This window comes from Megalobrama amblycephala, linkage group LG16 (assembly GCF_018812025.1).
Source record: "Megalobrama amblycephala isolate DHTTF-2021 linkage group LG16, ASM1881202v1, whole genome shotgun sequence".
In the NCBI taxonomy this organism is placed as follows: Eukaryota; Metazoa; Chordata; class Actinopteri; order Cypriniformes; family Xenocyprididae; genus Megalobrama; species Megalobrama amblycephala.
In genome coordinates, this window is record NC_063059.1 from 14,721,185 (window position 1) to 14,793,273 (window position 72,089).

General features: G+C 37.6%; 4 protein-coding genes and 2 pseudogenes across 6 annotated transcripts; 2 read left to right on the top strand and 4 right to left on the bottom strand.

Moving 5' to 3' along the window:
- Positions 1–10,700: 10,700 nt before the first annotated feature.
- LOC125248904 lies at positions 10,701–12,413 on the top strand (annotated as a pseudogene).
- Positions 12,414–17,725: 5,312 nt separating this feature from the next.
- On the bottom strand, positions 17,726–19,174 carry LOC125249605 (olfactory receptor-like protein OLF3). Its single transcript, XM_048161924.1, has one exon. It carries the CDS (start codon positions 18,863–18,865, stop codon positions 17,924–17,926), a length of 942 nt encoding a protein of 313 aa, XP_048017881.1. The 5' UTR covers positions 18,866–19,174; the 3' UTR covers positions 17,726–17,923.
- A 1,301-nt stretch (positions 19,175–20,475) lies between these two features.
- LOC125248897 (olfactory receptor 52E8-like) lies at positions 20,476–22,991 on the bottom strand. The gene has a single exon (XM_048161060.1). The coding sequence runs from the start codon at positions 22,061–22,063 to the stop codon at positions 21,086–21,088; it is 978 nt and encodes a 325-aa protein (XP_048017017.1). The 5' UTR covers positions 22,064–22,991; the 3' UTR covers positions 20,476–21,085.
- Positions 22,992–30,798: 7,807 nt separating this feature from the next.
- LOC125249096 (olfactory receptor 2L5-like) lies at positions 30,799–34,451 on the top strand. 2 transcript variants are annotated; one of them, XM_048161295.1, is made up of 2 exons: positions 30,799–31,918; positions 34,016–34,451. In XM_048161295.1, exons 1-2 carry the CDS (start codon positions 31,013–31,015, stop codon positions 34,187–34,189), a joined length of 1,080 nt encoding a protein of 359 aa, XP_048017252.1. In that variant the 5' UTR covers positions 30,799–31,012; the 3' UTR covers positions 34,190–34,451. The 2 variants fall into 2 exon arrangements, with proteins under 2 accessions (XP_048017252.1, XP_048017251.1); XM_048161294.1 differs by lacking the exon at positions 34,016–34,451 and having other exon boundaries at positions 30,799–32,351.
- A 191-nt stretch (positions 34,452–34,642) lies between these two features.
- LOC125248979 (olfactory receptor 1M1-like) lies at positions 34,643–35,995 on the bottom strand. Of its 2 annotated transcripts, XM_048161150.1 has the most exons (3): positions 35,843–35,995; positions 35,615–35,723; positions 34,643–35,524 (listed from the first exon to the last, which is right to left on the bottom strand). In XM_048161150.1, the coding sequence occupies exons 1-3, from the start codon at positions 35,981–35,983 to the stop codon at positions 34,719–34,721; spliced, it is 1,056 nt and encodes a 351-aa protein (XP_048017107.1). In that variant the 5' UTR covers positions 35,984–35,995; the 3' UTR covers positions 34,643–34,718. The 2 variants fall into 2 exon arrangements, with proteins under 2 accessions (XP_048017107.1, XP_048017106.1); XM_048161149.1 differs by having other exon boundaries at positions 34,643–35,723.
- Positions 35,996–40,610: 4,615 nt separating this feature from the next.
- On the bottom strand, positions 40,611–41,619 carry LOC125249189 (annotated as a pseudogene).
- Positions 41,620–72,089: the final 30,470 nt, after the last annotated feature.

Here is a 72,089-nt window from a genome sequence, read left to right on the forward strand (position 1 = left end):
CGGGGACAAAGGCAACTTGGGGCTGGGGGAACCAGCTGCGACGAAAGAGACTTGGGTCTTGACAGGACCAGTGGCGAAAAAGCAGACTTGGGGTTGGAGAAGACCAGCAGAGACTGAAAGCACAAGGAAGAGTTATAATCCAGATTGCCAAACAATTCCTTAGGGACCAAGCTCAAACACAACTCAGCTGTGGAAGTATGGTCGGGGCTCCGTTTCATGCTCTCAAACTCCACAAACATGCCCTAAGGGACAGACGTTGGTGCCGGCTCTCGCACACAGACTCTGCGATGGGCTCGGACTCCCAGTGGTGCGTGTGGTTGAAGGCTAGCTGGGCTTTGGGTCCAATGTAGGGCTGGTGTTGTCCTCCTTTGCTGTGCAAACAGTGAATGGGGATCCACATTATGCCAGCACCCACTCCATGTACTCTGCAAAGCTCCTTCAGGGACCTTCCATGGGCAGGTGTTCCTTAAAGGTCCCGTTTTTCGTGTTTTTTTTGAAGCTTTGATTGTGTTTATAGTGTGCAATATAACATGTGCTCATGTTTCGCGTGTAAAAAAACACAGTATTTTTCACATAATTTACTTATCTGTATACCGCTGTTTCCACTGTCATAAAAACGGGCTGATGACTTCCTTGTTCTATGAAGTCCCTCCTTCAGAAATACGTAACGAGTTCTGATTGTGCCAGCGGTTCCTGTGTTGTGATTCGACAGAAGCTTAGCGAACCTTGCCCGGAAAGGTCACGCCTCTTACCATAACGTGGAGATGCATGCGCTCAGTGTTATTGTAAACATGTCTTTAATTTTACCCTATCAATTTGAGCCGGAATCAGACCCAGTGATTGGACTGCGGGATGAAAATAACAGCGTTTCGACGACATGGCGACAAACACACTCTACAAACGCAACTCTTGTGTATTCCTGTGGGCGGAGGTTAGTCAAAAAACTGTTTTAGTGACGTCATTAAAGAAGGAAGTAGAGGGATGTAGTCCAAACTGGCCGTTCGATGTAGGCGACTTCTGTTAAATAAAATATCTCGCTTGGCATTTAACTTTAAGCTTTAAAATTTTACAGATTTTATTTATACTGTAACAACAACATTACACACTAACTAAAGTTTGAAACATGGGATCACGAAGAACGGGACCTTTAAAGGGTCAGTTCAAAATTAAAATTCTGTCATTAATTACACACCCTCATGTTGTTCCAAACCCGTAAGACCTTTGTGCATCTTAAGAACACAATTTAAGATATTTTTGATGAAATCCGAGAGATCTCTGACTCCTCAATAGACAACAATTTAATTACTGTCATTAATTAATTAAATTAATTGTCAAGGCCCAGAAAGACATCGTTAAAACAGTCCACATCACTACAGTGGTTCAACCTTAATTTTATGAAGCGACGAGAATACTTTTTGTGCACAAAAACAAAACAAAAATAACAACTTTATTCAAAAATCTCTTCTCTTCCATGTGCCTACTACGTAAACTGTGTAGGAGACTGACATGGAATTTGTGTTCCAAAGATGAACGAAAGTCTTACAAACAATGGAACAATATGAGGGTGAGTAATTAATGACAGAATTTTCATTTTTGGGTGAATTAACTCTTTAAGGCTGGTGTGGTAAATGATGCAGAGCTAGCGGTCCAGGTACTGAGTGAGGCACACCAGATAATCCTTTCTTTGGTTTTGGTGTTCTGTTATGGAACGCTGTGTAGTATAATCCAAGATTTAAAGATGATGACACAGAATGAATGATACAAGGAGACTTTAATAAACACAAGGAAATACACAACACACTAGACATTCAACACTGACATTGATGACACCGAACCATGAATAGAAAGAACAGAGGGCTTACAGGAATGATAATCATCAGAACATGAAACAGGTATTTAATTTAGGCAACAGTGACAGGGAACACAGGAAAACAAAACAGAAAAGAACATGACCGTTACATATGTGTTTCTTTTATGTCATATGGTTGATTAAAACTTGCATATTTCAACAAATTTCAAAAAATTCATGTTACACTTTTCATGCATAACTTTATCATTTAGTTTGACTTGTGTACATCATGCTCTGCTCATTCATGATTCCCTCAATGAACTGTAGCTCCCCAGTGCTGGCAGCACTCATGCAGCCCCAGACCATGACACTCCCTTTTTTTCAGATCCTCAGAGAGTTCTTTGCCATGAGGTGCCATGTTGAACTTCCAGTGACCAGTGTGAGAAAGTGGGAGAGTAAATTTAACACACCTGCTCCCCATTCACACCTGAGACCATGTAAGACTAACAGGTCACATGACACCGGGGAGAGAAAATGGCTAATTGGGCCCAATTTGGGCATTTTCACTTTTTGTGGCCAGCGGTTTGGACATTAATGGCTGTGTGTTGAGTTATTTTGAGGGGACAGCAAATTTACACTGTTAAACAAGCTGTACACTCACTACTTTACATTGAAGCAAAGTGTCATTTCTTCAGTGCTGTCACATGAAAAGATATAATAAAATATTTACAAAAAAGTGAGGTGTGTACTCACTTCTGTGAGATACTGTATATAGATTTTATTGTTTTACATTTTTCCTAAACCAGACCCAATTTTTAAATCTTAAAAATGTAAATCCATCATAAAATATGAATTATTATTTAACTATGATAATCTGTATATAAATGCTGGATTTCAGATAAATGAGACTTTCATTTTCATTGGACATTATTTAATTATTTAATTGGAAAATATTTGTTTTAACCTGTGGCAGTACAGATATTTTCTGCCTCCGTTTATGTTCTTTGTCAATGCCTCCTAAACTACGAGCTCTAGGATTGGAGGAAAGGATTAATTAAGGGGGAAGGGTGAAAGTATATATGGGCGAGGTTTAGAGACTGATGTCACGTTCAACTGACCAGAGACGTTGCGTTTTCCTTTGGAGGCAGTCCTTGCGGGTGGATCTTACGTTACCGTTTCCGGGAATCATGGCGAGGAGGTGGGGCGCAGCTACCTGTTAAGCCTGTCGCTAGCGGGCGTTGTCATCGGCCGGTGAATGCTCTTACTCAAGTTTGGGGACTGGATTGGAGTTTGTACTATATTCCAAAAACGTCTGCTTGGTGGTGTATAAAAAGAAAAAAAGACAGGCTGACAACGTCGATGAACCCGAGTCACTCTTAGATACCACCCATGCTGCTGACTTGGTCAGTGTTGCTTTAATCACAGATATACATCGAGTCACTCTTAGATACCACCCATGCTGCTGACTTGGTCAGTGTTGCTTTAATCACAGATATACATTTTTTCTTTCATCTCTCTCCCTCTGTCACTCTCACACACGTATACACAGCATTATTTTTTTTTTGATTTTTTTTTTTTGATGTTTGTATATTTTTTGTTTTGCTGTTTGTTTTCAAAGTTGATTTATATTGAGTAGTAATTCAACGTTTTTTTTTTTTCTTTTTCTTTTTCTTATTTACAATTCCCCTATACTTTTGAAGTTGAGTTGTTTTGTTCGTAAAATTTACACATCTGATAATACTTCATTAAAAGACAAAGAAAGTTGCATTCAATTAATTGTTTTTCTTTATTATATACATTTATGTAACGATGGTTTTTTATTTCATCTATCCGGGGTGATTATCTTATTATTATATGTGGCAAGTGCATACTTGTCTGGCGCCCGAACTAAAATTATTTTTGTTTTTTCCTCGAGGTTTTGGGAATTGAGTCAACTTAAGTCTGCGATCAAATATCTTTAGTGCTAATGTGGCCTCGTGGTTAGCGTTTAGCGCCACTACGCTGAGGACCCGGGTTTGATTCCCTCGATGGACATTTTTCTTTTGTTGTTGGGCACCACCGTTACAGAAGTGGCGCCCGAACAGGGACATGAACTAAATACAAACTGGATATTAACACTTGATGTTTTGTGATTGCAAATTCGGGAAAATGTGTGGAATGTGAATATTTGAATTTATGAACATTTTTTGTCTTTGGTTCTTGATGAAATTTATGACTAAACTTTGAGAAAAGAAAATCCATGTGGTTGTTATCTGTGACTTTTGGAGTGAAAATTTACATACTGTGGTTTTGGAAAGTGTGAAATGTTTTACAGTGCCCTTTTGTCAACAAACTTTCATACACCGAAAGAACTCTAAAATTGCTTGTGTGATCTGTGTGGGAGGCTTAATAGAAAAAAGAAAATGAAATAATTGGTGTTGTGCCATGCTTTGAATGTGTATATGTTGGGGTTTGTTCTTTTTTGATGTTGGTTGAGAAAATGTTCTAATTGACTGAGAAATTGTTTTTTGTTTTTGTTTTTTTTGCTAAGCCCCTGTGCCCCAAAACACACACACATACACACACATTGACTTTTATTTTTTATTCTTTTTCCCTCAACATATCATATACACACCAGCATTTCAAGACATGGCCACTACTCCTCCCCCATCTTCCACCTATGTGGATATTGATGCACCAGATGCCCCTAATATTTCCACTCCAAACTGGCCACCTCCTGCACAACCTCAAAGCCTTTCAGGACTTCCTTTACGTGGTCCAACCATGTATAACATTTCCACCCCCTACAGTTTCACCTATCCTGGAACCCAGGTGCAAATGCTCTCCCCTGCTTTAGGAGGCAACACTCCAGTGAAAACTCTTACTCGGGCCCCAGAATTAGATAACATGCAACTTTGTACGTCTACTGATGTTTCATCTCCTTCTTCAATGGCTCAGCGTGATCTGCCCGGCATCCTTCCAACACCTGGAAGGGAAATTCAACATTTCAGTGCTCAGGTGCAAGGTAACTGGGACAATCTAATGGAATCAATGAAAAGACAGGAGAAAACTGTACATGAGCTTACCAAGGTACTGAAAGCCTCCTCTTCCCATCATGAGAGCCAGATCAATGATCTTGCAGGCAAGGTGGAGGCCAACAAGCAACAGGTTGTCACTCTACTGACAGCAGCTAAACAACAAGAGGCAGCAGAGTCTGACCAATTGATAAAGGCTGTGAAATTGATTCTCTCAAAGGAAATCCAGAAACTGGAATCAAGCCTCACTTTTGTGGTCCGGGATAAGATGGAACAGCTACGGGTGGAGGTTCAACAGGATATCAAAGCTATCCAACACACACTGCAGGGTAACCTTGATCATGTGACCACAAACCTTCAACAATGTGAAACACAAATTGACAAATGTCATACTTGTGTAATTGAGCTACGAAATGATTTTCAAGTGTACAATAAGAAAAATGTTGACCCACAAATGAAAACAACAACAGTTGAAGTTCCCAGTACGACACTTCCTATATCCCAGGCACCAGAGACTGTTTCAACCTTTCTACCGACCCCTATGGTCAAAAGTGACCATATTAAATTAACTTTTCCCACTTTTGGACGGCCTACAGATGATACTGACCCTCTGTTGTACTTAACCAAGTGTCAAGATTTTCTGGCTTTGCATCCTTTGACAGATGCAGACATCTTGGCTACCTTCCGCACAGTACTGCATGGCACCGCACGTGACTGGTGGGAAGTAAGTCGCTCTAATATAACTACTTGGAAGGAATTTGAGACTGCAATCCTCTCTGCTTTCCTGTCTGAGGATTATGAGGATGAGCTCGCTGAACGTGTCCGCACAAGAGTTCAAGGGGAGAAAGAATCAGTTAGAGACTTTGCATTTACTTATCGAGCACTGTGTAAAAGATGGAAAGCTACTCTAACTGAAAACGAGATTGTCAAAATGATCTTAAAAAATATCAAGCCTTACCTTGCAAGCCAGTTGCGTAGTCGTGTGTACACTGTTGAAGACTTGGTTAAACTTGGCCACCAACTGGAAAAGGATTATGAAGAACAGCTTCGGTACGAAGGACGTGTGGGCTTTAAACAACAAGCTAATTCACAAAAACCCTTATCCAACCGAGCTACTGAGAAATCTCAAGTTCAGTGTTAATGATGTAATGGACCACATCCTCCAGGCAATTGCTCAGGGTATGTACAGCCATCTTCGCAGCAGTCTTCTGGTCAACAACATTTCACTCATGGAAAGTATTCTCACCACTCTGCAAAGTCTGGGGGACGACCTTCCAATAACACAGTAACAGCCTCTGACACCACTGAAACACCCCAATCACAAGCAGAAACTCAGAGGATCTCAATCCCTTCAAGACCAAATGCATTGATGACCATACCACAACAATTAGTTGTCCCAATCAGCATTGGATCCTGGTTGGGGAAAGCCATCGTGGATACCGGAGCAAGCTACACGTTAATCCACGAGAGTCTCATGAAGCAACTTGCCCCTTCTGTCCAGCTCCAGCCATGGTCCTGTGGACCTCTATATCTGGCTAATGGAAAAGCTGAGAGTCCTTTAGGGTGGATAAACATTACTATTAATCTACATGGTAAATCCATTATAATACCTGCTGTTGTCCTTCCTTCTCAAGCTCTTGCCTATGCCATCATTCTGGGTTTGGACTTTATCTTTTTCAGTGGCTTGCAAATTAATGTCAGTGAACAAAAATATTCTTTTAAATCTGACCCTGCTTAAGAACATCCCTTTCAACCTGGAAATGCCACTGAACCATTAGTTAACTCGCCATCCCTGAAGGGATGCAACAGAACCAGCAAACTAAACTTGACTTTGTTAAGTGCTGTTCCTCCTCCTCAACCCTCCTTGACTGTGTTGCAAACTAACAGTGTGGATGATGCAACACTCATTAGGGATGCTGTAAGTAAGGCACATCTACCTATGGAAGGAAAGCAGCAATTACTTCAGATCCTAGAAAGAAATTCACGAGTATGTACTCACCGAACTGGGCGAACGGATGTCCTTCAACATCGCATCTACACCACCTGTCAGGTACCTATCAAACAAAGGCCATATCGGATGTCTCCTGTAAAACAACAGGCAATGGAGGAACAATTGGAGGTGATGTTAAGAGAAGGAATTGTGGAGCCATCACATTCTGGTTGGGCCTCACCGGTAGTCCTAGTTCCAAAGAAAAATGGAAAGTTACGGTTCTGTGTAGACTATTGTAAAGTCAACGCAACTACAGAAAATGATGCTTACCCTCTCCCAAATATCACAGAGATCCTAGAATCACTCTCCGGGGCTTCTATTTTCTCTACTATAGACCTCAACAGCGGGTATTGGCAAGTGATAATGGACCCTGATAGTAAAGCCAAGACTGCTTTTATCATTCCTGCAGGTCTATATCACTTCAATGTTATGCCTTTTGGTTTAAAAAATGCACCTGCTACTTTCCAGAGGCTGATGGAGACAGTCCTGGGGGAGCTGAGAAGGAAGATCTGCTTTGTCTACATCGACGATATCATTGTTTATTCTCCCTCAGTGGCCCAGCATTTCTGTGATCTTCAAACTGTCCTCCACAGACTGGAAAATGCTGGCTTGACTGTCAATGTGGAAAAGTGCAAGTTTTGTCTTTCAGAAATCACTTTTCTGGGTCATGTGGTGAGCACTAAAGGCATCACGGCCGATCCAAGCAAAGTTGAGGCCATTCGTGCTTTTCCTGTTCCCAGCAATTTGAAGGAAGTTCAGCGGTTCCTGGGATTAGCCGGCTGGTACCACCGGTTTGTGGAAAACTTTTCTAGGATTGCTGAGCCCCTCAATTCACTGAAGAAAAAGGGACAGGTGTTCAAATGGACGACACAGTGTCAACAAGCGTTTGACCAGTTAAAAGCATGTCTTACCTCCCCACCGATTCTCGGCCACCCTGACCTTCAAGTTCCTTTCATTGTGTATACAGATGCCAGCGACACTGGGCTGGGTGCTATTCTCACGCAGCGGAAAGATCCAGGCACAGAGGAGGTGATTGCTTATGCCAGCAGAACTCTAACTGGAGCAGAAATTAACTACACAGCAACAGAGAAAGAGTGTCTGGCAGTTGTATGGGCCTTGGAAAGGTGGCAACATTACCTTGAGCACAAACTTTTCACGGTTGTCACAGACCATTCTGCTCTGCAATGGGTCATGGGATCCACTAAAACTAACAGTCGCCTCATCCGATGGGTCCTGAGATTGCAAAACTTCAACTTCGTCATTGAGTACCGAAAAGGGAAATTGAACGTGGCTCCTGATGCTTTGTCTAGGTCACCCATCACAGCAAATTCTCCCATCACAGCAATTTACACCAAGCAACACACGGACCAACACCAAGAGCTTCCAGTGTCTGATGTTGTCCTGTGGGAGGAACAGCATAAAGACTGTGAAACAACAAAGCTATTACAGGCAGTAGCAGACAAACAAAGCCCTCAAATGGACCAATATGAAGTAGTAGAGGAAAGTTGTATCACAAAACTCACCTGAAGAATGATCAGATACACTACAGAGTGTACGTTCCCAGCAGTCTCAGGCCAACTCTCCTTCTACATTATCAGTCTCACCCCTTAAGTGGACATAGAGGAATCTATAAAACCTATAAACGGCTCCAGGAAGTAGCATTTTGGCCAGGGATGTGGTCTGATGTAAAATATCATGTCAGGAGTTGTGTGAAATGCCAAACCCTTAGACATGATAACCAGAAACCTGCAGGGAAACTCCAACAAATTACCACCACCCGTCCAAATGAAATGCTAGGAGTTGACATTATGGGTCCACTACCACGTAGTACACAGCAAAATGAGTATTTGCTGGTTTTCGTTGACTATTACTCCCGATGGGTTGAGTTTTTCCTCATGCGTCATGCCACAGCTCAAAGTGTTGCAACAATCCTCAGAAAAGAAATCTTAACTCGTTGGGGGGTTCCAGACTTCATTCTTTCTGACAGAGGCACTCAGTTTGTCTCATCTGTGTTCAGAGAAGTATGTGAAAAATGGAGTGTAGCCCAGAAGTTAACAACAGCATATCACCCTCAGACAAATATGACGGAACGTGTGAACAGATCTCTAAAAAACATGATTGCGTCATATGTGGATGACAACCACAAAAAATGGGACCAGTTCTTACCAGAATTGCGATTTGCCATGAACTCTGCCATCCAGGAAACCATTGGAGTAACTCCTGCAGAAATGCAGCTCGGAAGGAAACTGCAAGGGCCAATGGATAAAATACTTCACGGCCGAAATCTCACTCCTGATGCCACTTCCTATGATGTGGTTTGTCACATAGAACAACTGCAATCTCAAGCCAGAGAGAGCAGCAGGAAAACCCAACACCGACAACTCCGGAACTATAACAAAAAAAGACAAGACATTACTTTCAAGATCAAAGACAGGGTATGGTTACGAAACTTTCCTCAATCCAGTGCAAAGCACAATTTTAGTGCAAAATTAGCACCGAAATGGAAAGGACCTTACCGGATTTTGAAGCAGCTGGGACCTTTGAATTACCGCATAGCATTGGAGGCCACTGGCGAAGATGTGCGCACTGCACATGTGTGCAATCTTAAAATGTGTTTTCCAACAGCTGAGGAGTTGGAGGACCAAGCGAAGAGAAGACTTCAGAACTTATTTCAAGAAACCTCAGATGAGGAGGAGTTCTTGGGGTTTTGATCCTTTTTCTCCTAACAACCATGGGTTGTTTCAGCCAGGGGGGGAGAGTGTGGCAGTACAGATATTTTCTGCCTCCGTTTATGTTCTTTGTCAACGCCTCCTAAACTACGAGCTCTAGGATTGGAGGAAAGGATTAATTAAGGGGGAAGGGTGAAAGTACATATGGGTGAGGTTTAGAGACTGATGTCAAGTTCAACTGACCAGAGACGTTGCGTTTTCCTTTGGAGGCAGTCCTTGCGGGTGGATCTTACGTTACCGTTTCCGGGAATCATGGCGAGGAGGTGGGGCGCAGCTACCTGTTAAGCCTGTCGTTAGCGGGCGTTGTCGTCGGCCGGTGAATGCTCTTACTCAAGTTTGGGGACTGGATTGGAGTTTGTACTATATTCCAAAAACGTCTGCTTGGTGGTGTATAAAAAGAAAAAAAGACAGGCTGACAACGTCGATGAACCCGAGTCACTCTTAGATACCACCCGTGCTGCCGACTTGGTCAGTGTTGCTTTAATCACAGATATACATTTTTTCTTTCATCTCTCTCCCTCTGTCACTCTCACACATGTATACACAGCATTATTTTAATTTTTTTTAATTTTTTGATGTTTGTATATTTTTTGTTTTGCTATTTGTTTTCAAAGTTGATTGACGGAATTGAGTAGTAATTCAACGTTTTTTTTTTCTTTTTCTTTTTCTTATTTACAATTCCCCTATACTTTTGAAGTTGAGTTGTTTTGTTCGTAAAATTTACACATCTGATAATACTTCATTAAAAGACAAAGAAAGTTGCATTCAATTAATTGTTTTTCTTTATTATATACATTTATGTAACGATAGTTTTTTATTTCATCTATCCGGGGTGATTATTTTATTATTATATGTGGCAAGTGCATACTTGTCTGGCGCCCGAACTAAAATTATTATTTTTTTTGTGGCCTCGTGGTTAGCGTTTAGCGCTATTACGCTGAGGACCAGGGTTCGATTCCCTCGATGGACATTTTTCTTTCGTTGTTGGGCACCACCGTTACAAACCTTGTTTGCCTCTGTGGGCCAAAAGAGTAAAAACTCTTTCATAACACACCAACAGCTTTATGGACATAATTACAACAGTAATTAAATACTCATGAGAAAGTTTTTTTTTTTTTTTTTTTTTGCTAAATAACAAGACCTCAGTCAAGGTAATTATTTCTTTGTTTGTACACAGTGGATAATTATACCCATTAGACCATGTCCATTAGTTCAACAACCCTTTATAAATCCCTTTTCCTGTAACACTACAGAATTTCAAATCAAAGCAAGATTTACACAGCAGTTGGTGGGTATTGTTTGTTTAATTTCCAGTTGTAAATGAACACTTTTTGTCACTGTTTTTCTGTTAAGTGCTTCTATTTGGTTTTTATAAAATATATGATGTCAATATGAGATTGATTTTATAAAACTGAAAGGGATAGTTCATTTACTCACCCTCAAGTTGTTCCAAACCTGTAAGTTGTTACACCCTCTAGTTGTTCCATAGAGTAAGTAAATAGTAATAAGGCCCATCAACTGTTTTGTGACCAACATTATTCAAAATATTGTCTTATGTGTTCAGCAGAAGAAAGACATTCATATAGGTTTGGAAAAACTTGAGGGTGAGTAAATGTCAATTTTTATGAAAAAGAATTTTCATTTTTGGATGAACTATCCCTTGAATGAAAAAATATAATTTGCTGCTATAAGTTCCTCTCCTCACCTCTCCTCTCCTTTTTTAAAAACCTTAATAATAATAATAAAAAAAGCCTTTATTGCTTTTTCTATCATTTCCTTTCTTAAACTCAATCTTTTAAAGCTGAAAGTTTGTATTGTGTATTTCTTTCAGATTTGCCAGAGTTCAGATGAATTTTTCAGTTGCTTTCAGCAATGGAACTAATTCTTTCAATGAGGGATTTTATCTAACTGCCTTTCGCACTTTGGCAAACAAAAACTATCTCGTTTTGGCCTTGACGATTATCTACATCATCACCCTGCTGGGTAATCTTGTTCTACTGATTGTTGTCCTAATGAACTCCAGCTTACAGAATCCCAAGTATCTTGCTGTGTGTAATCTAGCTATTGTTGACATTTCAATGAATAGTGTTATAATTCCTCAAATGGTGCCTGTTTTTGTGTTCAATCAGAATCATGTTTCATTTGGAGCATGTTTTTCCCAAATGTTCTTCATGCATTTTTTTGGTGACATGGAATCTTTCTCTCTTGCTCTTTTGGCGTATGACCGGCTGATTGCGAATCTGCTGGCCCCTGCGTTACTCTACCATAAACACCAACCTGAGGATGCTGCTTATTATAGCAGGGATTTGGTGTCTAGTTATTCTGCTGGAGATTTTCCCAGTCAGCTTCGCTGCCAGGCTCCCTTACTGTGCCTCCAGAGAGGTAAAGAGCTGCTGTTGTGAACACGGTCCAGTCTACAATTTGGCTTGTGCAGACATCTCTTACAACCGACAACTGAGTACAGCTAAGACATTGACCGTTTTGCTAGGCCCCTTGACTTTTATTATTTTCACCTATGTGATTGTAGTGGTTGCTGTGATGCGGATTGCATCTACAACACAGCGCTGGAAGGCCTTCCACACCTGTTTCACTCACCTGCTGCTGGTCCTGCTCTATTACATGCCAGTCATAATGGCATACGTACTAGGGAACCTGCGTTTAATTCAGAATGTGGATCTTTTCACAGCAGTTCTGACTGTTTCTGTTACCCTCCCCCCAATGCTGAACCCAATCATCTACAGTTTAAAGACGGATGAAATACGAAACAAGATAGTCAAGTTTCTGGGAAAGTCAAAAGTCGCACAGCAGATCATTAAAAATGAGGCCATTATACAACAATAACAATTTTATTCCTTCCAGAGAAGAATGTGCTTAACCTGTAAATTATGTTTGAAATATTCTGAATTTGTTTAAAAAAACAATGTTTTCACCCAGTGAATTATGTATTATTATTGCATTGTATTCAGGGTGAGTTACTCATCTCTCAGTGCAAAAAGAAAATAAATGATTGAACCACTATTTGGTTGATTCAGTTTTATTTACCACTATGTATAACACAGAATAAACATGCTGCCTTTTCTATCTATTTTTTTGTTCTAGTCATTCAGAAACAATTAAATGGATTCAAAATAATTAGTGTTTTATTATATACCACTATAAAATTCATTAGTGAGCCTGAATGACTTAAATTCATAAAACATAGTCTTATTGGAACAATGAATGCATTAAAATGACTTCTCATGCAATAATAAAATATTCTATATATAAATGGTGCTTCTTTGCCAGTTGCTAATGCAGAGGAATCAAGAGTATCTTTGGAGTGGCTCTACTCTAGTGGTCAAATTAATTAATGTGAACATAAGTGAATGTAAAACACAGACAAATAAAATACAAGTTATTGTATATTTCAGTGTGAAATTATGAAGACACATTCTCTCGTTTTCCCACAAGATGGCAGAAAAACACAAGAAACACTACACTGTATGGTAGTTGAATATTAGCAGATTAGGAATATATGCACTTTGAATAAAACATTTCTCTGAGTTAAATAATCATACTCCTTAGTAATCATCTGATGAGAAAATGTTTTCTAATTCCAGCAAATATTTAAATTAAAATGCTATATTATTTGTTTAGTTACAAAAGAAGCTCCTGGAATTTTGAGGTGGTTCCTCCAATCAACAGACATACCACTTACAAAATATATGCACTACATAATAATAAAACATATAAAAAGCCATTTGGGGCTGTATTAGAGAAACATTCTTACTCATAGTCATATTCTATTTGTTTAGTCAAGTCAAGTCAGGTCACCTTTATTTATATAGCGCATTTTACAATGCAGATTGTGTCAAAGCAGCTTTACAGTGATAACTAATTTTTGTTGGCAAGCAGGTGTTAAAATGGAGAAAAAATCCTTGGGAGAAACCAGGCTCAGTTAGGGGGGCCAGTTCTCCTCTGGCCAACAGCGAACAATGCTTGATTGTGATTCAGATATTCATAAGTCCAATTGGGATCACAACAGTCAAAGTATTTATTCCAGTTCCATAGTGGAGGATCGTATTCATCACACCGGTATGGGACGGTTTGTTTAGAATCTGTGCCACTGGTTGTCGTGTTGATGAGGCCCTCACAGTGGATCTAGTTGACACAATCTCTGCTGACACTTCAGAGCTGCGTTGTCATCATGTCTAGGCACACGTCCTCGATCTCACCTGGATACGGCCTGGATCCGGCTGACTACGGTCAGTGTTGGGTGTAACGCGTTACTGTAATTAAATTACTTATCCACTGAAAAAGTAAAGTAAGGGATTACTGTTCATTTTTAGGTTATTTAATTACAGTTACGTATAATGTACTTGCGTTGCATACTGTAAATTAGTTAAACAGCTAAACAGCCAGTGGCTGTTTTGCAGAATGGAAATATTCCAGTTACTTCACTTTTTTGACAAAGGTAGGCAAGAACATTACGGTAAAATGTAAGCTATGTCCTAGGGAGAAAAAACTGTGCGCGCTGTCTGAGAGACGGTCTACAGTCAGTGCGCTCTCAACCAAAGCAAGCACACATAGCCACCTCTCGCGAATGTAAGATTTTCGTGGTTTATTACACGTTAAACGTAACGTTTATTACGTTCAAAAATGCATTGATTTTCGCATTGATTATGTGAACGTGAACAGCTTGTGTAACAGTATATTGTCTTAGTGACAGCAGCCTTTAAAACATGCTTCGGTCTACTACTGGCTGTATTATAAATGATAATCAAACAACAAAAGAAAAGCTTTAATAAGGATTTATCTTTATTTATTTTATACAGTTATGACTATGCAGAGTTATTTTATTTGATTATTCAATTTCTCTGGTATTTTTACTTACTACTATTAGACCTACCTGGGAAAAAATATATAGCATTATTTTATTTGCATTTTTATTTATTTTTACCGTGGTATTGAGTATTGTGCACTTTTGGTGGCATTGGTACCGACTACTAGATTTTTGGTAGCCTGACTTCGTCATACTCATATTCTAGGCAGAATGTGAGTCTGATACTGCTCCATTGCACTTGAATTATGGGGCGTGTCTTAAAAGAACCAGTAAAAAAAAAAAAAACTCTGCACTCAATTGGATAGACCTACAACCAATCAGAGCAACGCAGTAAGTGACGTATGTTGAACTTGTACTTAAACTTTTGCCGAATTCCGTTGGAAGGACGGCAAACACATCTTTCCCATCGACAAATGTCTTGATTGCGGTTCTTTGTTCGTCTTTTAAAATTAATGCGCTGTCGATTTCTTTTATTACAGACGTGATAGCGGAATCTAAACATCTTACTTCTCCAGCTGCAGTCATCGTTGGTGAAAACCAATTCAACCCAAGCGCTCTTTGATGACGTGGGTGGTTACGTAACCGCAGATAGCCTGTCCATCATCGATTAAAGCCCGCCCTGGCAATTTGATTGGCTCGGCCTTCTGGGAGCCGAGCATAATTACTCCACAAATTACTTGTGGGCGGGGTTCGGGCTGGCACCCAGGCTAGATTTTTGGTATAGTGACATCCCTATTTGTTACTAAATATATATATATATATATATATATATATATATATATATATAAAGTATTATAAAATAAATAAAAATATTATAGTATATGTTTTAATAAAGTTCAAATGTTTTAAAAAGCTATAAAAGGCTAAACTATTCCATGTTTGACTAAATTATTAAAAGAGTTTCCTCTCTATTGTCTATCCGGTCAAGGTTTATAAGGATTTTAAGAAGTAATTAGTAAGTTACTTATTGAGCAGTAATTAAAGTAATTAAAAGTAATTGAGTAATTAAATTACTTTTCAGACAGAGTACATTGATCATGTAATTAGTAAGTAATTACTTTTTTGAAGTAACTTACCCAACACTGACTACGGTAAACCTCAGGAAAGACTAATATTAGCGTAGATGCCATCCTTCTTCTGATGTAACGAGTACATCTGGTGTAATAAGAAGTGTTCCCGGTTCCGGCTGACCTAATTTATGCAGCCTAACAATCCTATAAGGGATTTGAAAACATCAATTGATAATGTGTTATGTGTATGCCAGGTTAAAGAGATGCGTTTTAGTCTAGATTTAAACTGACAGTGTGTCTGCTTCCCGAACAATGCTAGGAAGTTTGTTCCAGAGTTTAGGTGCCAAAAAGGAGAAGGATCTACCGCCTGCGGTTGATTTTGATATTCTAGGTATTATCAACTGGCCTGAAATCTGAGATCGCAATAGACGTGAATGACTATAATGCTAACGCTCAGGTACTGGGGAGCTAAACCTTTTAGTTCTTTGTAAGTAATTAGCAAGATTTTAAAATCTATATGATGTTTAACAGGAAGCCACTGCAGTGTTGACAGAACCAGGCTAATTTGGTCATACTTCCTAGTTCTAGTAAGAACTCTAGCTGCTGCATTTTGTACAAGCTGTAGTTTATTTATCAAGCGAGCGGAACAACCACCCAGTAGAGCATTACAGTAATCTAGCCTTGAGGTCATGAACGCATGAACTAACTGTTCCACATTTATCATTGAGAGCATATGTCGTAATTTAGATATACTGTATTTTTAAGATGGAAGAATGTGGTTTTACAGATGCTATAAACATGGCCTTCAAATGAAAGATTGGTATCAAAGAGCACACCCAGGTTCCTAGCTGACGACGAAGACTTAACAGAGCAGCCATCAAGTGTTAGACAGTATTCTAGGTTATTACCTAAGGAAGTTTTTGATCCAAAAATTAGAATCTCTTTTTTTTTCTGAATTTAGTAGGAAATTACTGGTCATCTAATTTATTTATATCAGCTATGGTTTAGTAACCATGGTTCCACACAGAATGTTTACAAATCTTAAATTAAGAATTAAGATAGGATGTTTCTTATAAAAACTAACTAGTTGAATTACTTTTAATGAGAGTTTACTGCCACTTATTTTGTGTTGTGAAAAGGATACTTTGTGATTTTGTGTGTTGTAATTGAAAACATGCTGAAATGTTTAAAAAAGTGCACTTTTGGTGATATTAGTACTAAGAGTTTTGAAATTTACGAATTGCTTGTGAAAATTGCACAAAAGCAATTAAAAAAATTGTAATACCAGTAAATTCTGATCTTGTGACATTTATTTATTTATTTTTTTGTCCCCATGAGGAAACAAGCTTATAAATCATACAGAATGATCTTTTTTGAAAATCTAAAATATCAGAAAGTTTTCTTTGATAGGTGATAGATTTGGTAGGTGTGGTAGGTTTAGGGTTAGGGGAGAGAATATACAGTTTGTACAGTATTAAAACCATTACATATACGGAATGTCACCATAAAACAAAGAAACCTAACGTGTGTGTGTGTGTGTGACAGAGATTTGTAATTTGTCAACTTAGAGCAGGACAGAGTACAAGGGAAAACGGGTGTACAGGTGACTGTATAACATCAGATTGATCAGAGATACATCAGAAGAAGAGAGAAAGATAGCATCAAATAACATTAGTAAAATGCTGTATTTATGCATGTTTGCCATGGTAGAGACTGCCACATTCCTGTAAGTCCCCCTTATAAAGGTCAACTACAGTATAGATTCAGTCACATGGCAGTAAGAACATTTACTGTATTGCCAGCAAACTCTGTTCTAGCACAGAACATCATGGCTTTGTCATACTTCATCACACCTTTTGATTGTGATTTGAAACATGTATCATGCATTGTTTGCTGTTGAATGAAGTGATTGCTAAAAGTACTAAATTTAATTAAATGAAAGCACGAGCTCAGGTTTTGAAAGAATGACTAGCTGTGTTACAAGTGTGCTCCGTTTGGATTTTTGTACTAAGAGTTTTTAAAATGTACACCTTACTTGTGAAAATAGTACCAAAGCAAATAAAAAAACAGTAACTTGATCAATAACATTACAAAAGATTTTTATTTAAAATAAATGCTAATCTTCTGCACTATCCATTCATCAAAGAATCCTGAAAAAAAGTATAATGGTTTCCACAAAAATATTAAACAGCACTCTTTTCAACATTGATAATAATAAGAAACATTTCTTGAGTGGCAAATCAGCATATTAGAATGAATATAGAATATTAGAATTTCTGAAGGATCATGTGATACTGAAGACTGGAGTAATGATGCTAAAAATTCAGCTTTACCATCAAAGTAATGAATTGCATTTTAATTTAAAAATATATTTTAAATTGTAACATTTCAAAATATTTCTGTTTTTACTGTATTTGTTTATCAAATAGCTTTCTTTTAAAAACATTAAAAGTTCTTACTGACCCCAACATTTTAAATGGCACAATAAACTGCTTACATATCAAATCACAGTAAGAAACATCTAGGAACAAATCATCCACTGATCACAAACTGTCTGTGCTTCATCAAGTTATTCAGGTGCAACTTTTGACACAATTCTAAAAATTTTGTTTCTGATTTCTTTGGTTCTGAAACAGTATATGAAAGGATTTACTAGAGAAGGGCAGATGATGGACATTAGCAGTAGTCCATTACGTTCCCCTAATGTTAAAACCACACCAATCCGGGTCAAGACTATTCGTACGAACATCGGAGCATAAAAACAAACTATCACTATCAAGTGAGTAAAGCACGTATGAAACATTTTCTTCTTGTCGGCCTTTGAAGTCATTCTCATAACAGTGATCACTATCCTTAAATAGGACAGGCAGATGAAGGCGAATGTCCCAAACAACAGTACAAAAGTCACAGTGGATATCATATTAAAATAAGGATTTGGATTCACACAGGTGGCCCTCACAAGAGAAGCATACTCACAAAAAATATACTGGATAGTGGAAGAGCAGAAGGGCAGAGGAAGAACAGTAGCTGGGATGACGGTCAAAATAGCACTAGCCACCATCCACAGCAAAACAGAAATTACAACAGTACGGGTGGTGTTTAAAATGGAGTGGTAACGTAAAGGATTGCTTATGGCAATCAAACGATCCAGTGCCATTACAGCGATAGCAAACATCTCCATTACTACACCTAAATGAAAACCACACATCTGAAGAACACAAGGGATATAAGATATGGTTTTATAACCAACAATAAGGTTGCTGATCATACTTGGATAGGTACTGCTGCTATACAACATGTCCACTAAAGACAAATTGCATAGGAAAATGTACATGGGCTGGTGCAAACGCTTGTCTATGGCAACAAAACATATGTTTGCAGTGTTAGCAAGCATTGCAAGTACATAGACCACCAGTAAAACAACTCCAGTTGGCAGTTTGTGCTCTACAGTGTCAAATCCTGAAATTACAAACTCAGAAATGTTTTTTATTGAAAGATTTTGAGAGGACATGGTCCTTTGCAAATCTTTACAATAATAATGATTATAATAATAATAATAATAATAATAATAATAATAATAATAATAATAATAAAACAATGTTAGTAGTCAACCAAATCTTCAAATAAATAAATAAATAAATAAATAAATCATAAGTCATTCATTTTCTGACATATTCTCTTGAACTAATTACTTGGCATCTAATAAATAGGCTAATGTTCACCATCATTTCTTTTCTTTACTTTCAACCACACAAAGGAGTATAGCTTCTCTTCAGATTTGCTTTTCTTGTCGGTCTGTCACTTGCTTAAAAACACACATTCTGTCATTCTTTCAGCATGCAAATGTCAGATCTGGGTGGCATAAATGCCTCTCTTATACTGTATATGTGCATATAGTTTGAGGTGGTCCCATAGCAACATGGATTCATGTTTGTTTGGCAATTTTACCTCAAATAGAAACTCAATTGATTGAATTGTGTGTGTGTTTGTGGGAGAACACTTCCAAAAAGTTCAAAGTTCAATGCTGTAATGATTTGCCCTAAGCTTAGAGAATACTGAAGGGTTGTGTTTCTTTATGCCTTCAACCACAAAAAGGTTTCAGCTCATAAGATAAGAAACAATACTCATCTGTGTGTTATTGTGACACAGTACCTTCTTTATTGGCAGCTTATGCCATTCACTCATTCCCCTGCTTTTTACAGCAAAAACATTCAGTCATGTTCACAATAAATAATAAACAAAGAGGAAGCAAGAAAAGTATTTTTTTATATATATTCAAGACTTTTTTTTAATGTTTACATTATTAAACCACCATAAAAACACATTCCAATTTCAGCAAATGACCCTCTAAAGTATTTTTATAGTTAATATTTTCATTAATATTGTTAAAAATGCACTATAAAAAACAAACATGGGGAATGTGCATATTGTATTAAATCTTTAGCTGAATGATGCTTAGGGATTTGATCTGGAGAACTCTAAATAATCTCTATGGAGAATTTATTAGGAGAGTCTCCAGACCTCAGGTCCACTTTCATTTTACTTTTGTTCCAATGGGAGTTTTTCCATCATGGAATAGATACACACCTTTGTGTGATTTATTTTTCAAGAAAAAAGTGAGACATGGCTTTTACACTACATTATCAGGTAAAATTTTGGACACACTTTTCTGTTTATTATTTACTTGTTATCTTAAAACCTTTTAAATCAAAAACTTTATGCTTAAATTCTGGAAATTATTTTTGCATAATATATTTTGCCTATGTACTTTTTTTTATTTTAAATTACATTTTTTTTTAAACTTTAACTGTATTCATGTTTATTCATTACATTTTATCAAAAGCTATTTATAAATTGGAAGCAGGCGTGTTTAATCTTAGGGAGAAAACAAAAAGTAGTGATCAAATCAGCATATTAGAATGATTTCTGAAGGATCATGTGACACTGAAAACTGGAGTAATGATGCTGAAAATTCAACTTTACCATCAAAGGAATGGATTACATTTTAAAATATATTAAAATTGAAAACACTTATTTTAAATTGCCTATGTACTTTTTTTTTTTATTATTATTATTACTTTGACTGCAATCATATTCATTCATTACATTTTATCAAAAGCTATTTAGGCTATTTATAATTTAGAAGCAGGCGTGTTTAATCCAAGGGAGAAAACAAAAAGTAGTGATCTACTGAAATAAAGATCTGAAAACACTTCATAGATAGCTTAATGATGCCAGGTTTAGGCTATAATTTATGACAAAAATAATAGACATTTAAAACTAAAATGGTGTTATATTTAATGTTGAACTGCAAAAAAGTCAAAAGATGCTATAAGAGATGCTTATTAGTACAACAAAAACATATTTAAAAAGATAATAAATTTCCAGTACTTATCAATTTTGAAGAAAAATGGATGATTGACAATAACTTTTAAAACAAGAAACTTGATTATTCCATATGAAAAACTAAGTGTAGAAGCTTTATGCAGTAGTAGGTTATTCATTTGTTTTAGTGTGACAGAGCACACATACATGTGAAAGCAAAAAATGATAATCATACTTGGCAAATCAGCATGATAAAAACAAGACATGGCCTACTTGCAGATATCATTTTTTCTCTTTAATTTAATCAAGTTTTGCTGTATCTAGCTTCAAGATGAATACATATGAATACATGAAATAAACAACACAATGAAAAACTTCTTTGAGAAGATGCACAAACATTTTGCAATCAATCTGAAACGCTGTGGGCAATAGATGCCGACTTCTTTTTAATTACTGTCTGGATAAAGTTCTTAACTTCAGCTGTGTTTAAAACATAAATGATGGGATTTAGCATTGGTGGAACAGCATATGCCAGAGACGTGCTGATGATTCTCACATTGGGAGTCAAAGAAAGCATGACTGCAGCAATGTATGTGCAGATTATGGGAATGAAACACACTCCAACTAACAACAGGTGAGAAACACATGTCTTCAGGGCCTTAATACGCCCCTCCCATGTTGTAATTTTACTTAAGGCAAAACAAATGCAAAGGTAAGACAGGAATATTGTCAGTGGAGCAGCAAAGTAGACAGCTGTGTTGAGTTTTGCCATAAATGAACTTATGCTATTGTCATTACATGCCATCCTATACAAGGGACCATGGTCACAAAAATAACTCTGTATCTCATTGGACTTGCAGAATGAAAGTCGGGTGATCAAAGACACCGTGAAGGCCACCAGAAAAGCACTAATCATCCAGAATACTGAGAAAACTGAACACATGACAGCATTATTTACAATGGCGTGATATCTTAGTGGCAAGCAAATAGCAATAAAGCGATCAAATGCCAAGACAACAAGGCTGACACACTGTATTGTATTAAAGAAGTAAACAAAAAACATGTTGGCCAAACAAGCATTGTAAGAGATGTACTGAGAGTCAAACAGAAAAGTCTTCATCATGTTAGGAATCAGTGCATTAGTTTCACCAATATCAGCCAAGGCCAAATTAAAAACGCCAATGTACTTTGGACTGTGCAGGCTCCGGTCAAGAGCTATAATGAGAAGAACTAAAGAGTTCCCAATTACAGCATTAATATAAATGAAAAACAGGAATATATAGTAATAGTTGCTGAATGGTATACCTGATAGTCCACTGATTAAGAAGTATTCAGGATGCACAACAGAGATATTTTGGGAAAAACTGGCATTTAAGATACCCATGGCAGCTTTTTCTTTGATATTTTGTCCTGCTGAAATAATATAAATATATACATTTATAAAAACTGAAATAATTAGAGTGTGAAATACATTTAATTTCTCACAGTATTTTAAATACCTAATTATCCAAACTATTTCAGTCTTATATAGCGTTCACAATTCAAAGGACATAATGAAAGGTTCCTATACAAATTCTGCCATTTTTGCACTTAAACCACTTTACATTAAGTTAAATATGTAGGCTAGATTTGCAAATTAATGTAGTATAGACCTATTTTAAAATAGTAGACTTTACGTGACGGCATTAGCAGCCCGGTGCACTTTTCACTTTCTACACATAAAAATATAAATTAAAATAAATAAATGACGAAATGAACCTTATTAACAATGTGTTAAATTACTATTTATTCGTTGTTCCTAATTATTTTAAGATAGATAGGTCTTCCTGAATGTTTAGTGTTTATTGTAGGCTAGGCTACAATTTGTTAGGCCTGTTGTTCGTGATCATTTAAGTCTACCTATCATATCTGAATGGAAATCAAATCAGTTACGGTTGCAATAAGTTTCGTGAAAAGAAAATGTAAGTTAAAACTAAAATGCGTACCTTTAAAATGCGAATCTATATTCGATTTACAGGTTAAGGCTTGTTCGACCCTGTCCTTTATACTAAGCTTTAAATATAGGACTTCCATGCAAACAAAGTCAGCACGTAAAGTTAATGTCCTCAATCAATGAAAATAAATCGGAAGATCCTGTTCATTACCCGTACGCACGAAACCTATCTGCTCCAGCTATGTTTGGTTGTAGAGCCCGCATCGCCGTACAGAAGTATGTTTTTTTTCGTTTTTACTCGCAAATACATGTGCGCAAATTAGGCCTACAAGTGCGCAGCCACTAAAATAAGATCTGCGGTTATTAGATGCATCTGGCGCATTTCCTCCGTACTCTCGGACTTATTGAATGAACAGTGTGGGGCGTGATTGGCACATTGGGCGTGATTTCTGATTGTGACGCAGATAAAAGGGCGTGGCTTTTACTATGCGCATCACAACGGGGTCAGTGTGGGGAAAATAAAAATAAATAAAAATCAAAATTATATGAAAATGAGGTGACCTTTCTGTTGCTAACTTAATGAAGGGAATTTAATTTAAATTATACCATGTCTCTTTCCTTTTTGCAATATTCTTTATTTTTTCATTCTTTTTATTATGTATTAGTCAATTTTTTTTTTTTTTTTTTTTTTTTTGTGAAATCATAAAAATGAAAAAAAAAAAAAAAAAAAAAAAAAGTTATGTGAGACAATCTTGCTTGTCCTTACTGAACTTTTCTGTTCGATTGCTAAGCCACTGACTCAGTATGATACTGTATTCCAATTTATATCTGCTGACACATCTCAGGAGAGCATTTAAACTATAAAGTGGTGCAATTTAGTTTAGTCCTCCTTTATGGTACAATAAGACAAAAAGATGATGAAAAAATCATGAAAATCTCTTTGAAAAAAACAAACAAACAAGCAAATTCATTATTAATTTAAGCTATTTTTGCTTCTTCATAAGTATTAATATTTGTTTCTGAAAATTATGTTTAAAAAAGCTTGTTTTATTCTAACATGTAAAAATAAAAACCTCAAAATGGAGTGTGTCATGTTAATGCTATTATCACTATTGGTCCCAGATGCACATTATAATAATCTCTCTGGAGTGCAAAATATCCTGAGATATTATATGAGATATTGAAATATTAATTTCACACTGACCATTCTCAGCTGAGACGTCTATATTGATATAGATATATTCTTTATATTATACTGATTTATTTACTTTTTAATGATTATTTTTTAATTTAAATAATAACACATTACACTTTACTACACATAGGTTTTCATTTTGTATTTTTTTTAGCTTTTACAAAGGTTTACTATATTTTGTTTATTAGACTGTTGCATCAAAAAGATAAATTATCATGATAATTCACAATAAACATTCTTAAATTGCCTTTTTTGTATTACAAAATTAAAGTCACATTTCACAAGACTTTTTAATTCTAAAATTCATTATTTTAATTCTAAAATGCAAAGAAAATGGTTTTGCAGTTTGTATGTAAGTGTAGGATAACAATTTTTAGTAAGAACAGAAGTTCTTGCTGTTTTGTGTAAAATCATTTCTGTATATTGACATTGTCACATAGTATACTTGACTGTCACCAGAGGCTTTGTTAATGATGACCTATGACACCTTAGAGACTTTTGAAGCTGTATGTTTGCTAACGATGCATTCTCAAAGCTCGTTGGGAATTGAGAAAAACAAGTCACAAATGAAGACTATGGGGAAATGGCACACATCAGCAAGTTTATGATACAGTGCCTGTTTGTATTTCTTAAGATAAACAGCTTATTATATAAAAGAGAGAGGATGATAGAGGAAGAAATATGGACAAAGCAACAAAGAGTGAGCTATGTCAAAAGTTAAAAGCATAACTTATTCAAATATTTTAACAGTACATGTATATTCATATACCAATTTATATATTTTTCCAAATAATCCCACTACACTTTGCTGTGAGGCAGAAATGTTGTCAATTATTGGTAGAACCTTTTTGAATCTGTGGCAGTATAATCTGATGGCATTCTCATGCTCTCATATCATGTGGAAGACGCACATGCCGAGAGGTCAAAGTTCAGCAAGTGTGTTCTCTTGTGCCTTGCAGCAAACTATAACCCATTAAGCATGGGATCGTCTTGGTTTTATTTCTTCTGCATTGTTTTCTTTCTTTCTTTCTGATAAAACTGCCAAATGTTAAAACATTTTATAAAATTTTTTTGTAACGTCACAATAAACACGAACTAACAATGAAATATAAAGCACGTTTTAACCCAGGTTAATGTTAATTTCAACATTTATGAATATCAAAAGTATAAAAGTATCTGTTAATAATATTTAATGGACCTGAGCTAACATGAAATAACAATATACAGTTGAATTTTTATCAACTAACTAATGTAAAGATCAAAAAATACTGTAACAAACTCATTGTTAGTAAATAATGCATTAACTAAAGTAAACTAATGGAAACTTAACGGGATAGTTCAGCCATAAATGAAAATTATCCCATGATTTACTTGCCCTCAAGCCATCCTAGGTGTATATGACAATCTTCTTTCAGATAAACACAATCGAAGTTAAAATATCCTGGCTCTTCAAAGCTTTATAATGGTAGTGAATGGGGCTCAAGATTTTGAAGCCCAAAAAAGTGCATCCATCCATTATTAAAGTAATCCATACAACTCCAGGGGGTTAATAAAGGCCTTCTGAAGCGATGGGATTTTGTATGAAAAATATCCATATTTAAAACATAATAAACTATAATAACTGGCTTCTGGTAACCGTTGTACGCAAGTCTAGTCCCAGTGGAAGAGTGACCTCTGACCCAATGTATGACGTAAAATGTAGGAGTAGTGTAAGCATAGGTGAGAGTATAGACGCCTCTCGCAGTTCAAACAAATAGGGCTGGACAACAAACTCAAGATCCTTCAAAAAATTCCTGTTTTAACTTCTAATTCATGACCGGTGTTATGTTTTGCTCTATCCTTTGCACTTCCGCATTCGTCAATTTGTCATGCGTCAGGTCAGAGGTCACTTTAACACCGGAACTGGACTTGTGTACGGCCGTTGCCGGAAACCAGTTATTATAGTTTATAAATTTTTAAATATGGATATTTTTCTTACAAAAACCAATCTCTTCACTTCAGAAGGCCTTTATTAACCCCCTGGAGCCGTATGGATTACTTTTATGATAGATGGATGCACTTTTTTGGGCTTCAAAATCTTGAGTCGCATTCACTACCATTATAAAGTTCGAAAGAGCCAGGAAATTTTTTAATATAACTGACTGTTCGTCTGAAAGAAAAAAAATCATATACTAGGATGGCTTGTGTGTGAGTAAATCATGGGATAATTTTTATTTTTGGGTGAACTATCCTTGTAAGTGTTACCAAAATTTCATAAAAACACTATATATTCACATTCTCATTCACATTACGTAACACCAAGTGCTAAATTAACAGCAATTTTTATCTCAGCTCAACAAATTATCGATAATAATAATAATAATAATAATAATAATAATAATAATGAATGTTTACATTTTTTTTACAAAAGTTACCTCACTGGTGAGGTAACCTTTCAAAAGGTACAAATATGTACCATTTAGGTAGTAATGTACACTATAGGTCAGGGAATGGCAACTTTGGCCCTCAAAATCTACTTTCCTGCAGAGTTTAGTTTAATCCTAATCAAACACACCTGGGGCCCGTTTCAGAAAGGAGGTTAAGTGAGAACTCTGAGTATGTTAACCCTAAAATGGGGGAAACTCTGGGTTTTCCGTTTCAGAATGGGAGGTATGTCAAACCCGAGAAAGCAGGGTAAGTCAAGCCCATTTCTGAAAGAGAGGTAACTTATACTCAGAGTCAGTTACCCTGGTAACTTACCTAACCTGGTTGGGAGCAGGTTTTCTTCGGTAAACCCAGAGTTTCTTTCGGTCTCCTCCCATTTTTTTAAAGTGGAAGTGGCATTTAAATACCTCATTCATTCTTTGGATACATTCATAAATTGCGCATACAGAGACCTACACGCAGAGACAGTCAAAGTGAAAATGGCATGTCCTTTCATGGAGGATCCTCTTGATGAGGAGGCTGCATTAATTCGCAGAGAGTTACATTTGCATCGGGAGAGGATTTTTAGACCCTGAGTGGATTTTTTTGTCATATCCCCATGCATTTTTATTTGAGCGTTACCGTTTTTCTTTACGGTCAATTAGATATATTCATAAACTCATCCATCCTTACATCAGAAACATCAGCCATCGTGGCCGTGCTCTTACGTCCGAGCAGATGCTTTGCGTTTCTTTGCAAACGGCAGTTTTCGTTATAACATCGGGGATGCAGAACACATTAGTAAGGCCACTGTGTGCAGAACATAAGGAAAGTGTGAACGATCCAAGTATATAATTTCTTTGTCATTTTTTTCTATTTTTTTAATCAGATGAAGTCTGTATAACTCTTTAACTGGTAAGTGAAAATACAGTGGATTAAAGTTACATGATGTAGTTGTACATGACTTGTACAGAATTAAAGTCTGGCATTTACTGAACATCACTGAACTGTGTTCATCTGTGCAGCAGAATTTGATGGACCCTCCTCCTGCTGTTCTTCCACACTCTAGGGTGAAAGAAGAATGTCGGTTTATACACTTATAACATACATAAACTTTTTTATAGGCTGCTCCACACAAAAATTGGAAGAATGTGTAGATTGTTTGATGTGTAGACACTATATTAATATTACCTCTGTAGGCCTTTCTGTGGCAGAGGTGGTTTCAACATCCTCATCATCCTGTGAAGATGAGCATTTGGCTGAGTACACCTTATAATATGATTTGTCATAATTTATGGTTTATTTAGTAGGCTACTTGCAACTGCCTGGGGATCTGTTGTGATCGTGACAGGAGGCTCAAAAAGGCAGATATTACCATCAGAATCTGTTGAATTGAACAAAAAACCCAACCCAAATTGAAATAAATGGAAATATAAGAATATATATATATATAAGTATTTAATGCAATTGCATCAGAAGTAACTTTAATTAAATTACAGAAAAATTAAGAGTAGCTAATCCCTTATTTGTTCAAGTAAAAAAGTAAATTACAGTACTTAGTAATTACACCCATCCCTGTATAACAGCAATTAAAATTTAAACTCGAGCAGCTATTTTTTCCCACGCCAACTCTCTCTCTTTTGCGGCTGCAGCCGTGTTGCTTTTTTTTTTCAGAAAATGTGCTCATGCTCAGTGTAAGCTTGCATGAGCACATCAAGTTCAGCTGGAGAAAAATATGCAGAGCGTTGCCATGGTGAATCATAATATCTGCGCTCTGTTGATAATGGCTTTTATAGTCGTGGTGTACGCACTTAACTCAGAGTCAGCCTACTCAGAGTCGATTGAACTAACTCATTTCAGCTGTTCTGTAACCGAAAACTCAGAGTTTCCCATTTCAGAGTAAGTCAACTCAGAGTTCAAGTTTTAACTCAGAGTTGGTTGAACCTCCTTATTGAAATGGGCCCCTGAACAAGCTAATTAAGGTCTTGAGGATTACTAGTCTCAATCAGCTCCCTTGCTCCCTAGGTCGTGAATCAGTATATTGTGTACATGAATTTGTAAGGCGCTTTGAGTACCCAGAAAAGCACTATATAAATGTAAGGCATTACTATTATTATTATGAATTTGGGCACTGGTAAGGACAGTAAGGACCCTGGCTCACTACACATTGGGACACTGATGATGACAAGACAACATCCTTGTTGTACAACATCATTACTGGTATTTATGAACTTATTATTATTATTTTTTTTTTAATGTTATTTAAAGTACATTAAGATAAATATTTTGATTGTTACATATACCTGCAACATTTCAGCCATAAATTAATTATAAATGTTCGCTACATTATGTTCCGTACCTTTCTAACGATGAATATTTATGCTGAAATATAATTGAATAACATTGTTTTTTAAACATCTATCAAGTGCATTATGTGTGGTGAGTTGGCTTGTGTGATTTATGTTTCATGCTTCAGAACTTCTGTTAAGGGAACATAGTGAGCATCTATGCTGCCTGATTTTTACGGTGCATTGTGGGACATTTTAGGGGGTGAACGTTTCACTGTACTGGAAGAAATTTGTGATTGAGACAGTCCTTAAAGGACTAGTTCACCCAAAAATAAAATTTCTGTCATTAAGTACTCACCTTCATGTCGTTCCACACCCGTAAGACCTTTGTTCATCTTTGAAACACAGATGAAGCAACGAGAATACTTTTTGAGCTCAAAAACAAAAAAAAATAACGACTTTATTCAACAATTTGAACCATTGTCATAGGTAGTGAACAGGCTTTCTTGTTTACATCCGAATGCTGGCTCATTATTGGCCGGATCCTGTGTCAGCATTGCATGCATGCATCTTGCTGCTCACGTGTTCAGCTTCGGCCAATACTGAGTTGGCGTTCGGACATAAACAAGGAAGCCTGCAGTGAGTTCACTACGTATGACAACGGTTCAAATTGTTGAATAAAGTAATTATTTTTGTTTTGTTTTTGTGCACAAAAAAGTATTCTCATCGCTCAATAACATTAAGTTTGAACCACTGCAGTCACGTTGACTATTTTAACCATGTTTTCAACTACCTTTTTGGACGTCAAAAGGTGCAATGACGTTGCTGACTAGATGTGGATTAGATACCCTCGGATTTCATAAAAAATATCTTAATTTGTGTTCCGAAGATGAATGAAGGTCTTACTGGTGTGGAATGACATGAGGGTGGGTAATTAATGACAGAAATTTCATTTTTGGGTGAACTAACCCTTTAAAATGGCCAACTCCCTGATCAAGTGCCCTGACTACTGAACTAGGGAGCTGATTGAGATGCATCCTTTGAAATATATGGGCAGGTGAGTTTTCATCAGGGTTGGATCTAAGCTCTGCAGGAAAGTGGATATTGAGGGCCAGAGTTGCCCAGCCCTGCTTTAGTTACTAAAGTTTTTCACAATTGCTAAGACACAATTCTTGAAACCTTCACTCATTTTTGCACAACATTAAACACAAAACCAATTCCTCAAACTAAACAAAACCCCTGATTCTTCTCCAAAATCAAACAATTGCCTCAAAATCAAACAATGCTTTCAGATCATACACACAGCCAGTCAATATACAGTATATACATTACAGAGCATTCATTAGACACTACATTAAAAAATGTACACAGCATCCAGAGCATGTAGTTACAGAAAAAAAGTATACTGGATACAGTAAACAAATTTTACAATTACATAAAATGTATTCTAAGATTCTAAGAACATAATGTGCCTGTTTTTTGTGTCTCTGTATCTCTGTCTAATCATTACGTCATGCTCAGAGAACATGTTGCTTTTCTTAGAGAAGTGTACAATCCCTATTCATTGTATTAATGCTGAGTTGTCATTTTCACTTCCTATATTTTTAATATATATTGACCCTCTGGGTGAATAAACTTTGTATCTTGGTTGAACTGCACTCTCTGTATCTGAGTCTTCCCTGGTACCCTGGTACCAGCTCTTCTGTGCTAGATCGCTCAACCTGAACAGATCTTCTTGAATTGTATTATTAAGTTGAATTATTAGATTCTAACACACACCTTACTGATTCTTGTCCTTATCCTCTACCTCTTCGTCCACCACCTCTTACATGTACACTTCCTCCTCTCCTTCTCAGATTGTTTCTATCCATTGTTCGTGTCAACATTCAATGCACCTGTGCACTCTGAACTGGCCTATATTTTGCCACTTGTGTTTACTGTTTTACAACACAAGTGCTAGAGTTTTGCAGAAAGAGTGCATGAAATTTGCAAATGGTGTCTTAACTGCCTGAACTTTTTTAATGTTTTACAGAAAAAGTTTATTTGACAGATTGGTTTAGGCCATTGAGAACTTGGTTCAGAGAATGGAGTTTAGTGTTTTAGTAATTGTGAAAAACTTTAGTATACCTTTAAGGTTATATGCACCCTTTAGAAGCAAAGTAAGGTGCACAGTTGTACCGCCCCAGTGTAGAAAGAACTGATTATCCCTGGAGCCGTGCGTCAGCTGTTTTACGCCATTCCCATCTGTATATTCATAAAAAATTGTCTTTTGACTGCCATATATCTGTGTTTGAAGCAGAATGCACTTTATCTCTGTGTGCCTTTTCTCAAAAATTTTTTAACCAGCTGATGACAGGCTGATTCTGGAATTCTCTAACAAAACTCCTTTGGTTGATTGCATTATCAAAATCGTCTGCTGTTTTCTTTTGGAAAATGTTCATTTCCACTTAAACTGTGAATTATGTATTGTGTACATACAGAACTCTAAAACTTTCCCAAGCACTTTAATTCATCATGCCAGTGGGAAACTTTAGCTTTGTAAAGGATTTCATCATAGTTGGCTTTCCTGGACTTCAGCCTTATTACTATGGCCTTGTATCAGCACTTCTGTTTTTTGTTTATGTGTTTACAATGGTTGGGAATGCTGTATTTTTTACTTTGTTTGTATTGACTAAGAGCTTTCAGAAACCTGTTTATTATTGCATTATAAATCTTGTTGTGTGTGATGTATTATTCAGCACCACGACATTACCAAAGATAATTAGCAGGTATTGGTTCCAAGATGGAACCATTTCATTCTTGGGCTGTTTTCTTCAGATGTTTTTTGTGCACTATTTTGGCTCGGTCACTGCACGTTTGTTGGCAGTAATGGCTATAGATCGCTATGCAGCAATCTGTTTTCCACTTAGATATCATAGTATCATGACAAACAGAAATGTATTCATTTTGATCCTGGGCTCTTGGATGTTGGGTTTGATAGGCCCTTTGATGATGATCATTCGAGCTTACCCTCTCCCTTATTGTGCGAGTAACGCCATTGTGCACTGTTACTGTGATCATATTGCCATCACAACACTGGCATGCACAGATAGAGAAGAATATAGTTATCCAGCATTCATTCATGCTATGATAGTACTACTGGGTTCTCTTGCTGTTATTGTTTTCTCTTACTGCGCCATCATTGTGGCAGTTTTGCGTATATCGAGCGTTCAAGGAAGGATGAAGACTTTCTCCACCTGCAGTCCTCAGCTCATCATAATTGCCCTTTTTTTCCTACCCAGGTGTTTTAATTATTTATCAAGCAATATTAATATAAAGTTCAGTACTGATTTGCGATTAGTCATTATTATGATGTATAGTCTTCTACCACCCATGATCAACCCCCTTATTTATTGTTTGAGAACAGAAGAGGTAAAGAAGGTTTTAATCAGACAAATTCAAAGGAAAAAAGTAGACCTCAAATCAAGACAGATCTGATTGTACCTATTTTTTTCTGTAGCTTTGTAGATGTTTATTTTATTTTCAGCTCATCAGCACCAACACACATATTATTAAATTTTTAGTCCCATCTGCCCTCTTTACAATGTAGCAGAATTTAACTGCTGCTTGTTAACTTTTTGGTGATGTTTATTATAAGTAAATAGTTATAAAAACAATCTTGCCACAGGAATACTGTATATATCTTCAGAATTTCAAATGCATAAGATTTGAACATGTAACTGTGTATGATGTACAGTCTAAATGATATAATCACAGATAAAATGTGATTGATAACTACATGATAAATAAAATAGTGATAAGAAAACTGAAACTTTTTTTATTTTGATCCATTTGTGTCTTGCAGCATATAAATAGATGTAATGTTCAATCATGAATTATAAAACGTCACTGCTTTTGTCTGCATTTTTACTTTTACTTTCGTTTAGTGTATTTTAAGAAAACAACATATATTTTGCTTTAGTAAATGTATTTAGCACTCTATTTCATGCATTCTGCCTTATTTAGCTACACTGTTAAAGAGTTGGATTCTCTTGCTAAACATGGCCAAAGTTTAAAAAAAAAAGAGTTGGACGTATGACGGAGTATTTCTGTGCCAAATACACTCCTTCAGAGTTCGTAAATGATCCGGAAAGTTTTTTTTTTTTTTTGGTGGCCCATGGAATTCCTTGTATGGGCACTTCTCCTGGAAGAGCGCGCACACATCAACCAGAGGAGAGCAAGAGAGCACGCCCATCAACGCGCTTTGTTCGGGTTACAGAAGTCATCGGCAGCGCTGCACAGGTCGTGCTCGAGAAAGAATGTATTACTTTATTTTTAGACCATGAAATCAACAATGTCACCAAAGAAGTGTATTTTTGGTTGTGAGTGAAAGATAACCTTGCTTCCCAAAGAACCTAGTGTTAAGTGGAGCTGAGAGATTTGTGCTCACGCATTACATTGATGCACTCTTGCTATTACAATAACCAAAGAAACCGCCTTACATTAACTATCAAAATAAGGATAAAGTTGTGTCTGAAAGTTGCAATAAATTTTTTATTGGTTAAAATGAATGGAGAATATCTTATGTTTTCCATGGCTGCTCGAGTCCTCAGGATCGGTGCTTATGGTTTTATAAACGAGGCCCAGTTCAATGCTGGATTTACAGATCGTTTGAAACTGAAAGACTGAACGTCACAGCGGTAAAAGATCCCGGTCATGAGTCGGAACCGCAGGTGGTGAGTAAAACTGCTTCAAATGTCTGTTTTGTTGGCAGTTGGAACAAGTGCATATAATGTAAACAACACTAAGGCATAATGAATCAAAGGTTATGCAGGAATAATGCGATGGTGTATTGTGTGTGTTTAAATACATCTGTTTAGCTGACCATTGATAGCTTCGCTACGCAAAAGCTGTGCGTGCTCGTCACACTTTAGCATCGGCACGCTTCCAGGAGCTCGGCTGTTTTCAGAAAGACTCAGTACAGCACATCTTTCTTTTATGACTCTGATAAAACTAAAGGCTTTTGGATAAATGAAGGATGCTATATTACTCTATAGGTTCTCAAAATTAACATGAGATTGGCTGAAACTGTGTGTGTTATGTACCCTTTAAATTTAGAAAAATTTAGGTAAAATTAAGTTCTAGAGTCATTAACAAATATTAGGCCATCCTTGTCAATAATTATATTCATCTTAAGCCATAAGAATAAATATGAAATGAGCAGTAACACAAACATGCTTGTGTCAGAATGGACACTTTGGTTCAAAACTTAAAGAGGAAAACATTTCAATTATTTGAATTACATTGTCAAGCCTTTGTTCTCTGGTATAGGTGTGACACAGAATCACACACACACCATTTTGAATTTACGACTAGATGACAGTAAAAGAACATTTATGCGGCTGAGATTTTACAGAAATGTTTGACATTGATTCTCTCATGAAATGTCACATGAAAGACTTTAGAATCTATTTTAACTGTAATCATTACGTTACTGTAATAAAACTGCTCAGAGACATGAAGGTTGAGGATCCAAAGGCAGTATTTATTGAAAGGGCAATCCACAATCAAAGTCCAAAACAAAAAAAGGTAAAAACACAGAGTAAACAGTCCAAACAGTCAAAGGGGCACCCAACACAGGAGAATGGGCAGAAAGTCAAAACCACGAACATGAGAAGCAAAAGACAGCACACTCATAAATGCAGTGCATAAATGCAGGGGGGGGGAGGAGGGGGGTTGGTTGTGGTTGTGGGTCTCCCTCCATAGAAATCGCATTCCGGGCCTCCCTGGCCCCAACCCCCTCCCACAGTTTTGTCTTGAGATCATTAACGGCTTACACTTGAAAACAGCTGGGTTAATATATAATTAGATTAATAAGTGTAGATAGAATTACTGTCATATATTTATATATATATATATATATATATATATATATATATATATATGAAGAGTTCAGATGCAAAAGCCTCTAAGTGCCATATGAAATTTCCTTGTAAAATTAGCATTTTTATCAAGCTTGTATGTTTAGGTTCAGTAATTTCACTTTAATGGCAATTAATAGGTCCTTTTCATTGCCATTAAAGTGAAATAACTGAACATAAACATACAAGCTTGATAAAAATACTCATTTTAGAAGAAAATTTCAGACGGCACTTAGAGGCTTTTGCATCTGAACTCTTCATATATATATTAAACAAACAAGCATACATTTTAAATAAATATACAGATATTTTAGTCATTTTTAAATGTTCTCTCTAATTGGTGCTGATCGTTTTTTAACCACTTTCCGGATTATGTCTTTGATTTCAGCTGTGTTTAATACATAAATTATGGGATTTAACATTGGTGGAACAGCATATGCTAGAGATGTGCTGATGACCCTTGCATTGGGTGAGAGAGAAACCAACAATGCAGCAATGTATGAGCAACATATGGGGAGGAAATAAATCCCTACTAACAACAGATGTGAAACACAGGTCTTTAGTGCTTTTAAACGTCCTTGCCAAGTTGTAATTTTGCTTAATGCAAGAAAAATGCCCAGATATGACAGGACTATAATGATCAATGGTACTACAATGTATAAAGCTGAGATGAGAAATGCCATAATATTATTAATGCTCTTGTCATTGCATGCCATCCTAAACATAGGTCCATGATCACAAAAGTAACTCTGTATCACATTAGATTCACAGAATGAAAGCCGGGAGATCGAAGCCACCATTAAGACCACCACAGAAGAATTAAATGCCCAAATCGCTGAGAAAATCAAAACCATACTGGTATTGTTCACAATTGCATGATATCTTAATGGCAAACAAATTGCAATGAAGCGATCATATGCCAGAACAACAAGAGTGACACTTTGCAAACTACTGAAGAAGAACACAAAAAACATGTTTGCCAAACAAGCATTGAAGGTGATGTACTGTGAGTCAAACAGAAAATTCTTCATCATGTTAGGAATCAGTGCATTAGTTTCACCAATATCAGCCAAGGCCAAGTTAAACACACCAAAGTACTTTGGACTGTGCAGGCTCCGGTGAAGAGCTATAATGAGAAGGACTATAGAGTTGCAAATTACAGTTATAAAATATGTGATAAATAAGAATATATAGTAATAAGTGCTGTACGATATACCTGTGAGTCCAATGATGAAAAAGTATTGAGGATGAACAATGGAGATATTCTGTGAAAAACTTGCATTTACAGAATTCATGGCAGCTTCGAGTTTGGTGTTTTGCACAAGCTGAAAATAGAAATGATCAAAAAGACATTAGCAAAATCTAAAGACAAAAACTGTAATTTAAAAAAACCTGCAACAGAATATTTTAAATACAACTATAATTTTTAATCCCAAAAATATACCTTCATCACAGACATGTATACATTAAGTTTTATAGCCAGAGCAAACAATGACAATGAATGTCTGAATGCTTGTGAGCTGCTTTGAATGAAATTACTCTGCTGTAAATTCTTGTCCTTACTCATCACCTTATTCTGCCTCATGCTGCAGAGATCACTGGCTGTCTATATATTTTCCGATTCATCTCTTGAGAGCTTTCTGACAACAAAATGATGTAATATTTAAATGTTGCAAATGTTTTGGCCACTATAGTTTGGATCTATGTTTTATTTACTGGTCTGTATTCACCCTTATGAGTAATTTGTGCATACCATATAGTTGTCTGACCTGTCTGTATTGTAACAATAGTAACTCAAGGATGACATTTTGGAATTTTGGTCTGTTACATGCCACTAATAACTATATAGTGTAAATAATGTCAGCATGATTGTATTTTCATTCAACAGCAATCATTAAACAAATCTTTAAAAAAAAGTGCAAAGTGGATTGCACATATAAAAAAGTATCTAAAAATAGAACCCTTCATATAAATTTTAGTATTATTATTTGAAAATAATTCTGCATAACTATACAATTTAAATTCGATAATGTGTCATCTACAGCATGTGGCACATTCTACTCTACTTATGACCTGTTGACACTTAGGGTGTCCTTCTGTTTACTTTTGGAAAGGTACTCGTGCAGCGTCCCCTAGGGGTGGGGCTCACAGATGGAGCTCAAGGATAAATTTCAGAGAAGTATCAGTATTTCTCATTCATCTGCAGCTGATGAGAGCAAGCTGCCAGATTGTGATGATGTGTCGTCTCTCACGTCATCTGATCTGGCATCAAGCGTGCTCCTGGCTTCGAGCCATGATGAGCAGGACGAGGCTGATGAGATCAATGATGCTTCGGAGCGCTCTCAGCCCACCTGCCCTGCATATGACAAGTTACTGGATGTTATGTCCCACGCCTCGGCGAGATAAGATCTGCCATGGAAATGTGAGAAGCTCCCTCACAGCCACCTTGATGAACGTTTCCTGTTGGGACATAACCGTCCAACTCGTATGAGCCTTCCCTTTCTCTCAGATCTTCACACTGAGCTGCGGAGATCTTGGTGAAAGCCATATTCAGCCCACGTCCAATGCACTTAGGAGAATTATGCTGATGTTGAGGGGGTGCAGGAATATGGGTATGTGTCGATGCCTCTGATCGAAGAGACGCTGGCTAGGTGGCTAGGTGGCTAGGTCTCGCGGTGGTTTAAGGGGTCCGTCTCTTCCTGCTAAACCAGTGCGTGTTAACTTGCATCTTAACGGCAGAGCATATGCGGCAGCAGGTCAGGCTGGTGCAGCGCTACAAACTATGGCTTTGCTGCAGGCCTACCAGGCTGACCTGCTGAAGGTCCAGGGGCTTCCTCCTGAGGTGGTAGAGGAGCTGCGCTGCACCATGGATTTGGCTCTCTTTGCCACTAAACAAACTGGTGGCTACAGAGAGGCATTTCCGGTTGAATCTATAAAAGAGAAAAACTTTCTCCTCAATGTGCCCATTTTGCTGTCTGAGCTTTTCGGCACATCTGTTGAGATGGTGGTTGGGAAGTTTAGAGAGGTGAAGGCGCACTTCGCTGCTTTTAAGACCTTGATATCGTGACTGTCCAGGTCCACGCCCCTCCCAGTCTCAGTACTGGAGACAGGATCAGAAGGCTAGCACAGACTCTCACACTTCCCCTCCTTTGAGTGGTAGAGCACGGAGGAGGTTTGAGGCCAGAGGGAGAAGGAAAGATCTGAGTGATCCAGAATAAATTCGGTCAGTGTTTTGAGGTCTCAGAGGCAAAATAACATCTGCCTCCTTCCCCATTGGGTTGTTAGGCACTCTGGTTGCTTCCTTGACAGGAGACTCAAGCTGAGTTGTTAGGCTCTCTTGGAGCCTCCTTGACTTCTCTTTGATATTGTGTTGCTAGGCCTTCTCTTCTTTGAGAATTATTGTTCATTTATGCCTCCTCTCCTCGAGATCTCCGTCCCGTTACATTTCCAAGCTGCCTTGGGTACAGAACATAGTTAGGCCTCCTCTCTTTTTGGAAAGTCAGTTTATTGAGGCATTCGTTCTCTCTGAGCCAGATTCTGGTAGTAGCACTGAGTTGTAGGCTCTTATTCTTGAGCCTCCTCTGGTGCATCTAAGTTGGGCTGTGCCCCAGTTATATTTTAATGTTTTGTCTCTTTAGGAGCCACCTTAGCTACTGCGAGCATTGCTAAGCCTCTTCTCGCTAGAGAGAACTATTCTAATGAGGCCTCCATTTCCCAGACTTGGCTAGGCTCTTTGTGATTCTCTTTGGCTATTGCAAGCGTTTTTAGGATTCCTTTCGATAGAGAATTATCTTATTGAGGCCTCCGCTCCTCACGAGCTCCGCTAAGCGATTGCGAGTTGTAGGCTCTCTGTGAGCCTCCTTGCAAGATGTCCTGAGCGTGGGCTGTTGTTAGGCCTCCTCTCCATTTAGAGAGTTGTGATGTTGAGACCTCTGCTCCGGGAGCTTAACTAGGTATATTTGCTAAGTTGTTAAGCTTTCTGTGAGCCTCCTTGGCTACTGCGAATGTCAACAGGCCTTCACTCGCTGAGAGAGTTATTTTCTTGAGGCTTCCACTCCCTTGAGCTCTGCTGGGATAGCAATTGTGAGTTGCAGGCTCTTGACGAGCCTTCTTGCCAGATATCCTGAGTGCGGGGTGTCGTTAGGTCTCCTCTCGATTTAGAGAGTAGTCATGCTGAGGCCTCCACTCCTAGATCTTGGTTATGTTTGCTAAGTGGTTAGGCTCTCTATGAGCCTCCTTGGCTACTGCAAGTGTCTACAGGCCTCCTCTCACTGAGAGTTATTTTCTTGAGGCTTTTGCTCCCTTGAGCTCTGCTGGGATAAGCGATTGTGGGTAGTAGGCTTTCTCTCCTTGCAAGATATCCTGAGTGTAGGGTGTTGTTAGGTCTCTTCTCAGTTTAGAGAGTTGTCATACTGATCCCTCCCCTCCTTGACCTTGGCTAGGCAGGTAAGGTTGTATGCTGGGTTGTTCAGCTTTCTAACTCTCTGGAGTCGAGAAACGCGCTGGCGCGTTTTGTAGGATTTTTTTCACATTGCAGCAAAACAGACTTAAAATACTATGTCATTTTTTGTCATAGAGACATAAGTAATATATCAATTGAAACTATAGAATATCTTCCTTTATTTGTGTACACTCAGAGTAAAACCAAAATGTTGTGCTTTTTGCAAAATAAAGAAAACTAACATGATGCTTGATCTGTCGTCTCCCTCTGAACGAAGTCCAATCTGATAGTTCTCAGAAAATGAACTGTAACTTAATGAATACTAATGACACAAAAATGAGACTTATGTCTAAAAAAACATTGAAATGTCAGGTTTTAAATCATGTAAGTCAAATCGAAAACAAATATTCTCTGTTTATGTAATCTGTATGAAAAAAGAGCCATGTCAGACATCTGTGATTCAGCTCATTATCCGCTAGTACATTATCCGCTGAGGCATTATCCGCTGAGGCAGTACATGTATACATCGTCGCAATCGTGTATTTATTGTCTTCAAAAGTGTTTTGCATAGCCATAGTTAGCGATCTCTGGAAGCCTCTGTTAGTTCCTGGAGAGTCACATGACCTGTTCTTCTTTAGGAGGCATTTGTGGACTAAAGTTGTACAGAGCGCCCTCCGGCTGCAAGTATGAATTGAAAACACAGTATCCAGCGCTCATAGTGATGACAATAAATACTGAATAAATATTACTCCTCTGTATAGAAAACTGACATAAACATATGAGAATCCATCAATATTTCTCCAAATGTGCAAGCTTTTAAGCTAAAAGCCTATATGGAAATGCCATAGAGGTAACATAATTGTTCGGACACTTTGCATCTGTAACGAATGGAGACTCAGGCAGGGGATCCAAGTGCAGCGTTTATTTACAGTGTAAGCGTGGTCGTACAGGCAGGGTAAATCAGGAGCAAACAGGTACAGCAGAGGGTAGACAGAGTCGTAATCCAGGTACAGGCAGAGGTCGGGACTGGCAGATATCACTCACAGGTCATTATACAAAGCAAGGGTCAGGACAGGCAGCAATGGGTCAATAAACAGGGAACAGGCAGGAACGGTAACAAGGAAACAGGCAGACAGTAAACACAGGGGAACGCTCAGAATTGCAACAACAGTTAACAAGACTTCGCGATTAGATGGTGTGAGTGAGAGTCCTTTTATAGTCCAGGTAACAAGCTGCAGCTGGGTGTGGTGATTAGTGAGCAGTGTGTGCATGGCTGTATGTGGCGACAGGTGATTGGTGTGGAGTGAACATGTGACTGACAGGGAGAATTGTGGGAAGTGTAGTCCGGGGAGTGACAGGAGCAGACGGTGATCGTTACAGCATCACAGAAATACATTATATTTTAAAGTATATAATAGAATACCATTATTTTAAATTGTAATAATATTTCACAGTATTGCTGTTTTTTTTTTTTTTATGTTTGATATACACCATGATGAGCTTGAGACATGATCACAGAGCCATTACAGCTCATTATGCAAATCTTTTGTCTTCTCAGATGTAAATCACAGCATTATTCATGAACATTCATGCCTCCACGCATACTGTGTTTCCTGACAAAATGTTTCTTACAAAATTTAAATTAATATATTGTTTTATATGAACGAGTAGGCAGGATAATTTTACATCATTTTGAAGCAAAAGCTCCAGTCTACAATCTCCAATACCCAGAAGTCTTGTGAACACATATATAATATTCTTTTTTTGGCAGTCATTTTGAAATATTATCTCTAATTGGTGCAGATCTGTTGTCAAGCATTTTTCGCAATAAGATTTTGATTTCAGCTGTGTTTAAGACATAAATGATGGGATTTAGCATTGGTGGAACAACATATGCCAGAGATGTGCTAATGACTCTGGCATTGGGAGTGAGAGCAAGCAAGAGTTGTGCAAGGTATGTGAAGCATATTGGGAAGAAATAAATCCCTACTAACAAAAGGTGAGAAACACAGGTCTTAAGTGCTTTTAAACGTCTTTCCCAAGTTGTGATTCTGCTTAAAGCAAGAAAAATGCCCAAATATGACAGGAATATAATGACCATTGGTGCTATAAGGTATAAAGATGTGATGACAAATCCCACAGACTTATTAAGGTTATAGTCATTACATGCCAACCTATATACTGGCCCATGATCACAAAAATAACTCTGTATTATATTGGATTCGCAAATTGAAAGTCGGGTGATCAAAGACACCATCAAGGCCACCATAGAAGAATTAAATGCCCATATTGCTGGAAAAACTAAAACCATACTGGTATTGTTCACAATTGCATGATTTCATAATGGCAAACAAATTGCAATGAAGCGATCATATGCCAGAACAAGAAGAGTGACACTTTGCAAACTACTGAAGAAGAACACAAAAAACATGTTTGCCAAACAAGCATTGTATGAGATGTACTGTGAGTCAAACAGAAAAGTCTTCATCATTTTAGGAATCAGTGCATTAGTTTCACCAATATCAGCCAAGGCCAAGTTAAACACACCAACAATACTTTGGACTGTACAGGCTCTGGTGAAGAGCTATAATGAGAAGAACTACAGAGTTCCCAAAGATAGTAACAAAATAAATCATAAATAAAAATATATAGTAATAAGTGCTATGTGGTATTCCTGAAAGTCCAATTATAAAAATGTATTGAGGATGAACAATGGAGATATTCTGTGAAAAACTTACATTTACAGAACTCATGGTAACTTTGCATTTGTTGTTTTGCACAAGCTGAAAATATAAATTACCATAAGAAAAATACATAAGAAAAATTTGTAATTTCACACATTTAACAGTTATTTTCAAATGCTAGAAAAAGTTGCATATAAATTTGAGCATAATGATTTGAATCACAAACCTGTATAAATAAACAAAGCTTTAGAGTCAAAGCAAACAATGACAGTGACTGTCTGAATGCTTGTGAGCTACTTTTAAATATACAGCTGTAAATCCAGTGCTCATCCTCAAGGGGCTCGCACACCGGACGCGAAGCTCAGCGCCGCGCCACGTCTTTAAAATTCGAATGCATTGTTTTCTATGAGTGTACGCACACCGGTGGCAACATTTGGCGCCTGTCTGCGGCGCCCAGAAAACAATAGAAAACAATGCGTTCGAATTTTAAGACGTGTCATGGCGCTGAGCTTCGCGTCCGGTGTGCGAGCGCCTTTATTCTGTCATGCTGCAGAGATAATTGGCTGCCTGATTCAATCGAGAGCTTTGATGACTTTTTTAACACAATGATGTAATCCTTGTATGTTGTAGTTGTTTTTTTTGTTTTTTTGATTGAAAACATTTTCTACTATTGCCCCTTGTGTTTTCCTTTGAGTACCATCATATTACAGTAATTCGAAGATTAGCTTAAAGGGTTAGTTCACCCAAAAATGAAAATTCTATCATTAATTACTCACCCTCATGTTGTTCCAAACCCGTAATACTTTTACTCATCTTCGGAACACAAATTAGGATATTTTTGATGAAATCCGAGAGGTATCTGACTCCTCCATAGACAGCAATTTAACCACCACTTTAAAGGTCCAGAAAGGTACTAAAGACATCGTTAAAATATCCGATGTGACTGCAGTAATTCAACCTTAATTTTATGAAGCGACTAATACTTTTTATGCGCAAAAACAAAACAAAAATAATTACTTTATTTCAACAATATCTTCTCTTTTGTCACTGTGTCATTTTCCTATGCTGTTTACGTTCAGCACTTCTAGGTTCTACGTCAGAACGCCAGCTCAGTATGATAAACAGGTGAACTAATCCTTTAAAGTTAGTGATGGGATTACCTGCTTTTAAGTTCTTTATTTAACCTTGTTTGATGTGTTCCTTTTGGCATTTCTTCGTCATCATCAGACTTAATACGTTACAGAATACCGGACCTAGAAGATGGACTGTTATAGCTTTCACTGTCCTCGCCAGGGAAAGACTTTCTTTCATGGATTATTCCATTCACTTTTGCACACTCGCACAAACGACATTCAGACAGTCGCTGTCATTAAGTTGGCTTGAAAAAGCCAACTTAAGCCGGGGACACACTTAACGATTGTAAGGCCAATTATGAATGTAAATTGATGCTTATGACTGATTGCGCTTAAACGCGTCCAGTCAGAACCAGTTGCGTTCAGTCGCTGATAACAGTCGGTGTTCAAATTCCATGTGTAAGTATTTAAATCTGCTTCAGTCGCAGGAAACAATCGCTGTGTGTTGAGCTCAGTCTTAGAATGTTTTAGCTAGTCGTTAAATGTGTGATCTACTACTTAACTTTACTGATCTACTACTTAAGCTTATTATTATTCTTCTTAGACCAGGGGTCTCAAACTCAATTTACCTGGGGGCCGCTGGAGGTAGAGTCTGGGTCAGGCTGGGCCGCATCAAATATTCCACAAAAAAGGAGCACAACTGATCCAATCATCTCAAACTTTATTATTAACAGTTCTTCAACATTAACGTTTCTTCCAAACATGAACTGTTCCTCTGAATTTGAACATTCCTTTCTATACGTTTTTTCATGAACATGAACGGTTCTTCAGAACATAGGCTTCTCTTGCCTACTCCTTGCTGCCTGAGACCTGGCAGCGCTTCCTCTCACACAGCTGAGACACATTTGGCTTGAGGGAGGAAACAGTTGAAACCCTCAGTATGGCTTGAAGATGCTTATCAGTAAGTCTGGACCTGTACTTTGACTTATTGAAGTTCATGGTGGAGAAGAGCTTTTCACATAGATAGGTGCTACCAAAAAGGCACATGGTCCGCTTGAACATCCTGGAGAGCTCAGGGAAGGTGGGTGGGAATTCTCTCAAAAACTGTCCAAGCTTCTTTGTGTTTCCACTCACCTCCCTGAACTTGACTTTAAGTTCAGAATTGCACTGCAGGTCAATGAGCTCCATTTGAAGTACAGGAGGAGCATCTTGCACATCAAAGGAGAAGGGGTCAGCAAAAATTTGAAAAGTGGCTCTGTGTGTCTTGAAGTCTGCAAACCTACGATCAAATTCCTCCTGTAGCTTCATAATGGCATCAGCATACTTCTCACCTCTGAATGGTGTGCCCACATCCATGAGTGCCTTGCATGCAGGGAAATGGCAGAGGTTTGTCTGAGAGAGCTGGGCTTTCCATAACACAAGTTTTGTGGAGAATGCTCTCACATTGTCATAGGCAGCACTGACAAGCTGCCCCTGGCCTTGTAACTTCTTGTTCAGTACATTCAGTTCCTGTGTGATGTCAACAAGAAAAGCAAAGTCCATGAGCCATTTGGAATCACTTAACAGAGGAACAGCCATCCCATCCTTCTCCATGAAGGCTTTCACTTCTGCACGCAACTCAAAAAACCTCTTCAAGACGTTTCCCCTACTGAGCCAACGTACCTCAGTGAAGTAGAGCACATCCTCATATTCTGACTCTATTTCCTCCAAAAAGGCGCGGAACTGCCGGTGCTTTAAGCCCCTAGATCTGATATGGTTGATGCATTTTACAACAACAGACATCACATTGTCAAACCTCAGGCATTTGCTGCAAAGGGCCTGCTGATGGATAATGCAGTGCAGAGCAATGGCCTCCTCCACATTCTCCTCTTCCAGTTTTCTTTGAACAAGTGCCACCAGTCCATTTTTCCGTCCTGTCATTGATGGCGCTCCATCGGTTGTTATTCCAACAAACCTCTTCCATGGCAAACCGGCATCCTCAATAGCACCACACAGCAGGCGGAATATCTCCTGAGCGGTGGTTTGACCATGCATTGGAATCACAGCGAGCAACTCCTCAATCACTTCAAAATTGTCGTTAACACCACGGACATATACTGCGAGCTGCGCAGTGTCAGTGTTGTCCGTGCTCTCATCAAGAGCGACAGAGTATGCACAAAAACGTTTGGCTTTCTCACGAAGTTGAACATATATGTCTTCTGACAGGTCAGAAATGCGCTCTGCCACTGTGTTAGCTGAAAGGCTGATTTTGCTAAACTGGTCATTCTTTTCTGGACAGACTTTACTTGCAGGCTAGTAACAAACACTTTTTGATGAACTCGCCTTCCTTGAACGGCTTTCCGGCCTTAGCAATAATCTCACTCACCATGTAGCTAGCTTCGACTGCTGCTTCATTCTCTTTTTTTGCTTTCTTAAATAACTCTTGTTGCCTCAACAGACATTTTTTAAGATTGGCAACCCGGTTCTTTCTCTCATCTCCCTGGTATTTTGTATACTCCTCAGCATGCCTAGTTGAGTAATGACGTCTGATGTTATATTCCTTATACACCGCAACTTTCTCTGCACAGATGAGACACGTAGGGGTGCCCCTGTGCTCAACGAAAAAATATTCCGTCTCCCACTTCTTCTGAAATTGCCTGTGCTCGTCACCAACCTTTCTCTTCACAGCACGTTTTGAGAGAGACATGACTGGAACTGGGTGATAGCATATATTTTCCGTTCACTTGGTGTCACACACGTTTCAACAAGTGATGGGTCGTTCGCGAATGAACCGGCTGGTAGGTGAACGTTGCGAGCTGGCTCGCATATCTGAACCGACTCTTTAAAAAAAAAAATCATCATGTAATAATAAAATAATTAATTTTAATTTTATTTAAAATAATATACTAATTAAAAGAGATTAATAAAAATTATATAGGCCTAAAGGCGCACACATTCGTTTCGACTGTCTGATCAGCCTCACATTCTGTTCCTGTCTATCCCGCGGCGTCAACCAGTAATACTGCATGAGCGAGCCAACTCACGCAAAGTGTAATTTCTGAATGCAAATATCTCATAAAATAAAAATAAGGTCAGCATTGTGTGTGTGCGCGCGCTAGTTATTATACATAACTAGTGACATGCATAACATGCATGCTGGTTATAACATGGAAGAGAGAAAAAGAGGGATCAGTTTAATGTATTTTTCTTTAATATGGGTTCTGTTATGTTGTTCAGATTCAGATTGTATTTGTTTTGAATGTTTTTTCGATACATTAAAAAGCCGTAATTTAAATGCAAATGTTCTTTTTTCATAACAAATCAATGCATTTTTAAAGATATTATGAGACATTGTGAGTATGAGTTCATTTAATAATTAAATTAGAATTGTTTTCACACCGGTCATAGTCAAAGTCATAGTTAAAACATTTATTTTTTAAAGAGCCATTTGTGAGCTAAAAGAGCCGGGTCTTTTCAGCGAGCTGAGTCAAACGAGCCGGCTCACGAAAAAGAGCCGGAATGTCCAAGTACTTCGCGGTTGGCTTGACAACCGTTGACAACAAATGCCGCCGAAAGCTGTCACGAGATCTATGGTAGCCCATAAGTGATAAAATAAAACAAAAGTGCGGCGAGCGCGGCATACGCAACGACTCAGCAAAAAGGTGCGTTTCAGAATAACTCGCGGGCCGCACTAACACTAAACTTCGATGTCAAGTGGGGGGCCACAAAATATCATCCCGCGGGCCTCAAGTGGCCCACGGGCCGCGAGTTTGAGACCCCTGTCTTAGACTAAAATTTCTAAATGCTACTCCTCCTAGACTGTTCATGCTACCACCACCAAACTCAGACTAGACCTTCAGACTGTTCTGACTCGAGATGCTTTATCTTTTCAGACTGATCAGACTAAAAATGCTGATTAAAACTTGGAAAAATCCCATTGACTTTCTTTGATGGAATGTTCAAATGAGCCAAGACTGTTCAAACTCCAACTGTCAAAATTCAAATTTTGACAGTTGGAGAGGCTCAACAGACTCCATTAGCTGCCATTCTATGTACTAATTCTAAACCTTTGAAACTCATTGAAACTCATAAACTATCTAATCTATCTATCTAATCTATCTATCTAATCTATCTATCTATCTATCTATCTATCTATCTATCTATCTATCTATCTATCTATCTATCTATCTATCTATCTATCTATCTATCTATCTATCTATCTATCTATCTATCTATCTATCAAACTAAATCTATCAATCTATCTATCAAACTATCAAACTCTATCAATCTATCTATCAAACTAAATCTATCTATCTATCTCTCTCTCTATCTCTCTATCTCTCTATCTCTCTATCTATCTCTCTATCTCTCTATCTCTCTATCTATCAAACTAAATCTATCTATCTATCTATCAAACTAAATCTATCTATCTCTATCTTTCTAATCTATCAATCTATCTATCAAACTAAATCTATCAATCTATCTATCAAACTAAATCTATCAATCTATCTATCAAACTAAATCTATCAATCTATCTATCAAACTGAATCTATCTATTTCTCTTTGTAATCTATCTATCTATCTGTCTATCTGTCTATCTGTCTATCTATCTATCTATCTATCTATCTATCTATCTAACTATCTATCTATCTATCTATCTATCTATCTATCTATCAAACTAAATCTATCTATCTATCTATCTATCTATCTATCTATCTATCTATCTATCTATCTATCTATCTATCAAACTAAATCTATCAATCTATCTATCAAACTAAATCTATCTATCTATCTAACTAAATCTATCTATCTATCTATCTATCTATCTATCTATCTATCTATCTATCTATCTATCTATCTATCTATCTATCTATCTATCTATCTATCTAAATCTATCTATCTATCTATCTATCTATCTATCTATCTATCTATCTATCTATCTATCTATCTATCTATCTATCTATCTATCTATCTATCTATCTATCTATCTATCTATCTATCTATCTATCTATCTATCTATCAAACTAAATCTATCTATCTATCTATCAAACTAAATCTATCTATCTATCTAAATCTATCTATCTCTATCTATCTCTATCTCTATCTATCTATCTATCTATCAAACTAAATCTATCTATCTATCTATCAAACTAAATCTATCTATCTCTATCTTTCTAATCTATCAATCTATCTATCAAACTAAATCTATCAATCTATCTATCAAACTAAATCTATCAATCTATCTATCAAACTAAATCTATCAATCTATCTATCAAACTGAATCTATATTTCTCTTTGTAATCTATCTATCTATCTGTCTATCTGTCTATCTATCTGTCTATCTATCTATCTATCTATCGATTTATCAAACTAAATCTATCTATCTATCTATCTATCTATCTATCTATCTATCAAACTAAATCTATCTATCTATCTATCTATCTATCTATCTCTATCAATAAATCTATCAATCTATCAAACTAAATCTATCAATCTATCTATCAAACTAAATCTATCAATCTATCTATCAAACTAAATCTATCTATCTATCTATCTATCTATCTATCTATCTATCTATCTAATCTATCTATCTATCTATCTATCTATCTATCTATCTATCAATCTATCTATCTATCTATCTATCTATCTATCTATCTATCTATCTATCTATCAAACTAAATCTATCTATCTATCTATCTATCTATCTATCTATCTATCTATCTATCTATCTATCTATCTATCTATCTATCAATCTATCTATCTATCTATCTATCTATCTATCTAAATCTATCTAATCTATCTATCTATCTATCTATCTATCTATCTATCTATCTATCTATCTATCTATCTATCTAAATCTAAATCTATCTATCTATCTATCTATCTATCTATCTATCTATCTATCTATCTATCTATCTATCTATCTATCTATCTATCTATCTATCTATCTATCTATCTAATTTCTCTTTCTAATCTATCTATCTATCTATCTATCTATCTATCTATCTATCTATCTATCTATCTATCTATCTATCTATCTATCTATCTATCTATCTATCTATCTATCTATCTATCTATCTATCTATCTATCTATCTATCTATCTATCAAACTAAATCTATCTATCTATCTATCTATCTATCTATCTATCTATCTATCTATCAAACTATCTATCTATCTATCTATCTATCTATCTATCTATCTATCTATCTATCTATCTATCTATCTATCTATCTATCAAACTCTATCTATCTATCTATCTATCTATCTATCAAACTATCTATCTATCTATCTATCTATCAATCTATCTAAATCTATCTATCTATCTATCTATCAATCTACTAAATCTATCAATCTATCTATCAAACTAAATCTATCAATCTATCTATCAAACTAAATCTATCTATCTATCTATCTATCTATCTATCTATCTATCTATCTATCTATCTATCTATCTAATCTATCTATCTAATCTATCTATCTATCTATCAAACTAAATCTATCTCTATCTATCAAACTAAATCTATCAATCTATCTATCTAAATCTATCTATCTCTAATCTATCTATCTATCTATCTATCTATCTATCTATCTATCTATCTATCTATCTATCTATCTATCTATCTATCTATCTATCTATCTATCTATCTATCAATCTATCTATCTATCTATCTATCTATCTATCTATCTATCTATCTATCTATCTAATCTAAATCTATCTATCTATCTATCTATCTATCTATCTATCTATCTATCTATCTATCTATCTATCTATCTATCTATCTATCTATCTAATCTATCTAATCTATCTATCTATCTATCACTAAATCTATCTATCTCTATCTATCTAATCTATCAATCTATCTATCAAACTAAATCTATCTATCTATCTATCTATCTATCTATCTATCTATCTATCTATCTAAATCTATCTATCTATCTATCAAACTAAATCTATCTATCTATCTATCTATCTATCTATCTATCTATCTATCTATCTATCTATCTATCTATCTATCTATCTATCTATCTATCTATCTATCTATCTATCTATCTATCTATCTATCTATCTATCTATCTATCTATCTATCTATCTATCTATCTATCTATCTATCTATCTATCTATCTATCTATCTATCTATCTATCTATCTATCTATCTATCTATCTATCTATCATCTATCTATCTATCTATCTATCTATCTATCATAAATCTATCTATCTATCTATCTATCTAATCTATCTATCAAACTAAATCTATCAATCTATCTATCAAACTAAATCTATCTATCTATCTATCTATCTATCTATCTATCTAAATCTATCTATCTATCTATCTATCTATCTAAATCTATCTATCTATCGCAACCACCCAGATCACCCAAGCAACCACCTTGAACACCATGGCAACAGCACAGCAACCACACAGAGCACCCTAGCAACCACATAACAACACCTTAGCCACCACCCTGAGTACATTAGCAACCGCATAGTGACACCCTAGCAACCACCCAGGATACTTTAGCAACCGCATAGCAACACCTTAGCAACCACCCCGAGTACCCTAGCAACCGCATAGCAACACCTTAACAACCACCCAGGATACCTTAGCAACTGCATAGCGACACCCTAGCAACCGCATAGTGACACCCTAGCAACCACCCAGGATACCTTAGCAACCGCATAGCAACACCTTAGCAACCACCCCAAGTACCCTAGCAACCACATAGCAACACCTTAGCAACCACCCCGAGTACCCTAGCAACTGCAAAGCAACACCTTAGCAACCACCCTGAGTACCCTAGCAACCACATAGCAAATCTATCTATCTATCTATCTAGCTAGCTTTTAAAACTACAATTCAAAAACTTAAACTATTTCAAACTGAAAAGCTTCAAACTACAAATTTTTAAAACTTGTTCAAACTTTCTGGCTATGCTTTTTCAAGCCAACTTAAAGTTCAAATATTTCAGCACAACCGAAGCTCAAATTGGATTTGAAATTTCCGCATTCACATATGATTGGAACTCCACGCAGCCCCCGTACTACTCCATCGAAAATGAATGACGTCCGGGCCAACGGCTGTTGTTTGTCGTGTGCAGTAGAAAGGCGGCTTTAGCGACGCTTGCATTTGGTACAAGAAGAAACTTAAATATGAAACTTGGCTAGATATAATAGATTTTTTTTTTATTTAAGAGAAGATGGTTGTCTACTTGGTATTGAGAAAAACGCCTCCGTTTGTGCCAAAGTATATTGGGGTGGTTCAGAGTTTGCTGAGAGAGACACACATCTACCCTACTCCAGATTGAACTCTGTGTTGGATTCTCTGCTTGTGTTTGCCAATGGACAGCACCTGAGTTAAATATATGAGTGTCACAGCAAAGGGTCTGAATACTTAGGACCATGTGATATTTCAATTTTTCTTTTTTAATAAATCTGCAAAAATGTCAACAATTCTGTTTTTCTGTCAATATGGGGTGCTGTGTGTACATTAATCAGGAAAAAAAATGAACTTAAATGATTTTAGCAAATGGCTGCAATATAACAAAGAATGAAAATGTAAGGGGGTCTGAATACTTTCCATACCCACTGTTACGTCCCATGTTTGTTTTTGGGAATGGTATTTTGTGTGTTTTGTTTTCTTTTTCTCTTTGTTTTTACTTTCGTTTCAGCAGGGTGATGCAGGTACCTGAATGGACAAATATTTTGGTCAATCATCGTGACGTGGGTGACGACAACGCGCGGCTTCACCAATGAGGGCGTCCTAGTGGATGATTAAAGAGCGCACCTGTGCAAGAAGCGGGAGCTCTCTGGCACGCGGCTTTGCTTTGTTGTTTGGCCTCTGACTTGCGTGTTTGTTGCCCTGTACCATCTTGCGTTTAAGTTTGTTGGTAAAGTCGTGTTCTTTGATAAACAGTGTTAACTGCTACTCGGTCTTTTTCTCTCTGGTGTTTTCTCGCCGTTCTCTGTTATCTGATTGATAAAACGATATTACTAAACGGGGGGGAAGAGATAAAGAACAGGTAAGATATCACGTGATATACATGTGCAGCACTGAGTTATCAATTTTTGTTTAGAACACTAGTTTAGCGACACGTGCCACTTTTTGTATTTTTGGTTTTAGTAAGTGTAGAGTATTTAGGGCGTCTTTGACGCTGAAGATTTTTCTTTTTGTTTAATGTAGGGTTTTTTTTTTGTGAATATTGATGGTTGAGTTAGGTTAGAAGTTTTGTTTTCTGCTTAGTAAGATTGGTTATATTTTGTTTCTTTCTTTGATTTGGCACGGTCTCGTTCTTTTATCTTTTCCCCGTTCTTTTGTGAATTATTTTTGGTTTATTAACGAATGTGTATATAATTTGTAAATTTATGTAAATATATTTTGGATTAATTGGTATTGGTTTCACGATAATAAACAAACACGTTGCTGACTTAACGCTGTGTAATTGTTTTCCAGTGCACGTTCAGTGTTTTAATGTTGCACCCTTGTTTACCCTAGACAATTTAAAAAAGGGTTTGTAACATTAATGGGGGCTCGTCCGGGATCCATAACAGCTTGTCCCGAACAATTAAGCACTGTTCATGTACTGGAAATTAAGTGATGGTACAGGTGCTTAGGGAGGGTTTGTCTGTTGGAGCAAGGTTTAAGTCTTGGGTTGTTGCTTGCTGGATAGGAGTAATAATAATCATGACATTTGAAAACTTTTATCGATGATCCGATGGTAGAGCTATTTGATAAATGTAGAAAGGATGATTTATTAGCTATTGCGAGTCATTTCCAAATTCCTGTAGCGAAACAGTCACTCAAGAAGGAGATTAAAAATGTTGTGTGGAATCGTCTGCTTGAATTAAAAGTTCTAGTTGTGCCGGATTCAGACTCTGTATTAGTTGGTGCTGAAGGCGTTTCTAGTCCTGGTGTAACTGATAGAGAGAATGCGCGAAGCGAGCTGTTCTCTGGAGCTGGAGTAGAGGACGTGGTTCGGACCGTTCTGCCGCCGTTCGACCCGTTTTCACCTGTTTCCTCTGGTTCTAAAGGGGATGCGAGATTGAAAGTTCGCATAGCGCGTTTACAGATGGAAGCTCAGGAAAAAGCTGATAAACGACAAGCTGAATTAGATTTGCGGCTTAAGATACGCACACTTGAGATTGAGGCGGAGAAACAAGTTAAGATGCGACAATTGGAATTAGATGCTATGAAGATTGTTGGTGGTGTAGCCGCCGTGCAGTCAGTTCCTCCTCCTCAGGTCATGTCAGCTCCTTCTCAAGTTCCATCTATTCCTTCTCGAGCTGCTACGGTCTCTCCGCCGGCGGATTCAAGCTCAGTAGCGGGTACGTTTGATGTTGGTAAATATATTACATTAGTACCTCATTTTAGGGAAACCGAGGTTGATTCCTATTTTAATGCCTTTGAACGTATCGCTACTTCGCTTTGTTGGCCAAAAGAAGCATGGACAATTTTACTTCAGTGCAAACTAGTAGGTAAGGCACAAGAAGTTTTCTCGACTTTACCTTTGGAGGAGAGTTTAAAATATGACGCCGTAAAGCTAGCCATTCTCCGTGCGTATGAATTGGTTCCCGAAGCCTATAGGCAGAGGTTTCATAACCATAAAAAGAATTCTAGTTCTACTTTTGTAGAATTCGCTCGTGAGAAAAGTGCTTTGCTGGATAAATGGTGTAATGCCAGTAAAGTGGATGATTTTGCGTCACTGAGAGAATTAATTTTGCTTGAAGATTTTAAAAGTTGTCTATCGGAACGTGTTGTGGTTTATTTGAATGAGCAAAAAGTATCATCGCTGTCACACGCTGCTGTGTTAGCAGATGAATTTGTCCTCACACATAAGACGGTGTTTTCTTCACGCACAGATAAGAGTGTAGTCCGGCCTTCTCTCCCTATACCCGATCAGTCTTCTCGATTAAAGGTCGTTCCTTTATCTAAAGACGCTCGGGAGTGCTTTTATTGCCATAAACAGGGGCATTTAATCGCAGACTGTAATGCTTTAAAACGTAAACAACAAACACCGCAGCCTAAAAGCGTCAGGCTTACTGAATGCTATGTGTCATGTAGAACGCTTTAGTTCCGAAGGGATGGAGGATGCTCCTGATGTTGGTTATAAGCCGTTTGTGATGAAGGGGTTAATTTCCTTATCTGACGATGCGAGTGATCAAAAAGAAATACAGATATTAAGAGATACCGGAGCAAATCAATCTTTCGTTTTGGCTGATGCTTTATCATTGTCATCTGACTCTTATTGCGGCTCAAGTGTCTTTGTCCGGGGCATTGAGATGGGAGTGGTTAAAGTCCCTCTACATCGCGTGTACTTGAAGTGTGCGCTTGTTACAGGTTATGTAAAGGTTGGTATACGTCCTTCGCTCCCGGTAAATGGGATAACTTTTATCTTGGGGAATGACTTAGCTGGGGGTAAAGTCATGCCTATGCTGGAAGTTATTGACACGCCGGAAATGAGTCTAGCCTCTGACGAGTTATCTAGAGTTTATCCAGATGTGTTTCCTGCGTGCGTAGTCACTCGCGCACAATCGCGGAAAGTTGTGGATGATGTTGATTTGACAGATACATTCATGGTGCAGAATGTGGTTGGTGAAGATGTGACAAAGTCTAATTCAGAGTTGGTCCAGAAGCACGAGTCCAATTTAAAACACTCAGAAAAGGCGCTTATTGATTTAAAGTTGCCTATAACTCGAGACAAGATTATTGTTGCACAGAAACAAGATCAGACCTTAAGCAAATGTTTCTCTAACGTTGTTAGTGCTGATGCTGTTGAAAATAGAAACGTTGCATATTTTTTAGATCGTGGAATGTTGATGCGTAAGTGGAGTTCAGTGGTTGACGCAGACCTTGATTGGAGTGCAGTTTATCAAATTGTTGTTCCTAGTGAGTATCGTCAAAATGTTCTATCTTTAGCACATGAACATTTATTGTCCGGTCATCTGGGAGTGACCAAGACACATCATCGCGTTCTCAGACATTTTTTTTGGCCAGGAATAAAGAGAGATGTTGCTAAATTTTGTCGAACTTGCCATGTTTGCCAGTTAACGGGAAAACCGAATCAGCTGATTCCATCCGCTCCTCTTTCACCTATCCCTGTAATGGGTGAGGCCTTTGAACAGGTGCTTGTCGACTGTGTCGGACCATTACCTAAAACGAAGTGTGGTAATCAATTCTTGTGCACTATTATGTGTAGAGTTACTAGATTTCCCGAGGCGGTGCCTTTGAGAAAAATAACTGCTCCAGTGATTGTAAAAACGTTGCTCAAGTTTTTTTCCACGTTCGGTCTCCCTAAAGTTATACAGACTGATCAGGGAACAAATTTCCTGTCTCGACTCTTTGCACAAGTTTTAAAGTCGTTATCTATAGAACACCGAGTGTCCAGCCCCTATCACCCTGAAAGTCAAGGGGCTATTTGAGAGGTTTCATCAAACATTAAAATCTATGTTGAGAAAATATTGCTTGGAAACTGGAAACGACTGGGATGAGGGTGTTCCTCTAGTGTTATTTGCAATCCGAGAAACTGTGCAAGAGTCTTTGGGATTCAGTCCGGCTCAGTTAGTGTTTGGACACACTGTGAGAGGACCGTTAAAAGTTCTTAAAGAGAAAATGCTTGGAAGTTGATTCGAATTCAGAGATGCATATTCTGGATTATGTTAGTCGTTTTCGTGAACGATTGCATTACGCATGCAGTTTTGCACAGAAAACCTTAGCAACTGCTCAGTCAAAAATGAAGAAACGTTATGATGTTAAGTCTGTGTATCGTTCTTTTCAACCTGGGGATGAAGTGTTGGTGTTGCTGCCTATTCAGGGTTCTGCCTTGTCAGCACGTTTTTCAGGACCATATGTTGTGTTAAGAAAAATCAGCGAGACTGATTATGTTATCCGAACTCCTGACAGAAAGCGCCAGTCGCGCGTCTGTCATATCAACATGCTCAAGGCTTATCATACCAGAGATGATTCACAGAACAGATCTACTGAGGTGACCATAGGGCCCATGGAATCTTCTGTGGCTCTGACTTGTGAAGTACAATCAAACCTGGAGGATGAGGTTAGTACAGATGATGACATAATCCTGCGTAATACTTCTCAACAGTGTGCTAAGTTGGACAATTCTGAAATTTTAAAAAGTTTGTTGACACATCTTTCTCATTTACCTGAAGATCAGAGACAAGATATCGTTACTGTTATTACTGATTTTCCTTCTTTATTCGGTGATGTTCCGTCGCAAACTACCGTGTTGCAACACGATATTAATGTTGATGGTGCATCCCCTATTAAGCAACATTCATATCGGGTCAACGCTGTCAAAAGATCGATTATGAAGCAGGAAACTGAATATTTGTTGCAGAATGGGTTAGCTAAACATAGTAGTAGCCCTTGGAGTTCTCCTTGTCTTTTAGTGCACAAGCCAGACGGTTCGTTTCATTTTTGCACCGACTACCGTCGTGTAAATGCAGTTACGGTACCTGATTGTTATCCATTACCCAGAATGGAAGACTGCATCGACAATTTGGGCTCCGCCAAATTTGTCACCAAGCTGGACTTATTGAAAGGGTATTGGCAGGTCCCGCTAACATCTCGCGCTTCTGACATCTCTGCTTTCGTAACGCCGGACTGCTTCATGCAATATCACGTGATGGCGTTCGGATTACGAAATGCACCTGCCACATTTCAAAGATTAATACAAACAGTGTTGGCTGGAGTTCCAAATTGTAATGCTTACTTAGATGACCTTGTACTGTATTCTACCGAGTGGACAGAACATCTGAAACTCATTCGTACAGTGTTTGAACGTTTGAAGAAAGCTTTATTAACTCTCAATCTGTCTAAATGTGTTTTTGGTAAGGCAAGTGTAACTTACCTCGGGAAAGAAGTTGGAGAGGGCCAGGTAAAGCCTGTCGAGGCTAAAGTGGTTGCTATTGCAGAATTTCCTGTGCCTTCTTCGAGACGGGAGTTGAGACGTTTTCTGGGTATGTCAGGCTACTACCGTAGTTTTTGTAAAAACTTTTCTACGGTAGTTGCCCCTTTGACCAGTTTGCTTAGCCCAGTTAATTCTTTTGTCTGGACAGAGGATTGCCAGAATGCATTTGAGGCAGTGAAAGCTATGTTATCTAGTGCTCCAGTCTTGGCTGCCCCAAATTTTGAACGGTTTTTTAAACTGGAAGTGGATGCGAGTGCTGTGGGAGCTGGGGCAGTGCTTCTGCAGGAAGATGATGCAGGAGTCGATCATCCGGTTTGTTATTATTAAAAAAAAATTTAATAAACATCAACGAAACTACTCTGTCATTGAAAAGGAAACATTGGCGTTGTTGCTCGCTTTGCAGTTCTTTGAAGTGTATCTGGGTTCTTCATGTGCACCTATAGTTGTCTTACACCGATCACAACCCTCTGGTTTTCCTTAACAAGAATGTATAACAAGAATCAACGTCCTTATGCGATGGTCATTAGTAGTTCAGGGATATAACCTTGACATTAAGCATAAAAAGGGTTCAGAGAACGTGCTAGCTGATGCTTTGTCTAGAGTGTGACTTGGTAAATCTGAGATAAACATGATATGTTTATTCTTATCGGGTGGAGTGTTACGTCCCATGTTTGTTTTTGGGAATGGTATTTTGTGTGTTTTGTTTTCTTTTTCTCTTTGTTTTTACTTTCGTTTCAGCAGGGTGATGCAGGTACCTGAATGGACAAATATTTTGGTCAATCATCGTGACGTGGGTGACGACAAACGCGCGGCTTCACCAATGAGGGCGTCCTAGTGGATGATTAAAGAGCGCACCTGTGCAAGAAGCGGGAGCTCTCTGGCACGCGGCTTTGCTTTGTTGTTTGGCCTCTGACTTGCGTGTTTGTTGCCCTGTACCATCTTGCGTTTAAGTTTGTTGGTAAAGTCTGTGTTCTTTGATAAACAGTGTTAACTGCTACTCGGTCTTTTTCTCTCTGGTGTTTTCTCGCCGTTCTCTGTTATCTGATTGATAAAACGATATTACTAAACGGGGGGGAAGAGATAAAGAACAGGTAAGATATCACGTGATATACATGTGCAGCACTGAGTTATCAATTTTTGTTTAGAACACTAGTTTAGCGACACGTGCCACTTTTTGTATTTTTGGTTTTAGTAAGTGTAGAGTATTTAGGGCGTCTTTGACGCTGAAGATTTTTCTTTTTGTTTAATGTAGGGTTTTTTTTTTGTGAATATTGATGGTTGAGTTAGGTTAGAAGTTTTGTTTTCTGCTTAGTAAGATTGGTTATATTTTGTTTCTTTCTTTGATTTGGCACGGTCTCGTTCTTTTATCTTTTCCCCGTTCTTTTGTGAATTATTTTTGGTTTATTAACGAATGTGTATATAATTTGTAAATTTATGTAAATATATTTTGGATTAATTGGTATTGGTTTCACGATAATAAACAAACACGTTGCTGACTTAACGCTGTGTAATTGTTTTCCAGTGCACGTTCAGTGTTTTAATGTTGCACCCTTGTTTACCCTAGACAATTTAAAAAAGGGTTTGTAACACCCACTGTATAATCTGGTGTCATCTTCTCTCTGGGGCAGAGGATTGTGTGTTCTCGCCTTTTCTTTTCTTCCTTCCTTATTTATTTATGCTTTTCCTTTGTTACTCCACTCTGGACCCCTAGACGGGTAGGGGAACGTAACCGACGGAAAAAAAGATGTTGGAAGTGGAGCCCTTGGCACAGACGGAGAGCAGATGGAACCTAGCATGAGCAATGGCTTCAGAGAAAGCCACAACAGAGCCACAGCAAAAAACCCCCAAGGTGGAACTGGGGTACCGAAGGGCTGAGGCAGAGCTAGAGTGACAGAGGGCCGAGGTGGAGCTGAAGGGAGGGCGGAGCCAGACGGATGCATAGGAGTGGAGAGACAGAGCGCAGTGGACAGCTTGTAAGTCTGTTGCATGGAAAATGTGATGTCTAAACGAGGTGGAGCCTGTGGAACAAGGGAGCCCAGTGGAGTCGTAAGGCTGAAGGTCTCTGATGGAGCCAAAGGAAGGAGGAGTCAAGGAGGAGGAGTCAGGGCAACAGAGTGTAAACTCAAAAATGTCACTCAAGTGAAAGTACAAGTACTGAGTGAAAATTTTACTCAATTAAAAGTAAAAGTATCTGGCCAGAATCATACTTGAGTAAAAGTAAAAAAAGTACCACATTAAAATTGTACTTGGGTATTAAAAAAGTAAAATTAACAGCAATAATGAAAACAAGATAACTGTTTCTTTAGAACTGCTTTAGAACTGTTAGTATTTAACTGTATTTAATTATCAAACTGTAAGACTACTACCTAATGCCTAGCTCTTTTGGGGCTGAAAAGCAATTCTGCAGTGCTGAAAAGCCTCTCACAGGCAGCCGATGCAGGAAGAGGTATACAAGTCTTGATAGAGGGACCATAGAATCCTTCACATCTTACACACCCAAAATCGGCGAATTCCAGTGCCAAATCAGAAGCTCAATAGAACAGTTTTTCAAATGAAATCACCAGTAAACTTTATGGCTCCTACAGTAAATGTTGTATTGCCTTATATATGTTTTATTTTACCAGTTGTGGAACCCAACCATTCAACCATCTGATGTAACGTAGTTAGACTACTTTATTGAATATTTCCATTTTATGCAACTTTACACATTTATTAATAGTAAATTAATAATTAATACATTTAAGATCATCATGTTTGCAGTGAACAATATATTTCAGACCTAGTGGAGTAATAGTAATAATATCTAGATCTGAATTGAAATATAGCTATATATTGTACATTTTAATGGATCACGCTACAAACATAATGATCTTAAGCTGTTATATTCATATACAGTATTTATTGTCCAACATTCCCAATTTTTATGATGCATGTCCTTAATTTAATTTCATATGTTGGTATTAATTCAGTGTTTTAAGCCAAACTGACTGAGTTTCTAGAGAACAAAGGTTTTGTGAAAAAAGTGGAAGACTTAAACACAAAGTGTGTAAAATAAACTGTTAAAAGGATTTGATGATCACTAGTGATAGTATTTTATTCTGTGTTGTCATCATTCAGGTTGAATTTCAGCTTTAATGTACGTTTTTTTTAACAAAGCAGCTAATATTGCCATAGAAACTAGTGGACTGCCGACTCACTTTCACCCCATAATGGCGGAAACGCAGGGCTGCTGCTGGGCGCCAGTGTTTCAACTGAACGTTCTATTGACTATCACAATCTTGTTACTGTATATTCTTTGGTTCTATTGAGTGTCGCTTCTTGTTGGTGTATATTCTTTGAGGTCAAGGTGCTGTGCATTGTGGTAATTGATGCGACATGACGTCACTTCCAAAGGATCAATAAACATGTCTGACCAATTTCATGGAATGTGAAAACAAATCTCATTGGCAGAATAAATAGCATTTAAATTAAACTGGGCATCAGTGCAATTCAATTGGTTTGGTAATAGCAAAGGAAAATAGAATGAAGTGATCTCAAAAAAAAAAAGAAGTACTTTTTGACTGTAAATAAAATTGTATGGAGTAAAAAGTACTTTTTTTTTTCTTAAAAATGTAATTAAGTAAAAGTAAAAGTATTGATTTTTAATTGTACTCAAGTAAAGTAAAAATCCCCAAAAATAATACTTAAGTACAGTAATCAAGAAAAATTACTCAAGTACTTTACACCTCTGTTAATCACTCAGTAATGTAAAATGACCTCACATTAGCATCCATGTTGGATACAAAGTAGCTCCAATGTTGTCTTCTACTTTAAGGGGCCGTTCACACAGAATGCGTTTTTCTATTCCAATGCGCTACTTTCCCATTGTTTTTCTATGTAAACACGCGCTTGATGGACGTGCATGACCGTTACGCTCGCGTCTCGTGTCTTTTGCAGCGCCTCGCACATGAGCGCCGCGTTTTTAAGACGCCGTGTCAAGTTAAAAGAATTTCAAGTTTTACACGCAGCGCCGCTCATCAATGTCAGTTCCAAAACAGTGGACCAATCAGAAGAACTCGGAGGCGGGGCAAGCGTTGCGAGCTTCTGTTTACAGTAGCAAGTTGGCATGACAACTGTTTTATATGACTGCAACATGGCAGAGTAGGCGCTCATTATTATCTTATTTTCTTTTTTTTCTATGTCAAAACTTCTATCTGTCAATTCTGCTGTTTGCCTATTTCTATTATTTCCGTTATTGTCGTTATTGCCTCACGTCTCAAAAGCGCGTCTCGAGACCCTCGCGTTCTACGCTGTGCTTTTTTTTAAAACCACTCTTGAGTTCTGTGTGAACGGCCCCTAATTGTGTAACTTGGTAGTGTTGCTAACAGCTTTATTTAAGAATGTCTACTGTGTGGCTCAGGTAATTAGAAGCTGGGTTAACTGGATGTTTAAAGTAGCTTTGTTGGCACATGACTCTAATTTACCGTAGATGCAGATGTGTAAGTCCATGTGAGAACTGCAAAATGTATTTTATGGAGGAAAGTGATGTTTGCTGCCTTGATCATTACCATTTTGAGGCCACCAAGTTTAATCTTTCTTTCCACTCAGGATCTCTTTCCAGATCCAGTTGGCCCGGGACCATCAACTTCACAACCGTCATCTTCACAACCTAAGCCATCACCAGATCATGGCAAAAAGAGAAGGTGCAAGTCTGAAGCACCCAAGTGGTTTGAGCAGTATGTCACTGCCTACTCTGATTATCTTCACTATAATAAAATAAAATATAACTTAAAACAAAAAAACGGATCACCGGTTCTTTTACGTCCTCACGTAATGACATCATTTCTATCTTCAGTACAGATTCTGTACAGATGTCTATGCCATACATGCATTTGTGCATTTGAACCACGACAGATATTATGGGAGTGGCTTGATGAAGCGCAGGAGATGCAGATAACTTGATCTTGACCCTTAAGAAACTTTAATTAATGCTGTCAAATATGCTTCAAAGGTAAATTAGTTGCTAATTACAACATTGAAATAAAAAATTTAATGTACAAATAATAGAAATTGTGAATATAGCCTAAATAATTGGGTAATCATGTAAAAAAAAAAAAATAGTGCACATTTCATTTATCTAACATTTATGTCGTTCTTCTGTCATTTATTCGCTTGGCTGTTTCCTTATAAATGTCTAGAAATTCGTCAAGTTTTTCGTCAGGTGTCTTTTCTCATTCTATGATGTCATGACATTGCCGTCTTGACTCCAGCCAATCGCTGCATTGCTGATCAATGTTTCTACTATCGATACATATCCCCTTTTAAGCCAACACATGAACGCGCAATTATCTCAGATAACTCAATCCAGCGATACTAATCATACACAACAGGTGTGTTCGAAGAACCCAATTAGCCGGATCATGATTAGCACGATGATATCATCTTGGATGTGTCATTTGATCTCGGATGTAATAAGCGACGTACGAAGAATGGGCCCCAGATCTCTTCTGGAAGCTGGTTCCAGCTGTGGCTGGCGTAACAGCTAAAAGCAGACTCTCCTTGCTTTGAGTGAACCCTTGGTATTTCTAACTGATGTGATCCTATTGACCTTAGTGATCTGTTAGGTTTATATTCTGTGAGCATACAGTATCTGCAATGTATTGAGGTCCTAGGCCATTGAGTGATTTATAAACAAGTAACAGTACTTTAATATCAATTCTAAATGCAACTGGAAGCCAGTGCAAGGACCTGAGGACTGGTGTGATGATGTTCATATTTTCTGATTCTGCTCAGAATCCTGGCAGCAGCATTCTGTACGAGCTGTAGCTGTCTTATGGTCTTTTTGGAAAGACCAGTGAGGAGCTATTACAATAATCCACCCTACTGGTGATGAAAGCATGAACAAGTTTCTCTGAGTCTTGACTGGAGACAAAACATCTAATTCTTGCAATATTTTTGAGATGATAATATGCTGATTTAGGTATTGTCTTTACATGGCTATTGAAACTCAGGTCTGACTCCAATATCACACCAAGATTCCTGACTTGATTTTTTAGTTGTTTTACCCCTAGAGTGAAGGTATGCGTTCACTTTGAGAACTTCATCTTTGTTTCCAAACGCAATGACTTCAGTTTTGTCTTTGTTTAACTGGAGGAAGTTTAGGCACATCCAATTTTTAATTTCATCAATGCATTGGCACAGGGAGTCAATGGGGCTGTAGTCATTAGGTGATAAGGCTAGGTAAATCTGGGTGTCATCTGCATAGCTGTGATATGCAATTTGGTTCTTTCCCATTATTTGGCTCAGTGGCAGCATATATAGGTTGAACAGGAGGGGTGCAAGTATTGAACCTTGAGGGACTCCGCATGTCATGGATGTCCACTCAGACTTATGGTCACCGATACTCACATAATAACCTCTCCCTTCTAAGTATGACCTGAACCATTTAAGGACCATCCCAGAAAGCCCAACCCAGTTTTCCAGCCTGTCAAGAAGAATGTTGCGATCGACAGTGTCAAACGCAGCACTGAGATCGAGTAGAACCAGCACTGATAATTTACCTGTATCGGTGTTTAGGCAAATATAATTTATTATCTTTATGAGTGCTGTCTCTGTGCTGTGATGTGGTCGGAAACCAGATTGAAAGTTGCCAAAGTATCCATTCAAGCTTAAGAATTTGTTCAGCTGATTGAAAACAACTTTTTCAATGATCTTGCCTATGAAAGGAAGATTTGAGATTGGTCTGTAGTTGCTCAATATGGTGTTATCCAGACTGCTCTTTTTCAGGAGGGGCTTAACAACTGCAGTTTTCAGGGATTTTGGAAAAGTCCCAGAGAGAAGTGAGGCGTTTACCACTTCTAGGAGATCTGCTTCTAAACAGTTAAACACACTTTTGAAAAAAGATGTGGGAAGTGTGTCAAGGGCGCAGGTTGATGTTTTAAGGTGCTGTACTGTTTCTTCCAAAATGTTACCATTAATTGCTTCGAAAACAGACATAATAGCTACTTTCTGAGGTTGTGATCTGATTTGTTTTACCCCAGTGCAGCTCAAGGATGTGCTGATCGCCTTTCTGATATTATTAATTTTCTCAGAGAAGAAGGAAGCAAACTCACAGCATTTGCTGTCTGAGAGCATTTCACTGGGAATCTGACTTGGGGGGTTTGTTAGTCTCTCTACAATAAATCACGGTGTCTTATGCATAAAAATTTAAATTAACATTACTAATATCGAAATAAAGATTATTAATATAAATGATAAAATGTAAAGGTCCCAGAACTGACCCCTGAGGAACACCCCTCATAATCTGTAAAAGTGTGGATGAATGGCCTTCCATCTGCACACACTGTGTCCTTTCCAGTAAATAGCTTTCAAACCAAGAAACTGTATCATTTGACAATCCAGTTAATCTCAGTCTAGTTTTCAGTATACTGACATCAACAGTGTTGAAAGCCTTAGATAAATCAATAAAGAGTGAAACACAATAATGACCTCTATCATGCGCCTCAATTATATAATTTAGAACCCTGTTAGCAGTTGTGTGGTGTTTTTTCCTAAAGAAAAAGCTTTTTCCTTTCCTGACTGATTATGTGATAAGATGTCATGTTCAGTCAGATATGAAATCAGCTGCTCACTAATAAGAGATTCAAAAACCTTAGACAAAATCAAAAGTTTAGAAATCGGCCTATAGTTATCAGAGGGATCTCCTCTTAACAACACAATAACAAATGCAGACTTCCCTTTCTTTGGGAAATCATTTAAACTGTGAAAGATTATAGACGTACGAAAAAAGTGACTTATTTACTTCCAGTAAATTTTTAAACCAGCTGACTTATTTACATCCAGTAATTTAAAGGGGTGGTTCATTATGATTTCACTTTTTTAACTTTAGTTAGTGTGTAATGTTGCTGTTTGAGCACAAATAACATCTGCAAAGTTATGGTGCTCAAAGTTCAAAGCAAAGGGAGATATTTTCCTTTAAAGAATTCTCTGTTTAAACAGCTGGTAGGGACTACAACGAGCTTCTTCCTGGGTTGGTGACATCACTAACCCTAAAATTTACATAAACCCTGCCCCCGAGAACATGCAACAAAGGGGTGAGGCCATGTTATTGCAATACAGTACATAACACAAATGCAATAGCATGTCTTAAAAGCAAGATAACAACTTAAGTTATAACCGTAATTAAAGTAAACTATACCTGTTCTGTCTTCATGCAGCATATATTCTCTGGCTCTGTAGGCATTTTACAACAGTTACCACATGAGCGATTTATAGATTATCATGACAGAATATCCCTCCTATTACCCTCAAAATCCAGCAACACGGGTTTGCCAGTGGGGTCAGTTTGGCCCCAGCAATTAAAAACCTCCAGAATATAATTTTATTTTCAAAGGTTTATGTATCAGGTACTTTATGTTTCTTCAATGACTAAACTCAAATAGCTCTTTAAATAAAACAAACCCCCCATGCCATAAAAAAATGCCTTATATTATATATATATTATATTATATTATATTATATTATATTATATTATATTATATTATATTATATTATATTATATTATATTATATTATATTATATTATATTATATATATATTATATTATATTATATTATATTATATTATATTATATTATATTATATTATATTATATTATATTATATTATATTACATTACATTATTCCCCCCTCCCTAATACTACAGGTATGGTTGTGATAGGTTAGGGCCCCAAAGCAGATGAAAGTTGTTTGAAGATTATAAAATTGCATTTTATAATGACCTCAGTATATTATATTATATTATATTATATTATATTATATTATATTATATTATAATATTAGATAATGTATTTGCTATCAAGGGTAATAACATGCAGTATGTTTGGAGGCAAATTTGACACTCCCTTGGGACCGCCCCACTCATGGGTGGTCTCAGGATGCTTCACTTTTGGCATGACACAGAACTCATCATGGTAGCGTCCACCTTTTATTTCCCTGGACTATTCATTTTCCAGATGTCTCAAACAGTCGAATGGGGGCTTCATCAGAAAAAATAACTTCTTTCAGTCTCCTGCTGTCCAATCCCTGCAGTACTTGCAGAATTCTAGTCTGTCCTTGATGTTTTTCTTGGAGAAAAGTGGCTTCTTTGCTGCCCTTCTTCACCACGCTACTGTCCAAAAGTCTTGACCTCATTGTGCCTACAGATGCACACCTGCTGCCAATACTGAGCTCTGCACATGGTTCAGGATTGACTCTTCAGGAGGTGACTGTCCTGCCGCTTACTGGACACTCTGGGATGTTCTGAAGGCTTCTTCAATGCAGTTGAATTTTTCAACTTGAAGTTCTTGATGATCCAGTAAATGGTACTTTCAGATGCTTTGCATCAAAATGGCCTCACATGCAAAGAAATTGCACAAAAGCGATGATGGGTACATGTCTTTCTTTAGAGGTAAACATTGAAGACGCAAGAACACAATGACTGGAAGCAGTTTTTCCTCCTGACTAGAACTTGTTTGCACTTTCCCATGTGATTAGTGAAATCATGCTAGCTGATCACTTTTTACCAGGACCTCAAACAGGTCCTTTTTTGTTTGTTTGTTTTTGCCAGTGAAGCTTTTTGCAAATACTGTATGTAAAATGCATCTGATCAACACCACTAGACTAACACCACCACTAACTAAAGCAGCAAAGTTTTAACAAGCAGTTCATCTAATGAGGGTTTCTGAGACTACAACCCACTGCAGAGAACCACCAAGACTTTTGGCCATGTATCATTCAAGTGGGGGGTAGGGCTGCACGATTAATCGCATGAGATTGTCATGCGTGTCTCGTCAGTAAAGCCGGTTCTGTGATTAGCGGTAAATGTTCATCACCTGCTTTCAAATGGAGCGGCACTTAATATACAGAGCCGTAGTTCGCGGACAAGCTACGCAATATCGCGTTCATAATCGCAGATGAATCGCCTTCGATTATGAACGCGATATTGTGTAGCTTGTCCGCGAACTACGGCTCTTTAATAAAGTTTGTAATTTTACATTTCTTACCACTTTCACGCATAAGTTTAAAATATTCTAGCTGACCCCCTAGAGTGAGTTTTTTTTTTTTAACACAACCGTTATTTTAGAACGTTTCCCCTTATTGTTTCCATGCCACATCATGCTCGTCATGTCACACACCTCAGCCACAATAACACTGTATGACAGATGCATCGCTTTTATTTTGTTTCTCCTTTTTTATTCAAAATATTTACAAACTTGCTTACCATATGTCATAAACTATCTGATATTCCGATTCTCAACTATGTGTAAGTGAGTGTGTTTTGACATTTAAAAACCTTTATAAATGATCTTGGTCTTGTTGGATTCATCATCTGTGAACTCAAACATGTAAGTATTCCACAATAAGTGTAATAATTTGGTTTATAAAGTATAAGCATTGCACCTCCTACTCCGAAATAACGTCTGTAATGCCACTTGAAGTCAGCCATTCAACATGTGGTGAAGGGAGACTTGGGGTAAGTACCTCCTCCAATATCCCAAAATAATTCCCAGAGGCCAGATGCTCACCTTCAGCAGCAGGAGTATGGACAGGGCTTCCTTCCATGCCCTCATACTCCACAATCAACTCCACAGGGACAGATGATGTTGCCAGCTAATACACCTGGTCAGACTCACTGTGGGGCTTGAGCACTTGGGCGAAGTTTGGTTCAGGTTTCGGTTCTGGCAGTTGCCTCAATGCGGGCTCGGGCTCTGTGTCAGCGGTGGGCTCTGAGTGCGGGTCCGTGAAAGGCATGGTTGGCGACTGGCTGGTCTCTGGGTCCGTTACGGGTGTGGGGCTGGTGGTATCCTATTCATCTGCCTCCACCACAGTGAAAGAGGATCCACATGCAACAAGCACCTGCTCAACATAATCTATGAATTTCCTTTGAGGACCATCACTGGGATATGGGATCATGGTCTTTACCTAATTAATGAGTCCATTCCAGTAGAATCAGATGAGTACACCGTCAGGGTAGTGAGTAAGAAATGGTAAATCCAAAAAGTATGCGGTGTGGTCCTTGAGCAGGAGGAGGTGAACTGCTGTTAAAACCATTTTGTTTGGTAAGTTCTTCTGTGATGTGGTGTGATGTTAGCAGTGCACTGACATGCCATCTGGAATGAAGAAAGTAGGAGCAGCCAGGAGTTATCAAATGAATCAAATCATGTGGTTTGCATCCGCTGTCCAAGTTTCAGTTCTTTTGAGTGATGAATGCTACTTCCACCTGCTGGTGTTGACAGTTATTTCTCTCCTGCATGTGCAGATGTGCATGCTTGTTGGCTGTAGTTTTGTGGTAAACCTTCATTCGTGCAAGTTGTCTTTTAATCTTTACTCAGATTGTGAAGATGGATTCCCTTCTAGAATGGTGTCCTCTGCTGCATCAGTTGGCCACTTGGGCAAAACACCCTTAAATGCTCCCCTGCAACAGACAAGCTGCTGTGAGCAAGATATGAGAAATGGAGATACCTCTTTACTTGGAAATATGCCACTATACTGAAGTAATGTCGATTACAACCTCCAGTTCACACAGACTTAGCAACAACAGTCACCAATCACTAAACAGCTGGATGGTTAAAAGCAACAAGCGTGATGCTGATACCTAGATATACTTAGGCACGAATATGAGAATTGCTAAAAATTACCTTTTTTTTCCTTTTCTCTAATGGGGGAAGCTTACACCCCTGATACAACAAGCATGTTGTAAAATCACAGACTAGTATTAACTAGTGGTAGTCTGGTTGGGGAAGCATACACCCGTTGCCTAATACATTATGTATTAGGCAACAGCCAGACTTAAACTTTTTTTTTTTTTTTTTTTTTTTTTTTTTGGGGGAGGAGCTTACACCTATAGCGGCAGCAAATCTGATACAACAAGCATGTTGTATAATCGCAGAACTAGAATAAACTAGTCCGGTTGGGGAAGCATACACCCACCACAATAGGTCAGACTAACGACAGCAAAATCTGATACAACTAAGCATGTTGTGCAATAACAGAACTATATTAGCTAGTATTTCGGTTGGGGAAGCATCCACCCTGCAGCATAGCTCCGAAAACATTAGCAAGCAACATGTAAAGAGAAGGATCTATTGGGGGAAGCTTACACTCCTAGAAGCAGCAATCCAACAAGCATGTTGTATAGTCACAGACTAGTATTAAACTAGTGACAGTGTGCTTCCTCATCATGAACATGATTTCTGCTGCCATTGGGCTGATTCCTTTGGCTGTGGAAGTGAAAATGATGACTCCCATGATTCTACACTTCTTTAAGAGATTGTCAAGCTATGACCTTGGTGTTGAATAAGAGACCTCTGTAATGAATTGTTCATTTTGTCTCAGTGTATTTAAGGACAAGCATGTTATAATACTCTGGATAAGTTTTAAGCCGCAGAAAGTTGCTAACTTAACAGAATGTTGCAATATGACCAGATAGCATAAAGAGCATAAAGCATAAAGTATAAAACAACAGCTTTAAGATAAGCATGTACCCAAATAAACTTACCACAGCATGTGCTTATAGTATGTGGCAATAATACTGGAAGCTTAGGTAACAAGCATTTTTGATACATTTGCCTTCCATAGCAACTAAATAGCCTTAAGAACAACATGTTCCCAGTAGCAACCAGAGATGTTCACAAGTCTTTTATCTGGAGTCCAAGTCAAGTCTGAGTCAAGTCTGAAGTCTTTATCACTGGAGTCCGAGTCAAGTCTGGAGTCTTTTGTCACGAGTCTGAGTCGAGTCTCGAGTCATTCATTTTTTTTTTTTTCTCATAATCAAATCCTATTTTTTTTATCCTATTTGTATTATATAGACAAAATAATATGATCTTTCTATCATCTGTTTTATTTTAAATTAAGGTCCTATGATGTAAGGGATAAAGTACATCCAGCTTGTTACTTTATAATCCATTACAATGAATGTACAAAACAGTCATCCTGGCAACACGAGTAGTCATTTTCAAAACAGTCACTCAGTGGATGCAAGATGGCATCAGTGAGTCACGGTTTGTTATACAGCAGTTTGTTATACAGCTTTGTTGTTAGTTACGACAGTCATTATCAGAAAATATCAAACTTCGGAATGTTTAAGAAGGTCAATAGAAAACTACACATGCTGATTGTGATATGTTAAAATATGAGCTTTAAGTAATAAATGGATTAACATCTCTTTCAATCTCTCTTCCTTATGGACACACTAGAAATAGGAAAGCTGCATGTAATACGAAAAGATTAATAAAATGTAGTGCTAGGTTTAAAGTCTAGATTATTTTTGTTCATATTTTAACAGGCTGGCAATCCAAATGAGCCATGCAGCTACACCTCAATATAATAGCTAACTGTGTGAGTTAATGTGACTAACCTCTGTGGATGCGATGTCTCATAAAATTTGATGACGCCGTTCCGTTGTCTTTAATTGTTTTCCCGCATACACGCACGGACATACGTAATCAAATTCTATGACAAGTCCGATCTACCACGACACGTAAGGAAATATGTGTGACGCAGATATTATAAAACTATTTAAACAACACAAATTCTTTATTTATTATTATATTATCAGTAGTTAAGGGTAAAAGACTTGAGTCATTTTTAAAATATTTTGAGTATTTTGTGCCGAGTCGAGTCAAGTCTGAAGTCATTTCAGGTCGAGTCAGAGTCTGAAATCTGTTAAAATGCGACTCAAGTCCGAGTCTCTAACTCAAGTGCCCATCTCTGATAGCAACTAGGTAGCCTTTAGAACAAGCATGTTTCCAATAGCAACTATAGCTTCAGGAACAAGCCTGTATCCGATAGCAATCATCGCTTTTAGAACAAGTTTAATATGTGTTGCACCACAGCAGAATAATTCCATTTGCACTATGAATCATTGTTCTCCTGTCTCTCACCGCAAAGATGCTTGAATCTGCGATGTATAGCACTATACAAAGGCCTGACAAGCATGTTGCAGCGATCGAGCAAGTTGTAATGACAACAGATAATTAAATGCATATTGCCAATGCGATCGCAAAAGCACAGCACAAACATTTTTAACTGAGAATGACTAGAAGCCTAAGCAACACGGATAGCCTTAACAACGAGCATGTTGCCAATAACCTGATAGCTTTAAAACAATGAGAATTAAAAGGAATTTAGCTTAGCTTTGTGAAAACAATTCAGAGATGAAAGAGAGTGAAACAGCCGGCTGTGACAAGGATGCTTGATCTTCTCTTGATATCCTTCTTCTATTTAAATAAATTCAGCGAGTCCATGTCAAAATTGCAGCAATGCGAGAAGCAATGCTAACTAGTCACTTCCATATCAGGTGGCTTATGATCAATACAGCGAATTCGCATGTTCAAAAGGTGAAACCCATGTGGGGAATGAATCCCTCTCACTAAGTTCCCGATGCTGTTTTGTCTATCGAATTCACCATATAATTAGCTCCTGAGAAATGGGATAGCTACTGATAATATTGAGTAGCTTATATATGGATGCTGTGATAGGCGTCGTATTCCTATAGGTAGACGTGAGTCACCTGGGTGTCAGCTGATGCGATCCGCCAGAACTGATGCTATGCTTGATATCGTACCATCGAAATAAAACTGAAAAATACAGATCCCACTTTACTGGTATTAAAATAATATAAGCTTTTTATGTTTATCTTCATTATTCTTGTACATAAGGGCATTGTATTAAGCAGTAGCTAAGTATTGATTGAATTTCTGTTTATTTGTCAAATGCTGACAAGTAAGGGATAATCCATGGCTAGCTAAGCATTAAACAATTTAAATGCATGATGTGGAGGCTAAGAACCCCAAAGAAGAAATGTGGGAAATCTTGCCAAGCTGTAAGTTTGTTCTTCTTGCCTTGAAAGCAGTCATCCTCTAGCACAGTGGTTCTCAAACTTTTTTTACTCCAAGGCCCCCCTTCTCTCCGAATCAGTACTGCAAGGCCCCCCTCCACCCCAACCTTTGTTACATTTTTATACATGTTTTAACTTTTCAACTCCATGTTATTATTTTATTAAACAAAATTCAAGATAGATTTAAACCTTCAGTGTTTCTTTTTGCAAACATACTTTACAGAAGTTCACTGCAGACATTCTTTACAACTTAAAAGTACTTTCTCTGCTCAGTTATACAGTAACTTAAAAGGGTACTATAGAGCTATACTATACTATACTATACTATACTATACTATACTATACTATACTATACTATACTATACTATACTATACTATACTATACTATAGAGTAGTATAGAATCCTTCATATCTCCGAAGAGTCTTTAGTTTTATCAGATTTATAAAAGACAGATATGCTGTTACGGTGGCTCCCAGGAAGAGGAAGATAAGTACAAAAATCCAACAAGGCTTATTTAGAAGACAAAGTTAATCCAAAAGCGTCACAGTGTGCTACAAACACAAGTCAACACAAGCAATACCAGACAACTAAAGAGTGCAAAGGCAGGAACTTAAATACAAGGCAAATGAGGGAACTAATGATGAACACCTGTGACGATTAAATGAGTTACCATGACAACTAAAAGGTGGCGGGAAAATAGAACAAAGGAAGACATCTAAAAGTCCATGAGAACTAAAA

Coding starts and splice junctions, on each gene's coding strand:
- LOC125249605 (XM_048161924.1), bottom strand. CDS start 18,865: ATGTCCTCTCAAAATCTTTCAATAAAAAACATTTCTGAGTTTGTAATT.
- LOC125248897 (XM_048161060.1), bottom strand. CDS start 22,063: ATGGGTATCTTAAATGCCAGTTTTTCCCAAAATATCTCTGTTGTGCAT.
- LOC125249096 (XM_048161295.1), top strand. CDS start 31,013: ATGCCAGTGGGAAACTTTAGCTTTGTAAAGGATTTCATCATAGTTGGC. Junction 31,919..34,015: donor GAACAGAAGAGGTAAAGAAG/GTTTTAATCAGA, acceptor GAGGATCCAAAG/GCAGTATTTATTGAAAGGGC.
- LOC125248979 (XM_048161149.1), bottom strand. CDS start 35,983: ATGAGGCAGAATAAGGTGATGAGTAAGGACAAGAATTTACAGCAGAGT. Junction 35,724..35,842: donor TATACATGTCTGTGATGAAG/GTATATTTTTGG, acceptor TTCTATTTTCAG/CTTGTGCAAAACACCAAACT.